Raw genomic sequence first — 72,089 nt, forward strand, 5'->3', positions numbered from 1 at the left:
TGAACGTAAGCATCATATTGAGGCATTAATGCTAGAGTGCATTAAACGGAGTATTCTTGGACGTAGCGCTGTGCAGTTCTGGCACCATAAGGCAACCAACAGAAAAGCTGAATTCTATATCTAGTCCGCAGTGATGTTAACATGTATTATTAGTGGGAAGCAGTGTGGCATGAATTTGTGCCCACTGGAAAGCAAGGAAATATAAATAATATGTAACACCCCTTTGAAGTGCTAGGTCGTATATATATATATATATATATATATATATATATATATATATACACGTACCAATGTGTGTGTCCTGTCTTTGGGTGGCCTGAATGTGCTGTCTTCCACCTTAGTAAAATCACACCAGGGATTGTGTTGGTAGTGTCCTGGAATAAGCAAAACCAGAGGGAGACTAAAGAACCCTTTACCCCCTTTTCTGGACCACAGACACACACATAAAATCATATCACACTGAATTGAAGTTAATTTGACATAAAGATAGACTACTATAGTGTGAAGAATACATTAGCATAAACTCACTATAACATTTTGTACATAACAGCTAAAACAGATCCCTCTAATGTATTATGAACTAGAGGTACCTCTATTACCATTTATATAATACTTATTATACTAGAATATTGCTATAAAACTGTACACAGATATCTACCTAAATAACTTTAAACATCCATGAACATTTAAAATAGCAGTAGAGTTGTCAATAAGCAAATACATATATCTATATGGATATGGAGCTTTTTCAAAATGCAGTTGGAATATAGGTCCCTTCATCTATCAGATCCAATATAAAGCAGTATGCAGCCTTTAGTGCAATGTCATAATCCGTATAATATGCTCCTTGCCAAATAATTGATGTCCTCTCTGTAAATATTGCTTGTATGTCAGAAGACTTTCGCTTAATTTGATTTAGTCCAATCACTCTAGCTAGCTATCCCTATCCTCACCCTTAGTAATAATATATCAGTCCTGCAAAAGGGGGTAAGCTAACTTTCTTCAGGGCTCCGCACCAGAACCCTATCTAGCTAACAAATATGTCTCAGTTCAATCATACTTGCCTACTTTCAGTTGGCGATGTCCGGGAGAGGGGCGTGACGCCTCGAATTGCGTCATTTTGGCCCCGCCCCCACAAGTAAAATGACGTTTTGTTGCGGGGGACGGGGCCAAAATGACGCGATTCTCAGTGAATCGCATCATTTTAACAAGGGAATTCCGAGAAATGGCAGCTCTCGCGGGAGCCTGGGAGACTGACCCGAATTTCGGGAGTCTTCCGGACTTTCCGGGAGAGTTGGCAAGTATGAGTTCAATCACATGAACAATATAAGAAACATTTGGTCTGTCAGCCTCTATCTTTGCTCCTCTGTTCAGACCTCTCACAGCAGCCCAGCTTATAGTGCCTCCTGTTATGGCATCTTCCTCTGCCAATACAGTGCTGGTCATCACCGCTGTATCCCTTTCTTAATACTGTTTCCTCTCCTCCATGCTCCCTCCCCCCTTCCAGCTGCTGCCTCTATCTCTCAGTCCCTCTCAGTCCCTTTCAGTCCCTCTCAGAATTCTAACTGCTGCTTTTTTTAACTGGTTCTTCACAAGCTCCTCCTCCCCACTGCATGCTGGGATATGCTGTTATCTGTCTGCAGGGGAGGTATCTAAAGTCCATGCACGACCTGCTCAGGTCACCAGTGCTACACAAACTATCAACAAACATCAAACACTTGCAGATAGCTGTTTGTCACTTACCCCAAATTACTAAGAGGGGAGTAAAATGTGCAGTTAATCATGGATGACTTTGTACTTTTGCCTCTGGCTTGAGTAATGATAGAACCATCTTAAGAGGTCACTGTAAGATAAAAGGTTATCTGAGCTGATATTAAAAACAGATATAGCAGCAGGAGAGGACTACATATCCCAGAGTCCCAAATGGCCGCAATCGCCCAGGAACTGACAAGGGAGTGTGTCAGTAGCGGTGGGTAGAGATGGAATAACAGTCTTACTGAACACCAGGGTGAGGGAGAGAGCAGACAAACCTATGTGAGGAGGAGAAAACTGTGACAGATTTATTAGCTCTGAAGGTATTACCTGCTGGTAGCGGCGCTGCTAGGCTAGGAGGTCTTCGCCAGGGAACCCCGCAAAGGGAGTTTTGAGTTCACTGTAAGAGATGTGCAGGTCGTGGCCCTCCCAGATAGCTACCAGCAAAGTATTAGGTGAGCTATCGTTGTTGTGCAGTTCGAGGTCAAACTGTGCGGGTAATAAAGGTACCGAAGGAGCAGGCAGGAGCAGTCAGGAACCCAGGGGTCAATACCAGAAGATCAATATAACCAGAGGGAAATCCAAAAGCAGAGTCAGGCAGAACCGGGTCAGAAACCAGGAGGACAGGCAGAATGCTAAGAAGCTGACAAGGGTGCTGGAGCATAGGATAACCTAGATACCCTGATGAGCCTGCTTTAAATAGAATAAGGAGCTCTCTCATTGATGAAAGTGGAACAGTTGACCACTGACAAGGGGCTGCTGGCTTGCGCATGTGCCTGCACCGCCTTGCCAAAAAAACGGAAGGAGCGTCCCGTTGCCTATCAATGGGACGCGTGAGTGGGGGCAGAGAAGGCAGCCATCCCTGGCACCTACTGTGCATGCGGGGACGGCGCCTGACAAAAATTAATTGAGACAGATGTGTGAGAAGCCAGATATATTTTATTGAGATTGATGTATTAAGAGATGTATATGTAAAAGGCTGTATTTGTGGGGATTAGCATTTATGAGAAAAAAGCATCTGATAATAGAAATATACAGTATATAAAGAAAATTTACAATAAATCCAAAGTGTCTGTGAGGATAAACATAATTTAAAAAGAAAACACCCTCTGAGAAAAGAAACAGTGAGAAAAGCGGTATTTGTATAAGCAAACCCTGGTTATTGTGAGTAAACCTGAGAATGTCACACCTGAGAATCTGTCCATACCCAGACTGGGTTGTGTCTCTGGAGGTAGGCTGGTGATAAACTAGCAGGGGAAACCAGGCAGGAAGTGGATATGGAACCAGAATGTTGGAAACAGAACAGAACAGTAATGGAGGAACCGGAATTGAGGAACCAGAATGGAACTGGTAATGCTGGAACCAGAACTGAACCGGAATGCAGACTGTACTGTCTGAACTTGAACAACAGAAAGGATTTCAGACTGCTAGGAACAAGGTTGGCATTTGAAATAACAGCATTGCACTGGCAACAGGTAAGGGCTCCAGGGAGTCCTTTTCTAGTAGTTGTTTATTCCTTATTGGGGACTGCAGTCAGCTGGGCAGAAACAGCACTCTGAGTTGCTGAGATGGATCAGATGACCGTATCCAAGATGGCATCACCCATACCCTGATTCTGGAGGGATCTCTGAAGTGAAGACAGACTTGGCAGCATCTTGCAGTGAGATCTGAAACCAGCAGGGCCTGAGGACCGTAGGAACAGCGTTGTGTGAGGTTTGTGTGGTTACAGGGGGTGCCCAAGTCACCCTTGGTGGTCATTATATCCACTTCCATACACACCAAGAAAAAAAAGACTTGGTGGAGACACTGCGCAAGAGAAAAGTAAGTGATACACATCTTACAAAGAGATTACAAATACACCACTTAGCTGGAGTATGGGGGTGTTACATGAAGGTTGAATGCACCTTGAGGCCTCATACACACAGGCACCAATAAGGAGTCTGAGGGGTGTCGAGATAACAGTGCCTTCATCACGCTCTGGATGCTGAAACAAGTAGGACTCATTGAAATCTTTGGCAAAAGCTCATTCTGTGTGCATGGAAGCATGTTGTGATCATGGACGCCTTAGGGGTAACCAGGTGTATGAGGGCTTAATGTTACACGTTTTGCAATATGATACTGTGAGGCAATATTGGTAGTATTGGCTATGAGTTAAATCCCATTTTGATTTCTCAAGCAAGATGTCAAGAATCGCCGCTGAGGCGACTTGTTCACTCACAGATAGGGCCGTATTCATGCTGTTGCCCTGACAACCGGGACATCACTTCCGGGTTTCACGACCCGGCTGTTACCAGGGAAACAGTTGGGACGCTTCCCCTCTCACTGCCGCAGCCCGGCTAATCTGGCAACCGGGTGCATGCACGACTTATCAAACTAATTATTAAACAGCCTGAGGAGGCTGATTATGTTAATAGGATCCTCCCCATTGATTGGTCAACCTATGCATTTAAGGCAGGGATAACTTAGCTTTCCTGCCAGTTAGAGCGCTCACTACCTGTGTTTTGCTGACCTACTATTTGTCTTCTGACTTTTATTTGATCTTCTGTTGTGACCCTTGCCTGAATTTTGGACCTTGCCTACCTGCCTGTTGCCCCAACCTCTTCCTGGGTACTGGATTTCATTCAAATGCTTGTGGCCCTGACTTCAGCCTGACTACTGGACCCCACCTGTCTGCCAGCTGCCTCAGACCTCGGCCTGTACCATGGACTATCCTTGGTTGGTCCTGTCTCCTGGAACTCCTCCTACCACTCCCGCTACAGTCTCCAAACATAAGCTCCTATTAACTAGAATGAAGACCTGGGGGCATCTTAGTACCTGTAAGCAAAATCAGCTCTATGGGAAAGGCGGCTGTGTCACAAAATCAGAGTCTGAATGGGCCTCGAAGTCTGCTCTGGTGGATACTACCCCCAGAGAGGCGAGGAGTCTAACGGAAAGAAAGGTTTTCACCAGGGATCCCCATAAGGGAATATGGGCTTAGCGGCACTCTAACCGCAGGTTGCAGTCCTCTAAGGGGCAATGAGCGAGACTAGATGGAGGAACAGGAGATAATGGTTGCAGTATGGATATGTCAGAGTACTGGAGGCAGGTCCCACAGGTAAGTGGAAGTTCAGGATTGTAGAAGAGAGCAGTCGGCTAGATGCTGATGCACCGGGGTCCTGATGAGCTGGATGGCCCTGGAACAAGATCAGAGGAGAGGCACAATGATCTGCAGCGTAGCGGCAGCATCTTGACTGTGGAGGTAATACAGATATACACAGGTGAGCAATAGACTGCAGGGTGATGAAGCGCTGAGGACCTGATGAGCAGGAAACCCTGGAGAAGGATCAGAGGACATGCACAACGATCTGCAGAGTAATTGCTGACTCCAGAGTACAATGAGGTGGAAGCAATAAACAGGAGCCAAAGGAGGAGACATCCTAACAGGTGAGGAGACCTGAAGATCTGGCAACCATAGTAAGGAGACAGGTGCTTTAAATAGACAGGCTGACAGGTAATTAGCCAATCAAGTGAATGTAGGAAGTTTTGAAAAGACCAGGTGTACGCATGCCAGGGGCGGATCTAGACTTTATGTTTAGGGGGGTCGATTTTGCATAATCACGCCCCTCCTTTGCTCTGATTGGCTGCCCCGCGTTAAACCCCGCCTTCCGCCCGCGATTGGCCCTGCCCCCTCCCATTGTGATCGCCGGCTGGGACCACTCTAATTGGCTGGCCCACATTTAGCCCCGCCCCCCGCTCGCGCTTAGCCCCGCCCCTCCCGTTTTGATCGGCGGTTGGGACCTAGCTTTTTGCTGCTAGGGGGGAGCGAATGCCCCGTTCGCCCCCCTGGATCCGCCACTGACGCATGCTCAGTTCAGAGCAGCCAGAATGATGATGTTAGCTGGTGCGATGTGTGACAGCCTGCTATAGGTGAAGACCTCTACTGCCTGTTCTAGGAGTTACTGTTTGAGACGCTTGCCCTGACACAAGATTTTGGGGCATTAAGCAAAGCTCTTTGTCATGTGTGTGACACAATGGGGCACTGTGCGCACATTAGCACAATTTATTCACTGCGATACTTGTGTTGTAGGCAGACCTTTCACAATACAATAATGTGACTGTGTTTCTGCCATCAAGTGCAGTGAGCATTAACCTCCTATTTTAAATAATGGAAAATAAGTATGTGGCCTTAATTAATCTCTGCTAGTGAGATATTATGCATGAGGCTACAGCGGAGAGCATGTAAACACAGCCTATAAAGTAGTACTAATAGTGTGCTCATTAACAGAGTTGCTGGCTCAGATCTGGGTTATGAGCAGATTATTTTTTTGTCATTAGCTCTCCAATTTTTCCATCCAGCTTTGTACAAAATAACTTGTTTGCGAAGTTCAATTCTGCACACCATTAATTTTATGTCCTGTTTGAATTAATCTAATTGTGCTTTTAGTGCATGTAACAGGTAATTGACAAGCACAAAATTAAACCTCCAGTTAAGTTTGCAAACGCAATTACATGGGTGATGAAAAAGTGGCAAGCAGGCTGTTCTTGATGAGAATATTTCCAGGGACATCTATCAATGGAATTGTAGTTATAAAATGTTGTATTAAAGTCCAACAGAGCGACATATTTAATCTAAAACAATTTAGGAGAGCTTTATCACATATGACGTCTACAAATCCCAGATAGTAGGGTAAATGTGGTCTGTATAAGACAGCTGCAACTCATTTATGGTGAAAGTCAAAACCACTCTCAATTGTTTAAAGGGTCATCATCAACATGACAGTCACTAACAGACTCACAGGTCTATTTACTAAGATTTGGAAATAAGGCTTATCACCGCAATCTATCAACAACATATCTTCGGGGCAGCTGAGCTGTACTTAGTGCTACTGACTTAGAGCTGAACGGCTTAATTTACTGCTTCAATGTGTCAGTCTAACCTTAAAAAATATGCCTCCGGACAGGTTTATCTGTGGGCAGCACAGTGGCCTAGTGGCCTAGTGGTTAGCATTTCTGCCTCACAGCACTGGGGTCATGAGTTCGATTCCTGACCATGGACTTATCTGTGAGGAGTTTGTATGTTCTCCCCGTGTTTGCGTGGGTTTCCTCCCGGTGCTCCGGTTTCCTCCCACACTCCAAAAACATACTGGTAGGTTAATTGGCTGCTATCAAAATTGACCCTAGTCTCTCTCTCTCTCTTGGTCTGTGTGTGTGTGTGTTAGGGAATTTAGACTGTAAGCTCTAATGTGGCAGGGACTGATGTGAGTTCTCTGTACAGCGCTGCGGAATCAGTGGTGCTATATAAATATATGGTGATGATGTTAAAGTATATTAAAAATATTTAAACAAAAAGAAAAACATTTCAAGCCCTTTTACTATTTAAAAACTGCTTTATTTAAGCAATAAAGCCTTTTTCCTAATCAATTTCTCTCTGCTATCGTCGTCCTGAGATAATAGAAGTATTTGTACCTCTGCGATCCTTGTTATCACTGGCAGTGACCCCTTTAATAACTAGACCCCTCAGTAAGGTGCACAAAGTACTGTGGATTTTAAATTGCCATAGTAAATACTAAACATTTTTAAAGTATTTATATATATATATATATATATATATATATATTATTTTTTATTCAATAGTTATGTTGTCAATATTGTATTAATGCAAATTTATATATATTTTCAAAAGAGAAAAAAAGGGGAAAGTTACTCAACCAATTTATAAGTAGCAAAGGGTGCACAGAAGAGAGACTCACTATTACAAATATAAAATGTATGTATGTTACCTAGAGTTGGGATAAGCTGTTAGCGGAAGCAGTGGTGAAACTACCGCCGGAGCAGCACATACGGCTGCTATGGTGCCCAGCGATAGTGGCCCATCCACATACACATGCTCTGCCGTTCTTACCGTGTGCAAGGGCCGATGCATCCGCAGAGAAGGCATGATGGGGCTTTTGGTCCGGAATGGAAAGCTGATTTCATATAACCACAGTTAAATCACCAGCAGCTCTTCACCTTTATGTTTAACCAAATCCTGGAATGCAAATTCAAATGATATACTCAGGAAGAGTTTTTTAGAGTAAAAAATACCCGTTTGATATGCATAAAGATGCGTCTGCACATTTACCTTTCCTCTTCCTTATTTTCAGCTACATGAACCTTGAAATACGCGCAACCTTAAATCTAGCACGTAGGTACAAGGAATGTAATAAAACATGAAAAAAGGAAATTAGATTGGCTAAATTAGAAAATGAAAGGCACGTTGCAAAAGAAAGTAAGACAAACCCCAAAAAGTTTTTTTAAGTATATAAATGGCAAAAGGATTAAAAAAGATAATATAGGACCCCTAAGAAGTGAGATGGGTGAATTGATAAATGATACTAAGGAAAAAGCAGAGGTATTAAACACGTTCTTTTCTTCAGTATTTACCAGAGAGGAACAAATGGCAGGAGTAATACATAAAAATGGAAATGAAACCATGCCATTAATTAATACTTGGTTGTCAGAGGAAGAAGTCCAAAGGCGACTGAAGAATATTAAGATAAATAAAGCTCCAGGTCCAGATGGCATACACCCAAGGGTCCTTATGGAGTTAAACTCGGAAATAGCTAGACCGCTATTCTTAATTTTCAGAGATTCAATCTCATCAGGCTCAGTACCAAGGGATTGGCGAATAGCAGATGTGGTGCCGTTGTTTAAAAAGGGGACGAGATCACAACCAGAGAATTATAGACCTGTAAGCCTGACATCAATAGTGGGGAAACTACTGGAAGGTATTTTAAGGGACAGTATTCAGGATTACTTGGTACGCAATAAAATTATTAGTGGGAATCAACATGGATTTGTGAGGGATAGGTCATGTCAAACTAATCTAATTAGTTTCTACGAGGAAGTTAGTGGGAACTTAGACCAGGGCAGGACAGTAGATGTGGTCTACTTAGATTTTGCAAAGGCCTTTGATACAGTGCCACACAAGAGGTTGGTTTACAAAATAAGGGAACTGGGTCTAGGAATCAAAATTTGTACTTGGATCGAAAACTGGTTAGAGAATAGGGAACAGAGAGTTGTGATAAATGGAACATTTTCTAATTGTTCAAAAGTCTTAAGTGGAGTACCTCAAGGTTCCGTGCTGGGACCACTCCTTTTTAATATATTTATTAATGACCTTGGTGATGGTTTAGAGAGTAAAGTTTCTATTTTTGCAGATGACACTAAACTCTGTAAGGTAATAAAATCAGAGCAAGATGTAGCTTCTCTACAGAGGGACTTAAATAAACTGGAGGATTGGGTGGCCAAATGGAATATAAGGTTTAACACAGATAAATGTAAGGTTATGCATTCAGGGATCAAAAACAAGAACGCAATCTATAAATTAAATGGAATTAATTTAGGAGAATCTATAATGGAAAAGGATTTGGGAGTGCTCGTAGACAGTAGACTTAGCAATAGTGCTCAATGTCAAGCAGCAGCTGCAAGGGCAAACAAAGTATTGGCATGCATAAAAAGGGGCATAGATGCAAGGGAAGACAGTGTAATTTTGCCACTGTATAAATCGTTGGTAAGACCTCATCTTGAATATGCAGTACAGTTCTGGGCACCCCTCTATAAAAAAAGATAATTTGGAACTAGAAAGGGTTCAGAGAAGGGCGACAAAATTGATAAAGGATTTGGAGTCATTAAGTTATGAGGAAAGGTTAGCCAGTTTAGGCATGTTTACTTTAGAAAAGAGGCGTCTAAGGGGACATATGATTACTATGTACAAATACATTAGGGGTCAATACACAGAGCTTTCATGGGAACTTTTTACCCCAAGGACCATACACAGGACACGTGCTCATCCCCTAAGGTTAGAGGAGAGGAAATTTCACAACCAGCAAAGGAAGGGGTTCTTTAGAGTAAGGGCAGTCAAGATATGGAATTCATTGCCAGGGAAGGTTGTGATGGCAGATTCAATAGATATGTTTAAGAAAGGGTTAGACAAATTTTTAGCGGAAAGGTGTATCCAGGGATACGACCGTTAATTTAAAATGAAGGATAGTAGTGGATATAGGGTAAAAATAGGACTGCAATATTGAGTCTGGGGGCATTTTCACAATTGAAACAGATTGGCGGTTGCTTACTCTGGATTAATTTCAAATATAAGTGCAGGATCGCAGGAGATCCAAAATAGGTTGAACTTGATGGACTGGTGTCTTTTTTCAACCTCATCAACTATGTTACTATGTTACTATGTTTAGATGTGCATGGCCGTCATCATCACCAACTTCAAACCTACATCTATTGTGAAGATGCAGAATTTATGCTTGGCAAGGAAGGTATCCAAAGATAGGTTTAACCCAAAATAAGACGCATCTCAAAGGAGTCTCTAACTCTAGCAATTGCCCGCCCACCATCCGCCCCTCTGAATGCCCAGGGATGCCAATGTCAGATACAGTACGGCCAGAATAAAATACTGGCTCTATTTGTGCGCATGCACAGTGCAAATAATTTTATATAATGCACCAAATGACATAGTGCAAAGGAACTTACGGGCAATTCTTAATTACCACTAGTGTGAGTAACATTCTTGATTAATTAGCAATTGATTAAAAAAGAAACATAACTAATTTAGGAGAAAAAGAGGAATGCCCCAAAGAATCAAACAGCATCACTCTAGTCAATGACTGCGAGAGTGGGACGGACGCAATACTGACTGTGGCATTATTTAAGGTGATACAGAAAAATCTCAAGACCGGCATTAAATTTGGCACAATGCCTCCAGTAACTTTATTGACTTAGTAAATGTTTAATATAAAATAAATTAGATAAATAAAAAAGCAATACCAGCAATTGCATAAATCACCCTTAAATCATCAACATCATTAGCATATGCATAATATAAAGGATCAGACCTTCAGTACTGAGGTGCCTAAAAAACATATACATATAAATATAGCCGCGGTATCTAATAGATCACAAAAAAAGTGTGATGTAACAGAAATATCCAATTATAGATTGAGTCAGTCCATACGCGGTTATGGGCTCACATCATGTTAGTAATGGCAACAGTCCGACATCACAGAACCGTTTTTTATTTATCTAATTTATTTTATATTAAACAGTTACTGTGATTATTATTAAAGACCGTCTCTCTTTTTCCTTGGCAGATACCTTGGTTACATTTTGTCTTTTATATACTAAACTGACTAGTTTCTCTGCAGCGTAACCTGGTTTTTCTTTTTTGTTGTACTATTGTTGGTGGTTGTATGCAATCAACCAAGGGTTTTGCAGCAGCTGAGAACTTTATATTTTTACTCTTATTCCTGTACCGCTCATTATATTAGTATTATCTTTTTCACTTGTTCTCCCGTGTGCGCCATTAACCCCTAGAGGGATCTTTGTTATTGACTTAGTGCATATCGATATTTGGGTTTAGTTCCATTTCCACTTTAAAGCAGAAGTATCATTTTTATATTAAAAGCCTTGATTAATACATAATTATTGATGAAATGACATTCACTCTTTTGTGAAACGGCTTGAATAAACAGTAATAGATTAGAGAGCCACTTTAGGCTTTGAAAATATTATGTTCTTATTGTTTATATGGTTTATCATTGTCAATATTTGTAACATCATCTGTAATATTTAAACCTTATGTTTGTGTGGTTAAGGGCTCAATGACATAGAGAGTTTTCCTGCATTTGAAAAAGAATCCTCTTCGCTTATATGGCTCCCATATCAAATTCATGTTATCAGTTCTAATGTTACTCCGGCAAAGCAAAATACTTGTTGCATGTTCTATTTTTTCTACATTGTGTTGTATCCCAAGGTCATGAAAAAAGCTGTAATTGATATTTGATGCAGTCACCATAAGGATCAATGACCCCTTAAAGCCAACTCTAAAGTCAACGTCACAACACTGATGTGTGAAATGCCGTGAGGCAGTGCAGTATCTGTCGGCCTATTCCCTCACACCCAAAATATCAACACAAGACTTGTGGGTTTTTTTCAACATTAATAATATAAACATTACAGGGACATGATCAGCAGGAAATGAATCCTAACAGCACTCTCAGAGAATAAACCGGTGGTAGTCATTTCTGCGAATAATAAAATCCCGACCAGACCTAGGGGTATATTTAAGAAAGCACAGTAGTGCACTATCGTGCACTTACCGTGTAAATTAGGCCAGGATGTACTCTCCGCAAATTTATTAAAGGTGCATCGCAGCAGATATCATTGATATCTGCTGCTTTGCACTCCTGATCGTTTTTGCGAGCAGTCACCATTCAACAGAATGGTGACTGCTCCTGGCCGCAATCTAACAAGTCCCGAAAAAATATTTTTTTCGGGAACTTGTTGTGTTAATGTACGACAGCTGAAGCTGGCGTACATCATAGGAATTACTTGTAAAAGTTGTGCTCTTTGGTATGTCCAGCTCTGCTCCGGAGAGCAGAGTTGGACAGCGCATGCGCAGGGAGTGATCTTGTGATCCCTCCCTGTCACAGCCTCAAGCTCTCCGGTCAGCACATGCGCAGTAGCATGAAGAAGATAAAGTAAGCCGAAGAGGAGGAGATCCGGAGACAGCGCGACAGAAGAGCCAGTGGTGAGTGTGGTTTTTTTTTTATCACAGAAACAGCAGTTTTTCGGAACTGCTGTTTCTGTGATCCATTTTTAATAAATTTGAGAAATACATCAATCCTTATCCATGCGATAAGGATTGATAAGTATTTCTCGTTTTGTCCGATAAATGATAAATGTGCCCCTTATAGTGACACGGTAAACGCGAAGGCTGTTTTAAAAAATAACAGACAACAATTGCGGTACTTGAAGATACCGTCACACAGATGGACGTCAGTTTGAAGAGCGACACTTACATTCCTGCTGTTAAGGGGGCAATGCAAGGAGCCAGCAGGTATACAATGGTTTTTAGAAAGGCTTGTACGCTGTACACCTGCTGGCTCCTTGCATTGCCCCCTTAACAGGAGGAATGTAAGTGTCGCTCTTCAAACTGACGTCCATCTGTGTGACGGTATCTTCAAGTACCGCAATTGTTGTCTGTCATTTTTTTTAAAACAGACTGTATTTGCACTATAAGAAATGGTAGTGACACGTACATCAGGCGCTCATTCATAGACACGAGGAGATTCTAGTCCTTCTCTTATTATAAGAAATGGATGTGAAGGAAACAATGGTCTGTTCTGAGGAGCAACGCACACAACCTCATCTAGCCTTGATAAAGACTTTCATGCATAAGTCAAAACGCGTTGGGTGTTTCATCTTATCGGAGCAGTGGGTATGAGTCCATTTGTTATTCATGGTCTCTGTACTGTTTTTTATTGTTTTCCGTGTTTTATTGTTTTATTGTATATTAAAGAGGTAATGCACTATATATTGTCCATTGCTGTTTTATTTGTCCTTGGGGGACTGGAGAAGCTGTAATACTGTGGGAACATGTGCATGAAAATGGAGTGTTGGTTTGAAGGCTTGAAATCATTTGGAATCTTTTAACCATATATAGATCCTGGTGGGTTTAAATATTAGCATCACGGGTGAAGCCACATCTATAAATTCCTCACAGTGAACAGGACACAGATTTACACAGATTATTACATTTCATCTCTGTGTTAAATTTACTACACTATGTGTTGGTTTCTATGTTGTGAGTTTATTTTCTAGATAAGGTTGTGTGCGTTGCTCCTCAGAACAGACCATTGTTTCCTTCACATCCATTTCTTATAATAAGAGAAGGACTAGCATCTCCTTGTGTCTATGAATGAGTGCCTGATGTACGTATCACTACAACTTCATTTGGTTATGATATAGAGGTTTAGTGGTTCCTTTTGATACGTATTTGGCTGCACATTAAGGGGAGCGCCATACTGATTAGTATATTTATTATTGCATTACAGCTATGTCGGGAACGACAACCTTCGTGTTTACCATATCGCTATAAGTCTGGTTGGCATTTCTCATTTGCACTATCCTACCCCACTCACATAGCAGCCAGCGGGCGGTGCAGTCAGATCACGTTGGCTTAAAGGGGCCTGGTTCGCTAGAAGCTTCTTGACTTGCTTCCTGCACTTTTAAATTATGTCCCGCAATCAAAATAAAATTGTGACAATCCCTGACGCGTGTTTTCACACTCAGTGTTTTCACCAGAGGCACATATGTGTTTATCCATTCTGCTTGGTATTTAAACCCTCTTTAGCCAATCCCTAGCCAGAGTTATTTAATCAGCACCTGCTAATGAATAAAAACAGGTAGGTCTCTCGGAATATAAATAAATAAATACATATATATATATATATACACATACACACAATTAAGAAAATGTCATCAATAAAAGCACTTGCTCACCCATCTGATATACATTCAGGAGCTTATGCAATCTCCTTGGGTTTTCTTTTACCTTACACTTTGGGGGGTATTCAATTAGCCGCAGAGTGCCTCCAGAACGTCCACGTAAGGCCCTCCTCTGCAACGTAACATCGCGGATTTCTCTTTGAACCCCGTAGACTCCTCGCACCCCACTCAATTAGCCGCAATGTTGAGGTACCATAGTACCTGCAAATGTGTGCAGCCGCTATATTCGGTGGAGCATCGCAACTAATTGAATACCCTTTATTTGGCTTTTGAGTCTAAAGAATACATTTAAAGGTAACCTGTATCACCAGCTACAGGCACAGGTTCTTTTTATTCAGAATCGAGTATAATGTCCTACACATTTAAATCATAGGTTTAGTATGATTCTTTCAATGTATTCAATTTGCAATATATAAAGTATAACAATATGTTGTTTATAGTACCTGCACAGAGTATATGTAATGTACAATTCTCTGCTAGGACTGCAGATGACAATACAGGTCTACCTCATTACCAGCCGTAAATCATTATATTATCATATGAACTTTTGGAAACCACCAGAAGTTTTGTGTTTGACAAGATAATTGCAGCTGTTTTGGTTATTAGTCACACATATTTCTGTCTTCATACATTGCTATACTAGAAGATATAAATGGCAGCTCATCCACATTCTTAAGATTGGAGAGCAACACACCAATAATAACCACTCCTTAATGCTTGTATTGTTAAACACAACCACAGAATAAAAAAAGTGTGCACATTTCCATATAGGTTAAAGATTAGCTCCAAGGGTGCAAAAACCAGAGAATTTTCCCACAGTCCTTTATACATTACATGCGTTAAATGTGTTTCCTCACGAAGAAACCCAACAGCAGAAGGTAGAATGCACCTTCGTGTGCTCTAGGTGAAGCATGTAGGTTGCTCTTGAACAGACTGCGGACTTTTATTTATGCTCCATGGAACCACAGGTTTTGATGCCAAGCAAAAACGTACAGTCCGTCTCCTGAAAGCTCCTCTTCAGCAAACCAGGGTACCCTGACCGGGCTATCTTCAGAGATAGAGCTGACATCAGCACAGCCAGCTCCACGGACCAGAAGGAGCCCACTCTCCCCAGACAAGCCCCCTCCGAAAAATGTTTTGGAAAATTCGACCAGAAAATCTGCGAAGTGTTAATCTGCTCTATTATTTCTTGTACACATTACATTTAAAACATTATATGTTTATATAGTTAATTAAATATATACAAGTATTTTCCTGAATTATTCCAGAAGATAGTTGGACTGATTGTAGAATGTTGGGGATATTTATACTGAATAGAGTCTGCAATACAATATATGTAATTTGAAGCTTGATAAAAGTTATGACATGGTTAAAATTAGGAAATTATTATCTAAGTCGGTATCTACTTAAATGTAATTGCAAATCCTGATTAGAGTGCAGACTCTTCAAAGCTATAATTAGTCAATTGAATTACTAACCTGTCGGTGTATTAACAGTATAACAATTTTTTTAATCACTCACAAAATAAAAGTAAGCATTTTTATTAATCATTTTTACACTTCTACCTACAGGTACATTTTCACATAACTGGACATACCTGTGTTTATGTCAATTAATGCTGCGCTTTAAGTTATTTTTTTTACAGAAAATATAAATTGTATGTATTGACAATTGACAGCACAAAACAAATGATAACACTATGCATGAAATTCTGTTCTCAATTACACAACTTCACGAGTAACGATGTGACTGCCACCTGCAGTAGCGCACTCATTTGTTCTACGTAAGGCTTGCCACCTAGCTACAGCTGGTGGTATTGCAAACCTCCCCCTCTCAGATACATGGTCATGTGATCAGACTCCATCCCCCAAGGAGCTTATGTCTAATCACTTCAGATTTCATGGAAGTTCACCGTTGATGACCATCTCATCCTAAAACTTTGAGAAGCAGCTGTAGTAGGGGTTTAGCATAGAAAACCCCATCTAATAATACAGTTATAAGAATTTATTAACAGATCTGAGCAAAAATTAATTGTATGAGAACTCTAAAGGGAATATGTGGTAAATGCATGATGTAACATTTTAGGATCCCAGTGTAGAATCAACTCAAAGGGGTGTATTTACTAAACTGCGGGTTTCAAAAAGTGGAGATGTTGCTTATAGCAACCAATCAGATTCTAGTTATCAATTATTTAGTATGTTTTACAAAATGACAGCTAGAATCTGATTGGTTGCTATAGGCAACATCTCCAGTATTTCAAACCCTCAGTCTAGTAAATATACCCCAACGTCTCTTATGCCTCCACCATTATCTTGGGCTTATTTGTCTCCTATTCTAGTATTGAACAGTGGAGAGTTGTCCCTGTTTGTTGGCTTCTGTCCTGCAATGAATGAGGACATGAACGTGAGGTACTTACATTTACAATAAAGAGCAACAGTCAGGGATTTTATATTATGACGGGAGGGTGGGCTGCTTGTTACTAGGGGGCCATCTCTCCCTTGAACAAATGAGGTTTGCATTCATAGACTCTTGCAAACCCTGCTTTACTGCTGCTGACAACATGGTGGTATTACTGTCTAATGAACTGAGCACATCATAAAAAAACAGGAGACGAAGGCTGAATAAACTTATGAGACTTCAATAAAAGGGGAAGAAAGAAATTCAATAAATTAGAAAATATACTTACCATGCCGTACAACATAAGTATTTATTTAGGGCTCATAACACAAATGCAGGAACATTGCTTATGCCAGTGGTTCGCAAACTGTTACCCAATGCAACCAACTAGATATATGTATATAAAAGTTTTTATGTCACAACTACTCTCTCCGACAAACAATTAACCCATAGACCACAGTTTACAGTCTCTATTGTGAGCTTTCTCCATTTATTTTTTTTACTGGCTGAGCGCTTCATTAAATGCTGACTGTTTACATATGCAGCATAATATAATAATAATAATAATAATAATAATAATAATATTATTAATAATAATAATAACAACAACAATAATAATAACATAAAGTAATTACAAGTACTAAAAAATATGTCAGGCATAAATCACAAAAAAATAGTACAAGTAACTGTTCATAGTGGCAGATTATAAACTTGCAATGTAGCTATGTTAGTTCACTGGAGTCTCACCTATTACAATCCATGGGAAACAAACTGACACCACTGTAGCTCCTTAACACTGTGCTGCTTTATCTAATTAAATCGCTTTTTTCAAATCGCTCACTGCCAGCCTCAAGTCAAAGAAGAAGTCATCACATCAGTCAGGCAGAGGAAGGTTTGAAAACTGTGGCGCAAGTGGAAATGCGATCTACAATGACATCCATATAATTGACAATTAACGGGTACTAAAAGGAAGTAAAAATACTTAATTCACTTAAATACGCTTAATAAAAAATACAAGTTATATGTTATCTATATTTAAATATTATGGAACTTAAATGCTATTTTTGAAAACCTAACAGATAAAAACAATAATATATGTATAATAACTGCAATATATAAAAAATATTGTACATGTATCTACGTATGTCAAAATGCAACCCTTCTTTCTTTTTTTTCTCTCTCCTGTCTTTTTTTTTATCTCTCCTCTGTCTTCTCACTGAATGGTCCACTGCAGCTATAAAAGCTATGAAGCAAGACCAGCCTGGAGCCTGGTAGAGACAAATGGTAGTTGGTAAGAAGGAGCAATGTGTTAGTAGGGCTAGCGTTAGTATTGGGTGACTGACAGTTGGGAAGTGTGTGTCTGGAAGCAGGGACTGGCAGTGTGTAAAATTGGGTGGTTGACAGCAGGGAGTGGGAGGGTGAAAGATGGGGTCTATGGCAACAGGTAGGGGGAGTATAGTAGATGGGGTGTCTGGCAGCAGGAATGAGGATTGTGGAAGATGGGGTGTTGAACAGGGAAGGCGAGTGTGGAAGATGGGGTGTATGGCAACAGGTAGGGGAGTGTGGCAGATGTGGTGTCTGAACAGGGAAGGAGAGTATGGCAGATGGGGTGTCTGGAAGCAGTGAAGGGGAGTATGGCAGATGGGGTGACTGGCCACAAGGAGGGGGAGTGTGGTACATGTGGTGTCTGGAAGCTGAGAGGGGAAGTGTGGAATATGGGCTGTCTGGAAGAAGGGGAGTGTGGCAGATGGGGTGTCCGGAAGAAGGGGAGTGTGGCAGATGGGGTGTCTGGAAGGGGAGTGTGGAAGATGGGGTGTCCGGAAGAAGGGGAGTGTGGCAGATGGGGTGTCCGGAAGAAGGGGAGTGTGGCAGATGGGGTGTCTGGAAGAAGGGGAGTGTGGCAGATGGGGTGTCCGGAAGAATGGGAGTGTGGCAGATGGGGTGTCTGGAAGGGGAGTGTGGAAGATGGGGTGTCCGGAAGAAGGGGAGTGTGGCAGATGGGGTGTCTGGAAGAAGGGGAGTGTGGAATATGGGCTGTCTGGAAGAAGGGGAGTGTGGAATATGGGCTGTTTGGAAGAAGGGGAGTGTGGCAGATGGGGTGTCCGGAAGAAGGGGAGTGTGGCAGATGGGGTGTCCGGAAGAATGGGAGTGTGGCAGATGGGGTGTCTGGAAGAAGGGGAGTGTGGCAGATGGGGTGTCTGGAAGAAGGGGAGTGTGGCAGATGGGATGTCTGGAAGAAGGGGAGTGTGGCAAATGGGGTGTCTGGAAGAAGAGGAGTGTGGCAGATGGGGTGTCTGGCAGCAGGGAGAGGAAATGTGAAACATGGGGTATCTGGAAAAAGGAAAAGGGAGTGTGGCTGATGGTGTCCGGAAGAATGGGAGTGTGGCAGATGGGGTGCCCGGAAGAAGGGGAGTGTGGCAAATGGGGTGTCTGGAAGAAGAGGAGTGTGGCAGATGGGGTGTCTGGCAGCAGGGAGAGGAAATGTGAAACATGGGGTATCTGGAAAAAGGAAAAGGGAGTGTGGCTGAACGGGTTTTTGGCAACAGGTAGGAGGAGTGTGGTAGATAAGGTGTCTGGAAGCAGTTAGAGGATTGTAGAAGGCATTGATTACATATTGCCGACACTTATTCTGCCGACATTAAAATGCCGACTGGATAAATGCCGATATTTCAATTTCACCAACACTGATAAAATACCAACATTGTGATTGCCGACAGCCAAAATGTCTACATAAATTCAGCAATGTCAACGGATCCAGCAGCTGTACAGCTGGCAGTAAACAGTGTTAAAAATAAATAAATTAAAAAAGCGTGCAGCATACCCATGGCTGCCAGGGCATGCTGACACTTGGAGAACCACAAGTGCCAGCATGCCCTGACACCCAGGGCCACTGGGCCCTGGGTGTCACTTAGCCACAGACTGGGATTGCGCCATGTGGTGACCTTATCACTGTGGCATCATGCTCTCAGCCTATCAGTGCAGACCCCTATTTTCATCATTAGTATCCCATGGGTGATATACAATTCAGACCCCCATTCTTGTTGCAAGAATATAAAACAAAAACATCGATTTTGTTGGCGATATCAAGGTTCACAAACTCACAGCAACAGAAGAGAACATTGTTTTTCTGGTAATTTAAAAGGAAACTGTGACTCAGTGGGTTAGTGAGAGCCCACTCTGAGGTGGACAACTTGTATTTCTACACAAATAATACTGTCCTTGTTTTACATAATTTTCCAAAACTCTTAATTTAAACATTTTTATGAATTAAATGTAAGTAGTTATTAGAGTTTAGAAAAACACTAAAGCCAAAATATAAAGAAAGGAATAAACATATGTTGAAGAGCGCAGACCATGCACGGTCATCGCTGCATGGTGTGCCCCCGTCCTATCAGTGTCACCACATCAGGAGAGACAAATTTAACATAATAATGAAAAAAAACCCACATTCATTCCCCCCTCCCCAGGCCTCTTCAAACCCCCCACCCCAATGAACTTACCTAGACATTCTTGGTGTGATGCGGCTGCTCCCAGTCAGTGACAGACGAGAGCACGGTGATGAGGTCACTGTGCAGATTGCTCCCAGCCTAATATTTATAACTTTCTATGAGAAACTGCTATTATTGAAGGATTAAGGAAAGAAATGTTATTGAAGTCACTGGAGAAATTGTCCAGGTTAAATGCAGGGCCAGCGGGACATGATAAGCGCAGCAAGCACGGAGGGGGCGCCATGCCTGAGAGGTGCCCAGTAAAAAAAAAAAATACTGACAGCTGCATTCATCACCTGCAGCGGCACTCTTCTCCCTGTTCCCTTCTCACTCACTGTCGGGCATGACGCCCCGACACTGTCAGTGAAGAGCGGTACCCATAGGAGCTAGAAGACAGGAAAGGAAGAGAAGAAAGAATAACAATTGCTCATAGAAATGTAAGTAAGGATCTGAGGGGGTGCAGTGTGATGACTGGGGCACAGGGTGATGGAGGGGGCAGTTTGATAGAGGTGGCATGAAGGGGAAACAGTTGATGAACGATCAAAAGTGTGATGATGAAGGAGCTCATAGTGTGATAAAGGGGGGGGGGGGCACAGCGTGATGATGGGGCACAGTGTGATGGAGAGGCAAGAGTGTGATGGAGAGGCAAGAGTGTGATGAAACGGACAGTTTGATAAAGGTGACACAGTGTAATAAAGGGGAAACAGTGTGATGGAGGAGCAAAAGCTTGATGATGAAGGGGCACAATGTGATGAAGGAGGGGGCACAGTGTGATGATGGAGGGGGCACAGTGTGAAGAAGAGGCAAAAGTGTTGTTTAAGATAAATTAAAATATCAGTCAAATCAATCAATCTGAATTACTCGTAAGTTGCTTTTCCTGTGTACAATGCGATTACAATTCGATGAGACAAGCGATGGCATGTCACCAGTAATGTGGTGGTAACGGCGAAATGTATCCGCATTGCTTGTTTTATTAATATCACTGTATTCGCATATATACTCATTTTTGCAATAGGAATGGCTAAGGATTCTATTTTAGCAAAGGAATCTTAGGACAATGAGGATTGCTCTCCCATTGTATTAGGTATCTACTCGAAAACAAACATTTTAAGGCTGTACTAACTTAGCTAGTTAGACATTAAATATATTTAAATTGTACCAGTATTCATTTACTAAGCATTGGTAAAGATTCAACATTAGCCTGAGATGTCAAACAAACTCTATTCTACGTGCAGCATTGAAAGTGGTTAGTACAATCCTCATTGTCTCTGTCTGTGCTAAATTCACTAGCTCCTATCCTAAAATCAACATTGTAACAATGAACATTGTCCTGTGTAACCTGTACAATTGAAACTGATGTCAGCATTGAATATAATTTATGACCCTATCTCAAGTGAATGAAATGTCCTACACTGACTATTTTAAAGCTGAGTAAAATATATCATATCGTGAGAAATTTTCTGTATTGTGTACCTAGCTGAAAGCTCTTGTGCTGGCCACACGCGCTAGTCTGGGATATATATCTTTCTGTTCTCTTTACATTTCCTTTTTTCCTGCATCTGATTATTATTGTAAAATATGTTTACTTTACATATGTGATCCCCTTGCATCTTGTCAATAAAGTATTTTTATTCAGATTTTTTAGTTACAACATACAAATAACATATTTAACATCTAATCTAACTAACATCTATCTCTGCCTATGTCGCTATAAACATTAAACAGTGATATCTAGTGAACTTTTAGGGTGATGATATCATCATAGCATTTTCACTACACTCCAGGTCAGATCAATTGATGCTGCACAGGGCTGAGAGCTAAACATCCACCTGGTGAATCCCCAAACCCACCACATCATCCTGATGATCCCCTTGCATCCTAATAAATAGTTATTGTGCTTTGGAACCACAGCGATCAAATTGGACAATCATTTATTTATCTCAAATAGTGTGATGAAAATGGCAGTTTGATAAAGGTGGCACAATTTAATAAAGTGGAAACAGTGTGATGGAGGAGCAAAAGAGTGATGATGAAGGAGGGTACAGTGAGATGATGGAGGTCATAGTGTGATGAAGGTGGGCACAGTGTGATTGAAGAGGGCACAGTGTGATGAAGGAGGGCACAGTGTGATGAAGGGGGGCACAGTGTGATTGAAGAGGGCACAGTGTGATGAAGGAGGGACAGTGTGATGAAAAGGGGGGCACAGTGTAATGAAGGAGGGCACAGTGTGATACAGGAGGGCACAGTGTGATTAAAGGGGGCACAGTGTGATTAAAGGGGGCACAGTGTCATGAAGGAGGGTACAGTGTCATGAGGGAGGGTACAGTGTCATGAGGGAGGGCACAGTGTGATGAAAAGGAGGGCACAGTGTGATGAAAGGGGGGCATAATGTGATGAAAGGGGGGCACAGTGTGATGAAGGAGGGCACAGTGTAACGAAGGAGGGCACAGTGTGATGAAAGGGGGGGCACAGTGTGATGAAAGGGGGGGCACAGTATGATAAAGGAGGGCACAGCATGATGAAGGAGGGCACAGCGTGATGAAAGGGGGCACAGTGTGATGAAAGGGGGGGCACAGTGTGATGAAAGGGGGGCACAGTGTGATGAAAGGGGGGACACAGTGTGATGAAAGGGGGGCACAGTGTGATGAAGGGGGGGCACAGTATGATGAAGGAGGGCACAGTGTGATGAAAGGGGGCACAGTGTGATGAAAGGGGAGCACAGTGTGATGAAAGAGGGCACAGTGTGATGAAGGGGGACACAGTGTGATGAAGGGGGCACAGTGTGATGAAAGGGGAGCACAGTGTGATGAAAGAGGGCACAGTGTGATGAAGGGGGACACAGTATGATGAAGTAGGACACAGTGTGATGAAAGGGGGCACAGTGTGATGAAAGGGGGGCACAGTGTGATGAAAGGGGAGCACAGTGTGATGAAAGAGGGCACAGTGTGATGAAGGGGGACACAGTATGATGAAGGGGGACACAGTGTGATGAAGGGGGCACAGTGTGATGAAAGGGGAGCACAGTGTGATGAAAGAGGGCACAGTGTGATGAAGGGGGACACAGTATGATGAAGGAGGGCACAGTGTGATACAGGAGGGCACAGTGTGATTAAAGGGGGCACAGTGTGATTAAAGGGGGCACAGTGTCATGAAGGAGGGTACAGTGTCATGAGGGAGGGTACAGTGTCATGAGGGAGGGCACAGTGTGATGAAAAGGAGGGCACAGTGTGATGAAAGGGGGGCATAATGTGATGAAAGGGGGGCACAGTGTGATGAAGGAGGGCACAGTGTAATGAAGGAGGGCACAGTGTGATGAAAGGGGGGGCACAGTGTGATGAAAGGGGGGGCACAGTATGATAAAGGAGGGCACAGCATGATGAAGGAGGGCACAGCGTGATGAAAGGGGGCACAGTGTGATGAAAGGGGGGCACAGTGTGATGAAAGGGGGGCACAGTGTGATGAAAGGGGGGACACAGTGTGATGAAAGGGGGGCACAGTGTGATAAGGGGGGGCACAGTGTGATGAAGGAGGGCACAGTGTGATGAAAGGGGGCACAGTGTGATGAAAGGGGAGCACAGTGTGATGAAAGAGGGCACAGTGTGATGAAGGGGGACACAGTATGATGAAGTAGGACACAGTGAGATGAAGGAGGGCGCACAGTGTGATGAAAGGGGGGGTGCAGTATGATGAAAGGGGGGCACAGTGTGATGAAAGGGGGGCACAGTATGATGAAAAGGGGGCACAGTGTGATGAAAGGGGGGCACAGTGTGATGAAAGGGGGGGCACAGTGTGATGAAAGGGGGGCACAGTGTGATGAAAGAGGGCACAGTGTGATGAAGGGGGACACAGTGTGATGAAGTAGGGCACAGTGAGATGAAGGAGGGCGCACAGTGTGATGAAAGGGGGGGTGCAGTATGATGAAAGGGGGGCACAGTGTGATGAAAGGGGGGCACAGTGTGATGAAAGGGGGGGCACAGTGTGATGAAAGGGGGGCACAGTGTGATGAAAGAGGGCACAGTGTGATGAAGGGGGACACAGTGTGATGAAGTAGGGCACAGTATGATGAAGCAGTGCACAGTGTAATAAAGGAGGGGCATTTTTTTCTCTTCTGTATTTCTCACCAAACTAATTTGCCACAAATATAAAATTTTATTACAAAGAATACATATTCTTCATTTATAATATTCATATAGCAATACATGTTTTCTGTTTAATGTATTTATTTAAATGCATTACTCTCTATATTAAAGCTTATATGATTTGTATTAAAAGAAGAAAAGCATTACTGAACGAACAAAAACTTTATAAAAGAGGAGGGTGAAAATCAATTTTTTTTGCAGGGGGGCGCCAGACATGCTAGCACCAGCCCTGGTTACATGGAAAAGAACTTCCATTTAGAGCAGTGTTTCTCAACTCCAGTCCTCAGGACCCACTAACAGTGCAGGATTGCCAGGTGACCAGTGAAATAATTATACCACCTGCTACACTGTGTCAGTCAGTAATGAATACACCTGTGCTCCAGCTAGGAGATATGGAAAACATGTACTGCTAGCGGCTCCTGAAGACTGGAGTTGAGAAACACTGATTTAGAGGGTTGTTTATTTATTTTGTGTATGATATTTTGTCCAGATGTCCACAAGGTGGCGAAGTAATACTATAAAACAAGTATTGCTTATGAAAACATACACAGAAAATCTATTTAGCTACAGTTCATATTTATGTTAAATATTTGGATGTATTTTAAGAGCACTGTTTGATTGAATCCCATATTCACAGCCATAACAAACAAGCATTTCTCATTTAAACTGTGATACCTAATTGAGTGTGGTCAATAAACCCTTTCTTTCTCCTGATTGTATTATGCCTATGATATCCTTACCAGTAGTCAATTATGACCAGGGCTGCCGAGAGGGGGGGGGCGGGTAGATTTTACCCGGGCTTGCCAGGGGGCCCGGTCCAGGCCCTCGCGTGCTAATTTTTAATTTTAATTTTTTAATAAAATGTTTCTCTTTTGTCATTTTTTTTATTATTTTTTTATTTATTTTTTTCCGCGGGGGGGGGGGGGATTTGGCCTGTCGTTGGTGGGGGGAGCTGGAACGAAAAAAAAAAAATCAGAAAAAAAAATCATTCTCACGTGACCATGGCGCCGCGTCCCTCCTTCCTCTCTGCTCCATTCACACTGACTGCCGGGCGTGACGTCATCAAGTAACTCCCGGCAGTCAGTGAGGAGCGCCAGACAAGACCAGAAGAAAGAAGAGAAGACAGAAGAGAAGAGAAGAAAAGAAAGAAGCTAACAAAAGGTAAGTAAAGAAACGGAGAGGCAAGGGGAGGGAAACAGAAAGGGACAGTGCTATAAAGAAGAGGGAGTAAAAAAACAGGGGAGAGAGGCTGAGAGTAATAAAAGGGGAGAGAAGCCCTAATTAAAAAAAAGGGGAGAGAAGCACTAATTAAATAAAAGGGGAGAGAAGCACTAATTAAAAAAAAAGGGGAGAGAAGTACTAATTAAAAAAAAGGGGAGAGAAGCACTAATTAAAAAAAAAGGGGAGAGAAGCACTGTTTAAAAAAAAGGGGAGAGAAGCACTAATTAAAAAAAAGGGGAGAGAAGCACTAATTAAAAAAAAGGGGAGAGAAGCACTAATTAAATAAAAGGGGAGAGAAGCACTAATTAAAAAAAAAGGGGAGAGAAGTACTAATTAAAAAAAAGGGGAGAGAAGCACTAATTAAAAAAAAAGGGGAGAGAAGCACTGTTTAAAAAAAAGGGGAGAGAAGCACTAATTAAAAAAAAGGGGGAGAGAAGCACTCATTAAAAAAAAGGGGAGAGAAGCACTGATTTAAAAAAAAGGGGAGAGAAGCACTGTTTAAAAAAAAGTGGGAGAGAAGCACTAATTTAAAAAAAAGGGGAGAGAAGCACTAGTTAAAAAAAAAGGGGAGAGAAACACTGTTTAAAAAAAAGGGGAGAGAAGCACTAATTCAAAAAAAGGGGAGAGAAGCACTAGTTAAAAAAAAAAGGGGAGAGAAGCACTCATTAAAAAAAAAGGGGAGAGAAGCACTGATTTAAAAAAAAGGGGAGAAAGCACTGATTAAAAAAAAAAGGGGAGAGGCACAGAGTGAAAAAGAAGGGGGGAAAGCAGCATGGAGGGCGCAGTGTGAGCATAAGGGGGCACAGTGTAGTTGTGATGAAGGGGCACAGTATTTTGTGTGTTTAGGGAGAATGAGGTCTATTTATTAAATGTGACTATGAGTTATTTAATGGCAGTGATGATTGCGGGAAATAGGTATTGCTGTTTGGAAGGGAATAGGTTTATTTATTGAATGTGAATACTTATTATTTTAATGTTGGGGCTGGAGGAAGGCCTAATTATTAATCGTGGGTGCTATTGATTTAACGCCGGGGCTGTCTGTAATTTTCTAAATGTAGCCATTTTTTTTTCCAAATAGGTCCTTCAACATTCCAGGATCCGGACAAGCCGCAACTAAAGAAAGCCACAGGTGGAGGAAGCCACAGGTGGAGAAAGTGAGAAGAACAGGTAGGAGAAATGTTGTGATTCTAGTAGGGACAATACCAATTTTTGGTGAATGTTGTACCCAATGTAAGGTGCAGGACAAGACTGAACTCTCTGTGTACACACTGCATTCTTTGTATACCACACTGTGGTGCTAGATGTCCTGAAAGTCAGGAGTGCTTGGACATATGTGACGCTCCGGTGAATTGAGAGCCTAGTGATTTTGATGTTAGCCACGCCCCAATGGTGCATTTGCCACTCCCCAAATGCATGACCACACCCCCGAAAAATGCTCGACTATAAGGGGGGCTCCATAAATTTGTTGTACCAGGGACCTGAATTCCTCTTGGCAGCCCTGATTATGACCTCCAATCTCAGGTGTTTTAGGATTAAACCCCTCCTGACTCTATACGTGGGGAGGGGGGGCAGTACTCTTCTTCGGTGCCCAGTTCCTCTAGGGAATTCCATCACATGCCGACCAGACAGGGGATGGCTCATATTGATAGGAGGAACCATACTTTGCATGTCTCCCTGTTGTAGCACGACTAGCCCAGCCGTGTTCTACACCAGACCAGGCTACAGTACTGGTTACTGCTTTTATGGACATGATTTTTTTAAAATGTATTTATTTATTTTAATCGGCAGTCATCACCATCATCAAGATTATAATAATGACTGTCATATGTTTACTCCAGGCCTCATCAAGATAAGCCTAGTGTGTATCTGGATGCAGCCACAACTATACACTGTATTTTGTGCTGCAACTCAAAATATACATTTTAGGCCGCAATTTTACATTGACGTTCATTCGCAAAATTGCGCCCCGCTCTAATTAAGGCCCTTAATGTTTATAAATGTTTACCAAGTACACCCTGATGTCTGTGAATATTACCATTATTCTTAAAATATTTTATTTTGTAAATGATTTGTCTCTTGTCCAGTATGTAAATTTGGATTAATGTCAATAACTTACCATTATCTCTCTTACTCTTAATTTTATTGGTTTATTATTATTTTTTATATGTATGTATATATATATATATATATATCTATCTATATCGGTATGTGTATATATCTATATATCTATATATAGATATATATATATATATATATAGATATAGATATATATATATATATATATATATATATATATATAGATATATATATATATATATATATATATATATATATATATATATATATATATATATCTATATAGATATTTATATATATATACATATATATTTATATATATATATATATATATATATATATATATATATACACACACAATATTACACTATATGATACCTATATGGACGATATTAATATAAATTTATATGGATATTATTGTCATGTATTATTCCTAAAGGGAGTTCTTTGACAGATCGTTGCCATTTTCTTAAAAACAGTAGTAACGATAGAGAGTCATTATAATAGTTTTCCTAAAATACAGTTCCCCTTTTACAATTGGTGGAATTCGACAAAACAGTCCTATGTTACAGCTTTTATATGCTGAAAGAATTATAGGTAAAATGAAATGAAAATGTTAAGGATGTAGGATAAAAAAAAAAGGAGAGACATTTTTTTCTTCCTATACTTAAGTAGTGTAGGGGTTTAATGAACAGTCTAAGACATTAAAGGTTCAAAATCCCGTGTTGGGCCAAAGTTTTTTTATGTTTCTCTATATTCCTTATTCTTTGCACATATAGCTTTATATGAATGTTTTGGTATGTTATATATATAACTGGATAGATGTAATGAATGATTTTTTTATAGCAAGAAATTAATATATAATAGGTATCTCTGAGGAAACCACAAGTGACTGTGGAGAAACGCATCAGTAATTTATGATTATTTGGGGTTACAAGCCTTCCTGCGCTTATTGTTTCTTCTGTGGATTGAGACAGGTTTGGATTCAGTCATTTGACTTGATTGCTGTGCCTCATAAAGAACAATCACCCACATTACGGACATCTGATCAAGGATGTTACTATATACCTTCTATTCCCGGGAGTGGAGTATATCAAGGCGCTGTCTTCTACTGCTGTGAGATCGGATGATACGTCACCCACAAAGCTGGGAAATTAGTTGGCTGTTTCAGTGAGTACAATCTAATATAAGAGGCGGTTTGTGGACTGCTAACTCCGGGCGGCCACTTTATACAAATACTTCAAGAGGGACTCTCAGTTCCATTATTACCGTAATTTACCGTTTGTCCATGGGATAAGAAGTTTTGTATGGCACAGAAAAATAATTAAAAAAAAAATAATTGGATTGTTGTCAAAGAAGTTTTTATACATTCTACTGATTACCGCGGTAATAGATATTCTTTATTATTTTATCTAAATGTGCACCATCGAGTTCTACAATCAGAGACTGTCATAAGAAACCTGTTTTCTCTCTTTTCATATTTGAGCTCTTAATTCAACATTGGCTTGTTTCTCCATTATTTTGAGAATTACCCATAATATGATTTATGGTTATATAATGTTATGTATATTTTTTCTTAATAAAATGTTTTAATGGGATATTTTGTTGGTGGTATATAATTGTCGAGGAGAGGTTTTGTTTGCGCTTCTACCTTTTAGTTTATCTGATTGCTACTTACCTAGTGTCCAGGGTTCCCCCCTGGATGAGTCCCCTGATCCCTGTAATGGTCTAATATGTTCTTCCTTGCTCGTACTACCACTTTTCAGTTTTAAACAGACAATGCTTTTGTCAATGCTTGCCCTCTGTGAATTTTACTTTTATGCAAGTACTTAGTATGAAAGAGAGAAAGGACTGCAATCAGGGGCTGTCTGTGTCAGGTCACTGGGCCACCTGCATTTTTTTCCCTTTAAAATTGGCTGCTGAGCCAAGTCTTGGCCCCCCCGGGCTAAAATTTGCCAGTCCTCTCCTGATTGTGATTGTATTATGGTGAATGCTGGATAATATTTAATTAGCATGCAATATTATAATATAACTTATATGAGAAGCACAGTGGCCTAGTGGTTAGCACTTCTGTCTCACAGCACTGGGGTCATGAGTTTGATTCCCGACCATGGCCTTATCTGTGTGTAGTTTGTATGTTCTCCCTGTGTTTGCATGGGTTTCCTCCCACACTCCAAAAACATACTGGTAGGTTAATTGGCTGCTACCAAAATTGACCCAAGTCTCTCCCTCTCTGTGTGTGTATGTTAGGGAATTTAGACTGTAAGCTCCAATGGGGCAGGGACTGAGTGAGTTCTCTGTACAGCTCTGCGGAATTAGTGGCGCTATATAAATAAATGATGATGATGATGTACAGCACCCAAAATAGAATTTTAGTTTACAGTGGAGTCATCCTAAAAGAATCTGGGGTAACCCTTGGATCTGACAGAGGATCCCTTGGGGGCACACATATTGGAGTTTATTTACAAGATTAAAGAGAAAGATTTTTCTATTTATCACTGATCAGTTCCCCACCTTCATTGCCTACCACAAGGTTAATGCTAATTTCTATATATTGTCTCACTCAGAGGCTTTGTCATTTATGACATTTTCTAAATTAGATGCAATTTAATACAACTGATGTGTTAAAGTAAAGGCTAATATACACTGTAGAAGAATTACTTTGAAGCGGAATCCTTAGATTTTTAGAAGGTATGTACTGCTTTGATTATCTTAAAGAGGATTAATAATGCCTAGATCTCCCTCAATAACAATGTAACAATATACATTACAGGGTGCTCTCAGTCAGCATTGAACCACATCACTTGTCTCGTCACTGGTGTGGTAGACTCTAAAGCCGTTTGTACTAATATATATTTTATCTGGAATGTCTTAGTCAGCAAAAGTGAAGATAACGTAATTCCCCTTTGAGACAGCATGTCTAGGCAGATCTATGCATTCATGCATCCATGCAGATCTTGCAATGATGTTAAACTTGTGGTATAAAGAGCTCACCAGGAAATCGAAGTATATTATTTTAGTTCAAGATAGTATATGTTATGTTATTTTGTGTACACATTTTGTAACTAGTTTTCCTTCAGTGTTCATAACTTCAGACGGCCACTAGATGTCACCCTGTCAGCTGCTTATATTTTTGGAAAGTAAATAATCTGAATTCATTCCAGTGTTTTATTTTTGCACATCATAAACTAATGTTGTTAAACCATTCTCACATTTGCACTCTTCCAAGCTGTAGTATTCAATGTTGCACTGGCTTATATACTAGTTGTAATGTTTATGATAATAATTGAAAATTTCAAATTGCATACATTGTGATGTTAAATACTTTTGTGTCAAAAAAGACAAAAGTATTATAGGAGTCATACCTTTATTGGCTAACCAAATAAAATATTATATTTGGTAGCTTTCAGAGCACAGAGGCCCCTTCATCAGGCAAGTTTACAAATAAAAAAATATTTTTTGCTACACAATTGGATATATTCAAAACTAGTACATTTAGGGGGGTATTTAATTGTTCGGCTTATTTCATTTTAAAAAAAAACTATAGGCAGATCTTGTCTAGTAATGTATAAATTATGGTTGTCGTCATTAAAGGGACTCTATCTGAGTAAGTAATGTATTGCTTTATGTAAGGCAAAATCTTCTTGCAACAGGTTTTACCTGTTATCTGTTATAAGTAATGTTTAAGATGCTAAAAGAACTGGTATTGGTCATTCAGAGACTTGTCATCAACACAATACGCATCGTAAGTGGGCTAAAACAGAACTACATTTATTTTGTATCAATTTCACTTTATTGTACCTCACCGTATGTTAATATTTCAAATAAATAAAGTTTTTAATTTCAGGTTTGTGTGGATCTCTGTGGATTACTGAATATTGGAAGAAGCTGATTTTATGTATCAATTGCTTTATGCACTGGGTTAGCTGCAGTGAGTTTGCCAGCCAGCCGTTGAATGCATCACCTCCAAAGGAGGTGAGAATCCGTGCTGGATGTGTTTGTTTTCTATTTAGAAAAACAGGTGGCATGCATTAATGAGATAAACTGGCTCCAAAAATACTGTGTATCACTATCTACCAGGAACAGTGCTGTAATAAACTAATTGCTTATATTAAATATGCTTTGCTTGTGGTGAACACATGGCATCCAAATGCACATAGGTGAATGTGTAAATACATTATAATAAAGCTATTTGTTATGTGTTTTGATTAACATGTCTGATCTGATGACCCTGTTGTATGTGTTACTAATAGAGAGGCATTGCTCTCCCCCCCAGAGAACTGGGGAAGAAGCATTGACAACAGGCAGGTAGTATTACAACCTTTGGACCTCACAATTCTTTAGATCTAGTCCCTGAATATTGAGCTAAACTGAATTCTGCTATAGGTGAATGCTCTCTAAATATGATGAATAGCTCAATAGGACAAGTCACTCATTCTACATTATATTTACGACTTGATTAATCAGATGCAGGAGCTGGCTGGGCTGGGCTGGGAAGCAGGGGGACAAATGCCCCCTGGGCCGGTCCTGTTTCTCAAACTCCGTCCTTAGAACCCCTAGCAGTGCATGTTTTCCAGGTAACAAAGGAAATAATGACACCACCTGTGGATCTGTTACAATGTATCAGTCAGTAATGAATATGCCTGTGCTAAAGCAAGGAGATATGGAAAACATGCTGTTAGGGGTCCTGAGGACTGGGTTTAAGCAACATGCCCTAGTGGGCTACCTTGGGCTGGGTCACTGGACTACCTGCATTGCCTTTCCTTTTAAAATGTCCCTAATAGACTGCTGAGCCCCAAAAAAATAATAGATCATTTAAAACAATATATTGCAGGTTTAGACAGCCTGCCGCTCTATAAGTGAGGTGGAACCATAAGGCCCAGCATGCCCTGACAGCCACAAGTTACCTCTCATTGCTCTACAGCAATGCTATGTGACATCATACATATATTACTATGGATGACATACATTGATATACCTTGTTTTCAGCAGCTCTGGCACTGCATAATGGCCAGGGATACCTTTATAATCACCAGGAATGTAATATGAAATACCAGCATAGATATTCCCTGCCTCATGCTGCCTTCCTACTAATGAAAGCATATTTAGGGTTACTACTTTCTGTAATTACCATAAACAATAGACATTTCCTACCCATGAGAACAGAAGACTCCAACTCTCCTACATGAATCCTTGATTAATATTATAACCAATTACTGCAAATATCATATCACCCATGAAGATTAAATCGTAGTAAAAAAGCCATAGAGCATTTGTCTTAATATTTAAAAGGTAAGATCCGTTTTGTAGAACGCAGACTGGAGGAGAATCTAATTAAATATGCTAATCTCCTCTAAGTGGCGTGCTAAGCACAGACTGATGGATGCTGCTGCTACTCATTTGAATATGTATATCTGTCATTGGGTAATTGCCACAAGCCTGGCTTTCATTGGCTTGAAGAATGTAAAAGCTTTTATTACACACCCTATCTGCTGCTGTATACAGGGTCACGAACAGCAACAGTGTATCCTGGTAATTGTTTTACAATCTGGGCAGATAATAGTTTACCTGATGCTTTCTCACAGTGAGCGCTGCTCTGATCAGCAGATCAAAGACATCACCTTTGCTTTACATTTTCTGGTTTGACAGCTGAGAGGTGAGGACAAGTCTGAGCTTGTCACCTTGTCACCCAGGGACTATAGGAAAAGAGCAGCAGTCAGACCAACTCTGTGGGAGATCTGTCTGCTTGACATCAGACGATTCATGTCAAGGACAAGCCCCCCCCCCCCCCTGATTCCTCCTACCTGCATTCTGGCTTCTAGACGTGCTCTCAAGTAATTTCATTACATGCTGGTGCTATTGGTCATGTGTGGGTGGATATATATATATATATATATATATATATATATATATATATATATATATATATATATATTGTAATATATTCACGCTGGATAAATAATAAATAAGGACAGCTTGGCATGGATGCGGGATATTAGTCAATATGGAAGCCCCCTTTTGTTTAGTTAGTGACATGTATTATTTTTAGTAATTTAGCCTCACCTGTGTACATAGCCTAGCTTTGCATTGAGAGGCGTGTATATGTGTGTGTGTGTGTGTGTGTGTGTGTATATATATATATATATATTAATATATATATATATATATATATATATATATATATATATATATATATATATATAACCAGCTGGATACAGACAATCAGATACGTTCACGTTCGAACTCTGGGTAATGCCTACATTATCCAGCCGCACGTGGATAATGTAATATAAAATACATTCAGTTGTAGCACTTGCTTAGGGCTGTGTTACCATTTACCCTCAACTTTAACACTCGTAGCTGCAGCGATCTGGGGTGAATGTAAATGTAATAAATGTCCCATCAGATTTTATTTGAGATAAGGAAAAATGCATGCAAAACCAGCAATTGTCTGGATACAGTTGACATTAACCAGAAAATATGTAAAACACAGATAAAGTATAAATTATGTTACGTTAGGAACCCCTGTCCCGAAAAGCTTACAATCTACCGACAACTATTAGACTGTGTGACAGTAATTGGACAACAGACACCGTCATTGAAATGTAAGGTTATATTTGAGCACTCTTTATCCTTTCTATAGCCCCACTAAGTAAGAGTTTAACTTGTGAATATTATGACAGCAAAACATATAATACATATAAAATAGTTCTGCTGTACTGAGCCTGGCACTGACTAATGTATTACTGCTCCCTCTTTCTTACAATGGTTCTTTCTGACATTCTCAGTAACAATCTGTTCATTCACATTTGGTGTTCTGGAGGCTCCACCACTGCTCCCATAGGGGTGACAGAGCCCCAGTGGAGCAGGGATATGCCCAGGCAATGACCAGGGGAAAAGGCAGGCTTGCTGGGTGACGTCACGAGTGGGCGTGCCCATGGGAGCTTACATAAGGAGGTGTCTGCAGCGGTGCTCCGCAGACAGCGCTGGTCCCTGACACTAGGAGGTTGCGGGAGGGAGTTATGGAATTACTGAGGACTATCACATCACAGCCAAACAACGGGAGCAGAATGTGCGAGCAGGCATTGGGCAGAGTCTGTGACTCCAACAGGAGATGGAAACTGCCGGCCGATGGGGAGCAGCATGTTCACCACACCTGCTCCAACCCGGCTGCCGAAGTGTCCAGGATTATTACAGATCCCAGCACCGGGAGACGTTACTGCAGGGGCAAAGTGCTTGGCAAGGTAACGCAGCTGGCTCCGGGCAGACAGATCCCTGCTATACATATGTGTCAGTGAGGTGGATATACTGGATTTACTACATACACCGTTGCGGGTTAATTTCTGCAATCAGTGAATGCTGTTTGCATGCTGTCATAGAAGCCTCTCCATGCTGGATATGTTGCCTGGCTGGACATCTTACTGTGGTGTCTGCTCTGCTGAGCCCCAGTGTTCAGAGCAGCCGCTAATAAGTCACTGCATTGATAAAATTCCATTTGTAATGGCATCTGTCATTGACATTTCTATCATTCACCACTAAGACGTGTATTATGGTTTTTTTTTATAGCCTGTAATTGACAAAGCAACAAGTTAACATGTAACAGACTTGAGTCTGTATAGATCTATATATATATATAATCAATGTGTGTATTGATCTGGGCATACCTGGTTTATTGTAATTCATGTTTAATATAGACCAGATTTAGTTCCTTACCTTAGTCTACCTTTTTTAACTTTTCTTATTTGAATTCCTGAGTACTTAAATACCTTTGTTGCCAAATGGTTAAGCTTTTTTCCTTTTAATGTTGCAACATGTACATTATAATTTTGTGGTTTAGATGGAGGAATGCATTACAAGGCTATTGTTTAAGCTTCTTGGCCCAACCCGTATTCATTATTTGCTCTCACTTCTAGGGAGGATTTGCAAAGTGCTATGAAATGACTGACTTGACAACCAACAAAATCTATGCTGCCAAAATTATCCCACACAGCAGGGTGTCAAAACCTCACCAGAGAGAAAAGGTGGGTATTTTTGTCTAGTGCTTGCATTTCAGCTTGTTGTCTTTTCCATAGGTATGACCAAGTTGTGTTTTTGTACCGTTGTTAGGAATAAAAAAATGATAAAAATCCTCTTTTTTACAGATTGATAAAGAAATTGAATTGCATCGTACTCTGAATCACAGACACGTTGTGCAGTTTTATCACTATTTTGAAGATAAAGAGAACATTTATATATTGCTGGAATACTGCAGCAGACGGGTGAGCATCCATGCGTTTTAGTTGCTTTGTTTACCCGTAAGCCTGCAATGTGTGTGCGCCCTCTTATCTGCAAAATCACTCCTACACAAACTAATGACATCTCCTTTTCATCCAGTCTATGGCACATATCTTGAAGACCAGGAAAGTACTGACAGACCCTGAAGTGAGATACTACCTCAAACAGATTGTCTCTGGCTTAAAATACCTACACGAGCAAGAAATTCTCCATAGAGATTTAAAATTAGGTAAAGTTGCGTTTTTTGTTTTATTATATTCTGCAGACAGCTATTCTGACTAATTTGCTTTATTATAATTTTATCTGCTGGTAATGCATTTTATAATGTATGTAGAAAATAGCATATGTGTATAGATAATTTAACGCTAGGCTTTGCCCAGAACAATAGCTGTGAGGCTTTGGTGTATATTGCTATTATATTTGTGGCTTTTTTTTTTTTTGTAGGAAATTTTTTTATAAATGAAAACATGGAGCTGAAAGTGGGTGATTTTGGCCTGGCAGCAAGATTAGAACCTATGGAACAAAGGAGAAGGTGGGTCTGTTATTATAGACTCTTGTCTGTAACAGTTACTGTGTAGTGCTTGCATCTTATGTGTGAGACAAATTGAGGTTTTTGGGGAAAAAAAATCTCAATCTTCCTTTCTTGATTTTTTTTTTTCCAGAACAATTTGCGGCACACCAAATTACCTCTCGCCTGAAGTGCTTAACAAGCAAGGGCACGGTTGTGAATCTGACATCTGGGCTTTGGGCTGTGTAATGTAAGTATTTCTGCTAGTTAAACACCCCCCCCCCTTTTTTTTTTTTTTGGAAATATGCACTAGAAGATTAATAGCTATATCTCTAGGCTGACAGTTACTACCAGTGAGATATATTGGGGTAGTGAAGAATTGCGAGTTTAACAAAGCTGCCTGTCATACCATGGGGCTAAACAAATCTGCCCAGTTTGCAATCTGTATAGTCACTGTCTAATCTGACTGTGACTTAAATATGTCCTGGACACTTGTAGTGAAGTATAATACTATATAGTCACATGGCTTTCTATTACCATGTATGGTATTACATTTATGAAACTCATGATGAAGCACCAGTGACATATGATGGATATAAAGGTTTTTTTTCTTTTTCACTAAATATTTCTATTGTCCTTTTTAAAGGTATACCATGCTGCTAGGAAGACCTCCATTTGAGACCACGAACCTTAAAGAGACATACAGATGCATCAGGGAGGCTAGATACTCCCTGCCATCCTCGCTAATGTTGTCTGCAAAGAATCTCATTGCAAGCATGTTGTCCAGAAACCCAGAGGACAGACCCAGCCTGGAAGACATCATCCAACATGACTTTTTCTCCCAGGTTTGTAATGAGCAGACTATGGAAATGTATCGTTGCATCTTCCTTGTGTTGAATGCAGTTAGTAATTCTCTCTCCACTCTCCAATCAGGGCTTCACACCAGACAGACTCTCTTCGTCCTGTTGTCACACCGCACCTGACTTCCACCTATCAAGCCCAGCCAAGAGCTTCTTCAAAAAAGCTGCTGCAGCTCTATTTGGCGGAAAGAAAGAAAAAGCAAAGTACTTGGATAATCACAGTAAGTTATTTATAAACCCCATTTTTTATTTTTTTTTAACTAGTTTAAATTTAAACTGTTTGCTCCTTTATTTAGCTTGTGTTCTGTGACTGCTTGTTAACCAGGCTGAATTTTTTTGCAGATAAACTAGCAAAGGAAGAAGAGAAAATCTACAAGCTGAGACAAGAATTAAAGAAAACATACATATCTCAACAGACTCAGAATCCCAGAACAGACGAGGTTGGTTGAACTTGCAAATTACCGGGGGTGGGAATTGTACACAGGGAGCTTTTCATGTACAGAAATAGAAATGATTGTTTTTAGAACACTTTGGCCTTTTTGCTATTTGTACGATTCTTATAGTCTGTTTCTTGCCTTTTAGGAGTGCAAAACAGTCTCCAAGACAAATGTCCTTGACAAACCTGACAAACAGCAGATGGGCGACACTATCCGAATGATTGTTCGAGGGACCCTGGGTAGCTGTAGCAGCAGCAGTGAGTGTAAGTATAGCAATCACTGTCGACAGTCACAGCTAACGACTACTGTTGGTCTAAATGTCAGCTTGCAGTATTAAGCTTCCAGCTGCCTTGGCACTGTTACTAGTCAGAACACTGGCAGTACAATTACCATATTGTGTTCACTGTTCGGAATAAACCAGTGCATGATAATTGCAGAGCTCTTTAATACTCAGGATGATAGTATAGACTTTTGAATGTGCGCCAAGAGTTCCTAAGACTGGGCCAACTTGCATATAATTGGTAGTAATGTATCTCTTCCTTTCTTCCAGGTCTAGAAGACAGCACAATGGGCAGTGTGGCAGATACAGTTGCCAGAGTCCTCCGAGGCTGCCTAGAAAACATGCCAGACTCAGACTCTATTCCAAAAGAACACATAAGCACCTCATTTCACTGGGTCACGAAATGGGTGGACTACTCCAACAAATACGGCTTTGGTTACCAGCTGTCGGATCACACAGTTGGCGTTCTGTTTAATAATGGAGCACACATGAGCCTTCTGCCTGACAAAAAGTAAGTATTGCAGATGAACAGTCTGTTGTAATGCTCTTATCTGTACTGTGGTTTAATTTCCTTGGCCTGGTCAGTTGACTTACACTTGTGGCGTTTGCCTTTGCAGGACTGTACACTACTATGCTGAACTTGGCCAGTGTTCCATATTTCCAGCTACTGAGGCTCCTGAGCAATTCATCAGTCAAGTTACTGTTTTGAAATACTTTTCTCATTACATGGAAGAAAACCTTATGGATGTAAGTATATTTCATTTATCTAAATGCATGCTCAGAAACTGGGCACTCATACATAACTATTAATAGATATGTGAGGAGCATGGAGTAGAGAGTCACATGTTATGCTGAGTTCCTCAAGCTTTATGAAATAGTGTTGAAGAAAGGACCAGTGATCTAAACATTCCATAACTTACACTGCTGGACCTGATTCATGGATTAGGTCACTGTTACCTCCCATTCATCTGAGCTTCAAACTAGTGACCCTTTTAATTAGTTTAGTCAAGAAAGAACTTGTATTACTGGTGCCAATTTATAGCAAAAAAAAAAGTTGGTTTTTCTTTTGACCATGTATTTATTTTATTGTCATTTTTCCTTTTTAAGGGAGGTGATTTGCCTGGTGTAACAGATGTGTGCAGACCCCGCTTATACCTTCTCCAATGGCTTAAGTCTGACAAGGCCCTTATGATGCTCTTCAATGATGGCACATTTCAGGTAAATGACTATTTTCCTTATATTTCATATTGCACCTGATAGGAATGTGTGAAACCCGATAATGACAGCACAAAACGTGGTAGCATAAGTTAATACATTCTTTCTTTCAACAGGTTAATTTCTACCACGATCACACAAAAATAATCATAGCCAACCAAAGTGACGAATATCTGCTGACTTACATCAACGAGGATCGGATGTCTACGACATTCCGCTTGAGTACTCTACTCCTGTCTGGTGGCTCAAATGACCTGAGAAACAGAATGGAATATGCACTGAATATGTTATTGCAGAGGTGCAATTAATGTGGTATTGGTTTATCAGGAACCTAGAGGAGATATCCTTCAGTGTGAGGAGACCTATGAAGCTTTGGGACCTAGCATGTTGACAAGTGGAGGTGGTACGAAAAAAAACTTCCTACGTAGCGCGCTGGGCTGGAACCAGACTGTGGATCGATTCATCCCGCTTTGTTGGAACCAATTTTGTGTTCTTTTCAAGGATACTTTGTGGAAAGTAATTGTGAGGACTCGTGAACCGTCTTCTGGTGGCGGAAAGAATCTGTCAAAGTGGGGTGACCATGCGTTTTGCTCCATAGAGCAATTTGGTGGACGAGGATTTGAACTTGAACATTTTTTACGATTCTGAAACGAATGTTGGCTCTAAAGGAAAAAAGTCACGTTAGAATCGCTGTGATCAATGCAGCTTACTGCTGCTCAACTGTGAACTATGGCCATATATAATATTGTTTAATACCCACATTTGTGGCTGGACAAGTGCATTCCTAGTTAACAAATAATTTATTACAGCCCAAAAGTGAAGTATTTATGACCATTTTGGACCTTAAGTATACATTGTATACATTGTTGGCAATAAACACATGAAATTATAATTTTGAGCTTTTATTTTCATTTTTCACTTTTCACATTAGAGGGAAAATGTGTTAAACATATGCAACATTTCTAGGATTTACCAAAAATCTGAAACTGGTTAAACAGGTAAAGTCAAATACGTACTATAAATAAATAAGAACCAACTATTTTACTACAGGTGATTAAAGGCACCAAGGTTACGTTTATCAGATGTCAGAATATGGACTAGTAGAGGACTGGTTGGAAAGAAACTGATTCACTTACCAAAAGCTTTGTGTGTTTAAAGCACAATTACCATGTGTCTCAGCTGCTCTGGTAGTTACGGCTCAGCCTGTTACGGAACTGCCTGTAGTTTCCCTATAGTACGTTACTTTTACTTAAACTATATTGATTGCTTGTATTTGCAGCTGTTTAGAGGAGACAAACTCCCCAATTTACAAGCATGGTTTTTGAGTTCATAAAATATTTACAAACCTACAGGAAGAACTTGAATATTGGCTTACTCATTAGGAATTGGTGAAATCACTGAGGCATGAGAAATGGTTTCAAGCCTTGGGGACAAGCTGCATTCTGAATATAATCTATGAATATATGTTCAGCCCATTAAATAAGATTCCATTGGTAGCAGTCATTTGGGTACACATTTAAATGTCAATTCTAAGTATTGTATGACACTCAAGGCTGTGGGTTCATGTGTGGAGATTATTAGTGTAATAAGGTTCAGAATAATTGCTTTAGTAATTTCTACCTCAGATTGTTCCCAAGAAAAATATCAAAACCTGTATTTAAACACACAATCTTCAGTTAAACATATTAATGAATCTTCGTGTGATTCCAGTGCTTTTATAGAGGTATTGGAGGTGAGGAGGTGGGGGAGGGGGTGATGAGGACCAAGGTAATGGGGGTGAGGAGGTGGGGGAAGGGGGTGATGAGGATGAGGTGATGAGTTGGGCTCCCTTAGCTTTCTGGGAGCATATGAGCAGGGCATGGGATAGTGGAAAAACAGCTGGAGAGAACTGAATTGCCATCGGTGATGTCGTGACTCCATGTTGATGCAGTTGCCTATTTTTCTGACCCATGTCCTGGCATTACTGGTGGCACGTGAAAAGCTGACAATACATCTAAATGATCAAGAAGTTCTAAACTGAGAACCTGTAACCAGGGTGACTAAGAGGGAAGCAGATATCACAATGAGAGGAGGAGTCGGGTTGGCATGTAATGTAGTCCTATTGATATCTGGATGTGGTTTTAGCAGAGCTGTCTAATGATAAAGAACCTAATGTAGTGTCAACTTGCCTATTGTGCTGTGTGAAAGGAGGACAGTTTCAGTCAGGCCCAGCAGTATATGCTGATCACAAAACACAATATAAAGTGATAGAGGACATCTGGGGGACTTGTCTGACAGCTTATGATCAAAATGTCAGGATCAGATCCTCCATTTTACTTATTTTCAAACATGGCCAAAATTAAATATACTGGTTTAATTGTGTATAAACAAATATACTTATTTTTCTTTCTAATTAAGGCATATTTTGACACTAACGGGAATAAATACATTTTTTTTCCATGCTAGAGCAATTGCCCAGGTTTGACCCAATTTTGGAGTGCCAGACAGTGTTTCATATAAATGACCTCAAAATAAATCCCATTCGCTAGGTAGAGATTAAAAAAAGCAGGCCATTTGAACGGCACCCCTACAAAAGATTGGCTGCCATCCAAAATACCTGTTACTATCCATTTCAGTTCAAAAAAACAGGAGGCTCCTTTAAGTGATCTTAATAAATATCAAGAACAATAGACAATCCAATCACATATCAGTTGGGTACTTGATAAACACTGATCAATTACCATGGAGTAAAGGATAACTCCTCAGGTATTCAATTCAATTTTGTACCGATAATTCCATTTGGGGTTTATTCAAGACCTCTTCATACAAGTTACCTTGGGTCTAAAAATAGCCAAATTAACACTTCATTAAAATCTTCAGTAAACTATGTACATAATTGACAAAACCTGAACATTTATCTGTGAACCTTGATCGTGGTTTCAAACTGGGATAATCTGTATCAATTGCACAACCACTCCATAAGACCTCCCACATCAGAGGCAAGAGAACTAGTCTACCAAGGTATCTACAGAGAGAGGCACTGCAGACTCCTCCCCAAAGTGTTTTTCAGGCAAGGCCCCAATGCATCCCACTACAAGACAAAAATATCAGAGTTGATGCTCCAAGAAATTGCAAAGAATCCAAAAGCTAGATCCAGGGATTTGCAGGGCTCGGTCAACATGGTAAATGTTAACATTCATTATACTATAGGAAAATAGACTAAATATAGATTTCATTGAATGATGGCTAATAGAAAAAGTCCCTTCTCTCCCAAAAAAAACCCATGCGCTACCCCTCAGAGTAGGTTTCCAAAGTTGTCTCAACAAAAGATGACTTCAGGAACAATGTCCTCTGAACAGATGAGGCCAAAGTGTAGTCGCTCAGTCTTAATGCACAACTCCATGTTATATTAGAAAATTATGCCCTGTGTTACCACAAGAACCTCATACTAACTATCAAGCATAGTGAAGGGGTGGTGATGAGTTTTTTTTGCCGCCGCGTGTCCTGAATGCATACACACACATTCAGAAATCGCGTCAGAGTGGGATTGTCCATCGAAATTAGTGACACTTGGTCAACATTTGAGTTCCAGGTGAATATACAGCATGCACAATAACTGTTTAAGTAGATAACATCATTCTAATTTTTTTCAAAACAAATATAAAACCAGAGGTGCCAGTCTGAGAGTGTGAAATTGTACCCACCAGAACCACCATTACCCTTATGCCAAGTAAAATGCACAATAATGGCCAATAACATGCCAAGCAGTTGTAATATATCGAGCTGTAATAGGCTCAATTAAGTGCCCAGCAGAAGGAAAATATCCACTGATATGTCTAGCAATTTTCTAAGACGTATTAAAATTAAATAAAGTGCCCATATAAGTATTGTGCTTAGTATTAGTATTGTAAAGCACTTTTAACAGTTCATGCCCAAAGATGGAAGCATGTACCTCCCATTACTCTCTGACCAAGGACAGCCAGCATGTAAAAACCTCTGCATGTATATGGTGCTGTCTGAAGCAAGGTTCTCACCTCACACCCTGGGCAGCACAGTGGCTTAGTAGTTAGCACTTCTGCCTCACAGCCCTGGGGTCATGAATTCAATTCCAGACATGGCCTTATCTGTGTAGAGTTTGTATGTTCTCCCTGTGTTTGCGTGGGTTTCCTCCGGGTGCTCTGGTTTCCTCTCAAACTCCAAAAACATACTAGTAGGTTAATTGGCTGATAACAAAAATTTACCCTAGTCTGTGTGTGTATGTTAGAGAATTTAGACTGTAAGCCCCAATGGGGCAGGGACTGATGTGAGTGAGTTCTCTGTACAGTGCTGTGGAATTAGTGGCGCTATATAAATGATGATGATGGTAAAAGGTGAACCCCAGACTGCGCCTTCCAAAAATGACATGGCCCTGGGATATACATTGCTATACATTTATATTATGTACAGACGTAGGACCACTATACCAGGGGCTGGCTGGGCAGGGTGACATCTGCCCCCAGTCCCCATACCTTAGACTGGGTCACTGGGCTACCTACATTTTTTACCCGAGTCTCTCTGCCCGGGCTATAATTTGTCAGCCAGCCCCTGCACTACTGCTCCCCAACATGACATTACAACTGGACATGATCATAATATAGTTTTGATAAACTCCATACAAACATAGTTCACTACACTTACAATACATGATCCGACCACTAGACATTGATATACTGTTTTACTTATCAATTACCCACTATTTTGAACAAACTTCTTTCACAAGCAATTATGTATTGTCCCTAGAAATGAGTGACAGGTGGTCATTATACGGACCCATTTTCTGGTCTAATTTTAAACAAAATTTCATGAGCTTTCAATAGATGTATTTATTTAAAAATATCTGGTTTGCAAATTGTTCATATTAAAATAGAAATGATACAAAAACATTGTATCTCATCACTGCATCCAGCAGTGTCCATCATGTATAGGAGGAACCTCTTGGCACTTCCCCCATGGTTACTGGTGAGCTGGGCCTGGAGTTTGTGGCCTGAGCTTCCTCCGTCATTATACAGAGGTACTATGGTGCCCCATACTGTGTAAGTATTTTTATTGTATAAATATACAAAATGTAGTTTCATTAATGTGTTGGCTCTCACTTGTAAAGCATTATGGAAATTGCTGGTGCTATATAATTAAAAGTTGATGAGGATGATGACAATGTCAGATGGAAGAGGCCTGATAATGATCTCTCAATGATCTCAAACTCTCTAACTGGCCTTAATGAGCTAAATGCTACAATACAGTCTGATGTATCTGTATATGTGTTAACACAGTATTCAGTAGTATTCTACAGTCCCGTCACCTAAAGAACACAATTATCAGACAGAGATCTATAGGCAGTTTGCTGGAGGCCTCCAGACACATGAACCGTAGGGGACTTGAGATGTCAATGCTGAATACTTCCACAAGGTGAGTCAAAGTAAAGTAATTGAAAAAAGAAATGTAATTAGAACACGATAGTTGTACAGGGAATGTCCATGTTTGGTGGAGGAACTTTCTAATAAAGTTTATTCATTCTTTTGTAATTTCACCAACATCCAAGACAGATAAACTAACCTGATATACTGTACTTAATAAGCTGTGGTAGGTTATAACAAGGGCATTTTGAATGGTATCACAGAGCCCATGGCTGTAAGGGAGCCCAGATCTGCCTGATTGAAACTCAGCTCTAAAAATATGACCTTGACATTGGGTATTATGACCTTGACAAAGGTTAGTATGAGCTTGACAAAGGGTAGTATGACCTTGGGACGAAGGGATCGCTGAAGGATATACTTCACATCTTACAGCATTACTCCACACATACATAATACATGTTAATACATTGCATCTAGATGTAGGTAGCATGATCGTGGTACATTGTGAGTGTGTGTCTATATTAGGGAATTTAGACTGTAAGCTCCAATGGGGCAGGGACTGATGTGAATGAGTTCTCTGTACAGCGCTGCGGAATTAGTGGCGCTATATAAATAAATGATGATGATGATGATAAGTACTAGAATGCATCACAAGGCTTAAAGATTATCGCTTCATCTGTATGTATAGTTGGGGGGTCATTGGTGTTATTGTTGTGTAAGTTGCATTATCATTTAACATAGATTAGTGTTCTTTAGTTACAATATTATAAAGTATCACAGCTATTCAGCTCTGCACACTTTAATGTTACCTTTCTGTTGCGTTCTGTGCACGCTTTGTTCCAGTAATCAGAACACAATGCAGAAATGTTATTCAAAATCCTCCAATTAATACATATAAACAGAAAGGAAATGTCTACTGGGTAACCTTCATAAGAGTGCATTAGCTGATCCATACAAGATGACACTCCTAAAACAGACAGCCGGTAAAAAGCATGAAAGCTGCAGCTGCTTTCATGTAAGAAGAATGGATCGTCTCACACACGTTGTTAAGCATTGTTCAGGTAAAGGATACTTCAGAGGCCATTCATGTCAATACACTCAACCGAGTCTGCAAATATGTCAATCACTGATGGGTATAAATATAGTGTCATGGATTTTACACAATGGAATATTCTGTCTTTAGCTGTCTGCTTGTCAAGCCCCATTTCCCATACATTTGTGCATCATATAGTGCAGAAGAGAAAAAAGTACTTCAGCAGACATATGGGTTTCAGAATAAGATTAAACACATCTTTACTTTAGTTGTAAGATATTATTTTATTATCACACAAGTTTAAAAATGCAAAATTAAGTACTTATTTAGCTACCTCTGCTCTTAAGTTACAGCTACTTGTTGGTAGCTGTAATCAAGACCGCCATCAGGTGGGTACGGCCAGTACCGCTGTGAGGGGCCCGGAAAGACTAGGGGGCCCGGACAGTTCTCTCCTTCTGTCCGGACTCCCTGGACTGTCTGGGCCCCGCAGTCACCGACCGTGCCTCCCCTTTTTTTTCTTACCTTCTCCGCGATGCTGTAGCTCTGCCTCCCAGACTCTGATAGGCTGGGGGCGCGGCCGGCGCGGTGATGTCATCACCGCGCGCCGCGCTCCCAGTGTGTCAGTGACCGGGAGGCAGAGCTGCAGCTTGCGGAGTACGTAAGTAAATGAGCTACTATTTTTTTTGAGGGGGGGAGGGAGAGCCCAGGGGACCATAATTGTGATGGGGGGGGGAATAGGGAGAGCCCGGGAGACCATAATTGTGGAGGGGGGAACAGGGAGGGCTTGGGACACCTGATCTGTGGAGGGGGGGGGAAGAGGGGGACCTGATCTGTGGAGGGAAAGAGGGGGAAGAGGGGGACCTTACTTGTGGAGGGGGGAAGAGGGGGACCTTACTTGTGGAGGAGGGAAGAGGGGGACTTTATTTGTGGAGGGAGGGAGGGGGGAAGAGGGGGACCTTAACTGTGATTGGGGGGGGAGAGGGGGACCTTAACTGTGGTGGGGGGGACATTAACTGTGATTGTGGGGTGGGTAGAGGGGAACATTTACTTTGGGGGAGGGGAACATTTACTGTGATAAGGGAGTGGGGGGGGAATGTGCTGTGATGAGGGATAGCGGGTGCATGTATTGCGAAGATGGAGGGGTGCACGTGTATGGGCAGCGGGGCCCCCGCCAGATTAATTTGTACTGGACCCAGGGAGGGGTGCGGGGCCCACCAGATTAATTAGTGCTGGGGCCCACAGTTTCTGATGGCAGCCCTGGCTGTAATTGTTGGTAGCTGTAATGTGACTTTCCCTTGTTACCAGGAAAACTTGTTCTCACACCGTTATTTGTTACATTTAGAATAATTGTACATAGCAACACATAGTTTTACTAAATGAATGAATGCTGCATTTTTCCTACCAGAAAACACCACCTTCTGAAGCGTGTGGCCCCATAAGTGTGACAGCTAAAGATTATGTCGCTTTGATTATAACGTGTAATAACTGGAGAGATTCAAAGCTTCAGAATGTCATTTTTTTCTTCTCAATGGAAAAGCCTAAATTACAGTGTACTCTGTAGCACCAGCCTAAATTACAGTGTTCACAGTAACAATGAGGTTCTATGAAGAACAGCACCGACCAAATAAGTAAACATCACAAAGGCACAGAGGCAGCCTCCAGAGGTTTAGTTGTCAGTCTCATTTATTTAGTACAAAATGACAGCTAGAATCTGATTGGTTGCTATAGGCAACATCTCTACTTTTTCAAACCTGCAGTTTAGTAAATAATCCCCCTTGTGTTGCAGATCTAAATCTTAAAGGCCATTAGTCCTGATATATGGATGAATAATTTCTAAAAAAAAAAAAAAGCATATATCATATATCTCTGTAATGTTACACAGGGTTTTCTAGTACTCGTACATAACTGATAGCAGTACTGATCTGGAAATTGGCAAAATTTAATACCATGTTCCCAATCTGCTGAAACCATGTCTCCAAATTGTGATGTCCTGCCCCTGAATCACAAAGCCACACCTCTTTTGCAACAGATATTGGGATTGTCCTGCCAAAATCAGGTCACAATAGTGTCCTCAACTTCGATTTAATATTTTTGGCACCCTAGAATTCTTTTACTGCCATCCTCCCTTCATTATTACAGAACACTATTTCCCAATTGTCAGACCTGTCCCAACTGTATGCAAGAAATAAATGTATTCTACTAGTAATCAGACTATTTATAGAGTCAGTTAAGTATGCCTGTGCACACTGACACCCCCATGCAGGAATAAGGATAAATATATAAGTAAGGATATAAGAAAAGGATTATAAACAGCTGATTGTTGCAGTATCAATCTCAGCAATTCAGCTGCTTAAGGCCCAAGCCCTCATATATCCCTGTTATTTGCTATTTGCACCACCTCTGACACCGCCATCTTGGCCCACAGGTTCATATGCTCCCTTCTAAGATCAGAAGCAACTGTGCAAAAGTAGGCAGTGATATCACCAAAGAGCATTTTATCTGCAGTCTTACACTTTGTGGTTCATTAGACATCCTTACAATGTATATCTCGTGGAAGTTGAAGTCTTTGGCAATAGACAGAGGAGACGAGCAGTATAGAAAAAGTGGCCTAAGGGAGAAATATGTCAGTTCTGGGTCAATGTGTTCCAGAGCACTAAAATCAGTCCGGTTGGGCGGAATTACAGACTACAGTAAAACAACTCATCTCTGACCATAGGGAAACAAATGTTTCCTGTAGGCATCTCTGTAGCAGAATATCTGACCCCCATGATTGGCTGCCTGACCTACAAAATATGAATGGACAGCACAATAACCTTAACAACTATATATCCATGGAAACAGAGAACCTTGTTTCAAATCATTGCTACTTACATTGCATTAATTACTGATCAGACACTACATTATTCTCCTCATTTATTGAAGTATAGACACAGTGCACTCTTGTGCCGTTACATAAAGTACTAATGTATCTCATTTCCTGTATCAAGGCGTAATATGTGCTCTGAATCAACAAACAAGTGACTCTACTTCAGGCAAAAATATCCATTGACGACAATGACTGCATACCATGATGTGGGTAAAAGCATTACCGAACTTTGCCTAATCAATAAAGCAATACACATAAAGAAATAGTGCACACCCATACAGTACATTATATGCAAGTGACCTCTACTAGAAACAAATGTGTTTAAAAATAAATAAATAAATAAATAAATATATATATATATATATATATATATATATATATATATATACATATATATATATATCTAAGTATGTATATATATATATATATATGTATGTATCTAAGCATGTATGTGTGTATATATATATACACACACACACACATACACACACACACACACACACACACACACAGTATCATACTATTGTATGATACTGTAGTATAGTATTTCATAATATAGTAATAAACCAAAGGATTATTATTTTTTATACTTTATACATACAAGTCAATTTCTACCTGCTGCCGTTGATTAGAAATAATCTCTGATGTGAATGATTAAATAGTCTTTATAACACATATGTAAATAACTTTTAATAAATAAAATTAAATAAATCTTTAGCAGATTGTAGGTTATATCTAAAGGTGGCCACTGGCATCACTTGTGTTGAGTGGAAAGATTGTCATTCAATTGTCCACAGGTAGGTGGCCAAATAGGTGGAGATCTGGAATTTGGGGACTGATTTATTAAGAAATATTGATGCCAACAGTGTTGTATTTTGTGCAAAATTGCTCTACGCATACTCAGAAACAGGCTCTGTGCTAGTGAACACAAGTGCATCCAATTCATCTTCAAATTCAAAGGACACTTCGAACAGTCAAGTGCGGAACAGGGAAGGGAAGGGGTGCATGCATGTAGTCAATGTATAGTAGGGTGTGCCAAGGTCATTCCAATTTAAGCTCAGGGCATCTTTCAGATACATAATCTTTGGCTGTATCACTTGCACCAGCTATAGTGCAGGTGTAAGTGCCGATGGTGGTGAGGGGCCCGTAATATTTTTTGTTATCTGTGCATTCTGATGGCACTTATATATATATATATATATATATATATATATATATATATATACACATATGCATTGTGTGTATCCTGCAGTGTGTTGTGTCTATCTGCATATAAGAAGTGCCGTATAGGCAGAGCACACTTACACCCAAATTCCACTTGAAACATTTCTTTAGATTCGCTTGACCTTGAATACTGTTGGGCCTGTGAGTAGTTTCCATTCAGGTTAAATCACACAGACCGTACACTTAGATCACTGTATTCCAGTCAAGATTTTCTGACAACATTTTCCACCATGCTTGACCAATCAGCAGTGGACATGTCGGTCATTTTGGGTCCACATGCCCTGCCATAACACGCCAATTTCCTGATATCGGCTGTGCTATGACGGTATTTTGCAAAACAAACTATATTAGTCTTTTATTTTAATTGTACAAAGCCACAAAGGTGGGTTCACCCTTTAATAAATACAATATAAACACTTTATAGGGCAACAGCGTTTATAAACAGTAACAAATAAAAAACAAAGAAAGACTTTCTCATGTATTTTAAACCATAACATGGGAGGGCATCTCAAATCGTAATGTCATTTCATCTCACTGGTATATGTAATCTCAAACTTATACCCCATTCATACTGCACCAAAATCCCGGGTTTTTTCCGTGGCGAGCTCAAACGACCCGGGTCTTGGTGCAGTATGAATGGTACCAGTCAAAAATCCTGGGTCTAAAAACCCGGGTCTTCAACCCGGGATTTATCGAGGGGTAATTCCCAGGCACAGAAAACAAGCTGATTGGCTGTCTGCCTGTCTCTGGAGGATGATGTCATCGGTGGGAGCCCGTGGAAGATTCGAGAAGGAGTTTAGGAGAAATGGTTGGTGGAGTGCAGATCAAGCTGAAGCAGAATCAGAGTTTGTTGGAGAAAATTGCTTTTATTTCACTGAAAAAGTGTGTATTAACAGCAATTATGACACACTGGATGGAGAACCATGGATGGTCAAAAAACCAGTCACCTTTTAATGACATCACCATTTTTCAGCCAATGAAAACTGCTCTGGTGATGACTCCCACAAATTGCCAGGGCACAGACTTGTGCAGTATGAATGGGGTCAACCCGGGAAATTCCCGGGTCCGAGGTGCAGTATGAATGGTGTTTCTGAGCTGGGACGCTCCGAGACCCGGCAAAAACCCGGCTTGAAAAACCCGGGATATTGCCGGGGCGGCAGTATGAAAGCGGTATTATAGGGGATGGGGTTATCCTGTAAGATGGCATATATTATAACTATAGTACTTATTCAAATGAACTCTCGTAAGTTCAGCAAGCATTCATCAATTAGTCCTAATAGAAAATGATCTTTCTTTTCCTCTCCACCATTGTATAAAACATTTACTTTTATACCTATAATCTTCATTTGAATATACTTTATAAATATGCACTGAGCTGTATTGTTTAAATCAAATGCCTGTGAGCAAATTCAACGGCAGAGACAATATTTTCTGGCTCCTGTCACTACCGGGGAAGTACAAACTATGTGGACTAACAAGATTTGGAATGTATTTTGTCCAGGGGAGTTCGGGAGTTTAATGTGTAACTGACAATTAAAATTCTTTCTTTCGCTCTCTGATCCTTTTCATATAGTGCACAGTGAAACGATCTTGTGTATGCCAAGGATGGTATTTTATCATCAATAAAATGTTTATACAAGGATTATTACTTCCATTATATATATGCCATAGTAAAAGCAGCTAAGGATTCAAACCATACACTTCATCATTATCATCATCATCATCACCATTTATTTATATAGCGCCACTGATTCCGCAGAGCTGTACAGAGAACTCATTCACATCAGTCCCTGCCCCATTGGAGCTTACAGTCTAAATTCCGTAACTTAAACAGACAGAGAGAGAAACTAGAGTCAATTTTGATAGCAGCCAATTAACCTACTAGTATGTTGTTTTTTTGGAGTGTGGGAGGAAACCGGAGCACCCGGAGGAAACCCACACAAACACGGGGAGAACATACAAACTCCACACAGATAAGGCCATGGTCGAGAATTGAACTCATGACCCCAGTGCTGTGAGGCAGAAGTGCTAACCGCTTAACCACCGTGCTGAATGGCCGTAAGACTTTTGAATTGATTTAATTCTAGCTATTTATTGCCTATTTTCGGAGGGTGCACATTTCTTAATGCACATCCGTGACTGTGAAAATTACCTTGTGGAAAGAAAGATGATTTTAATTCTAATTATGAGATCTTAGAAGAAAATGCATATTTGAGGGTGGAATCTTGCAATGTCGTTACCTTCGTACAATGTATTTACATTCTTTCAGTATTCATTGTCCAAACACAGTATAGTAAAGCCAATAAGATTTATTATCTCTTTGTTTACATTAATAGTCATTTTGTTATACGTGGTAATTATTTTTATTTCTTTATTAACATTTTTTTATTGTACCAGCAAACTCTGCAGTGCTTTACAATTGGTAATAAACATAGTAATACAAGACTGGGGGTAGATTGATCAAACCTTCAAAAAAGGTAAAGTGGAAATGTTGCCCATAGCAACCAAACAGATTCTAGCTATCAATTGTACATTCTAGAATATGATAGCTAGAATCTGATTGGTTGTTATGGGCAGCAACTCCACTTTTCCCATTTAGAAGGTTTCATAAATCTACCCCAGGGTATTAACTGACAGACAATGTGGTAAGAGCGCCTCAAATAGGCATTTTTATGTTTAGTGCATGCACCAGGTCAGAAAAGCAAATAAGTAAATAAATATGATGTCCAGCCAACAGAAGTTTTTATATTGTTAAAACAATATGGAACATATCTTTTCTTTATAAAGGTTAGTTCGTAGATCTTCTTTGGAAACTCTTCAGCTACCTCTCTATAGAGGTGCTAGGCATGAATTGATGCAATGTGCTTGGTCTTTGATAACTGATCCCTAGTGTGTGCGGAAGAGAACTCAGTGGTGGAACTACCATTGGTGCAGCAGGTGCGGTACACCGGGGCCCATGGAGATAATGGGGCCCGCTGCACTGGGAACTAGCGAGCTGGGAGCCACAGTTTCTTCCTCCCCGCTTTCCTGCACTGGGGCCCACAGCTCGCTAGTTCAGCGTCTGCCGGAGCTAAAATATTCTACAATGCAAAGAAAGTTAAAAGACAAAACAAAAAAGCAATCTTTAGATTATTATTATTATTATTATTATCGTAGATTTGTAAGGCGCCACAGTGCTCCGCAGCGCTATACAGAAAGGAAGACATGGATATATGTAAAACAGTACATACATAAACAAGAACAGACAAGGCAGACAAAATGAATGGAGACATTAAAATAAAGGGTATGGAGGACCCTGTTCATTCTAAGGGGAAGAGGGCACAGCTAAAACAAATGGAGTGAGTGTGGCTCAGAGTGGAGATTGGGATAGTTGTGAGAGTGCATTAGTGTGAATAGTGTTATCGTGGAAAAGGTCACCTCCGGAAAAGGGATGGTTTTCAAAGAACATCTAAAGATTTGAAGGCTGTGGGGAAGTCTGATTGGGTGTGGTAGGAAATTCCATAAGTGGGGAGCAGCACGGGAGAAATCTTGCAGACGGGAGTGAGAGGTGGTTATCAGAGATGAGACAAGGCACAGGTTAGAGGTAGATCTAAGAGGGCAGGAGGGAGAGTATTTTGATATAAGATTTGAGATATATGCAGGGGTGTTGCTGGTGAGGGCTTTGTAGGTAAGGGTGAGTAATTTGAAGTTGATTCTGGAAGACACAGGGAGCCAGTGTAGGGATTTGCAAAGTGGTGCAGCAGATTTAGCAGATCAATCCAGCATTTAGGATGGATTGAAGTGTGGATATATGGGTGTCAGGAATGCCAGATAGCATATAGTTGTGGTTGCAATAGCCAAGACGGGAGATGAGAAGAGAATGGATAAGAGTTTTGGTAGCATGTTGAGTAAGAAAAGGGCGTATTCTTTTTAAGGTGGAATCTGGATGTGAAGAATAAAGCAGAGGGCGGAGTCACGTGTGACACCAAGGCAGCAGACTTGGGAGACTGAGTAAATTGTGATGTTATTGACAGTGAGGGAGATTTGAAGGCAGGTGGTGACTCTGGCAGGAGGGAAAATAATAAGTTCTGTTTTTGACATGTTGAGCTTTAGGTAGCGTTGGGACATCCATGTGGAGATAGCAGAAATTCAGTTGGTTACAAGAGATAGTATAGAAGGATAGAGGTCAGGTAAAGAGATATAGATTTGGGTGTCATCAGAGTAGAGGTGGTATTAGAGGCCGGAAGAGCGAATTAGTGCCCTAAGAAAAGAGGTGTACAATGAAAAAAGTAAAGGGCGAAGAACAGAGCCTTGTGGGACCCCAACAGATAACGGAAGTGGAGGGGAGGATGTGCCAGCGGTAGAAGCACTAAAGGAGCGGTTCAATGGGTAGGAAGTGAACCAGGAAAGGATTGTGTCACAAAGGCCAATGGATTGAAGGGTGTGTCGGAGAAGAGGGTGATCAACAGTATCAAGTGCAGCAGAGAGGTCCAGGAGAATGAGTATGTAGAAATTACCATTAGAATTTGCAGTAAGTAAATAATTGGTCACATTTGTTCAGTTTCAGTGGGTGTGGAAGCCTGATTGCAGAGAGTCGATAATTGAATGAGAGGAGAGAAAGTGAGACAGGCATTTGTACACTAATCGCTCAAGTAGTTTTGAGGCAAAGGGGAGAAGAGAAATAGGGCGGTAGTTGTAGAGAGGCTGGATCGAGAGATGGTTTCTTTAGAATAGGTTTGATGAGCGTACGTTTAATGGAGGATGGAACTGTGCCTTTGGGGAAAGACATGTTGAAGAGGTGAGTAAGAGGTGGGAGTGCAGTGAAGGAGAGGGAGCGGAGTAGTTGGGAGGGAATAGGGTCGAGTGGATAGGTTGTAGGGTGAAATAATAAGATGAGTGCAGAGACTTCGTCTTCAGTTACTGGAGAGGATGAATTAAGGGTGGATTGGAAAGTGTAGGTAAAGGTGGGTAGAGTGAGTGGAATTTGGCATGAGGAAATATCTTGTGAAATGGTGTCAATTTTGTCTTTGAAATAGGTGTCAAAATCATGGGCAGTGAGGGAGGAATGAGGAGCAGATGCAGGTGGGAAGAGAAGTGAGTTGAATGTGGAAAAGAGGCGACGTGGGTTAGAAGTCTGGGTGGATATTAGAGATTTGAAGCATGTTTGTTTGGCAATTGAAAGGGCAGTGCTGTAAGATGATGGGATGAATTTATAGTGAAGGAAATCAGGATAGGAACAAGATTTCCTCCAGTGGCGTTCTGCAGTGCGGGAGCACTTTGGCAGGTAGCGGGTCTGTTTATTGTGCCATGACTGGGGTTTGGATTGTCAGAGACTATATGTAGTAGCTGGAGCTGCATTGTCTAGGGCTGAAGTGAGTGTTTTGCTATAGAAAGTAGCAGCCTGATTAGGACAGGACAATGCTGCCATTGGGGGAAATAGTTGTTTTAGTGAAAATGAGAAGTGAATTGGTTTAAGAGTACTTAGGTTTCGTTGTGTACGTGTGTATTTGGGTGCAGTGGGAAGAGCATGAGGCAAGGTGAGGCTGAAGGAAAGGAGGTTGTGGTCGGAGAGTGGGAAGGATAAATTGAAGAAACTAGTGATGGAGCAGTAGCGGGAGAAGACAAGGTCAAGGGAGTGCCCATCACAGTGGGTGGGAGATGAGGTCCATTGGGAGAGACCAAAGGAGGAAGTAAGTGAAAGTAGTTTAGTGGCAGAAGAGACAGTGGGATCATCAATGGGAATGTTGAAATCACCTAGTATGAGTGTAGGCAGGTCAAAGGATAGGAAATAAATGAGCCACGTTGTAAAGTTGTCAAGGATTTGGGAAAGTGGACCTGGGGGGCGATAAATGAAAGCAACACCACGGTGGAGAGGATAAAATAGACGGATAGTGTGGACTTCCAAGGAAGAGAATGAGAGGGAGGATTCAGATGACTTGGAAGGTGCAGCTTGGAGAGAGTAGAATGCCTACTCCACCACCTTGTCTCCCATAGGAGACAGCTGCAGGGGATTTAGTGTCAGAGTAGGTGAGCCAGGTTTCTGTAATGGCAAGGAGGTTTAGGGATTTAGAAATTAATATATCATGGATGGATGTAAGTTTGTTACAAACAGATCTAGAGTTCCATAGTGCACAGGAGAAGGGAAGAGAGGGTAGTGGAGATCTGTGGATAAGGTTGGTGGGATTGGAGGTACGGGAAGGATGGAAAGGTTTGGGGTGCAGCGAGGAGTGTGAGCAGATAATGGGGATTGTGTGGGGCCCAAGGTTAGGCGAGAAAGAAAAAGAGTTTGGACAGAAGTATGGTGACAGTAATTTGAGTAGGTGCATGATGGAGAGATGTGAATGAATGTGTATTATATTAGCTAGGGTAGGTAATGAGAGAGTACAAAGGAACAATGATCCAAAATTGTGTGGGGCAATGGAAGAGGTGAAGGATACATTACTGCCCCCTGGCTGGGGTTAATGAATAGGCAGTTTCTGCATCTCTGGCACAACCCGGTCCAGGAGGATGCTGACAGTTGGGTGCAGAGAGTCCAGAAGCCAAACAGAGATGGTAACAGCGATCACAATTGAGCTCGGTGAGTAGCTGAACAGATATTGAAACAGCAATGACAGTTGAGCTCTGTGGGTTCTACAGCTGGAAAGAAATGGTAGCTCAGTGGATCCTAAAACAGCCTTGTGTTTCGGTATGAAGTCGATCCTCAGCGCAGCTGTGATGTTTCCAATAATGTTATATTTGTGAGAATAAGGAAAAGTGGGAGCTTGGCCTAAGAGCTGAGCCAGTGTACAGCTTACTCCAACTGCCGTCCATATGCCACAGATTCTGTTTTTCTTTATATCCTGTGCCCACAGTACCAGATTTCAGCAACCAAAATGGGCATGATCTACCAGAAAAGGGGCACGGTGTTACACAAATCTAGTGGGGTTTGGGTGGATCTGGGGGTGGTTTTGGCTTCTGGTACTCATTTTCTAAACTGGAATGTTGGCATGTGAATGGTATATGAAGTGCTTATGTTAATAACACAAAATGTTGTAACAGTTTCCATGAGTACTGTTGGAAGAAATGAATAAGGGGCATATTTAACAATCACTGCATGTTTGGCATGATCATTTTTATTCATTATTGCAAAGGAAAGGAATGCAAGATTGTGGCCATTTCTTAAAAGTGTTCACCCGGAACAGCACTCCCGATAAATGGCTGTTCCACTGAACACAGTTCACCTGACTGCAGCTTGGTTCCTGCACTCGCCATAACAGCCTTCTGTTGCTGCAATGCAGCCGCTGCTGATATTAGATCTGTGCATGCTCCATTCGAATACCTATGGCTTGCGCAGAAACATACAAGCAAAGCACAGGCCGCTTCCTGCCAATAAAAGAACAGGTCACGTCAGAGAATTTAATTGTAGCATAATTTATTTGATTATATTGTGGTCCGAATTGGTGTTTATTACTGTTGCAAAAATGTTATTTTATTAAATAATAATTTCATGGATCAAATAGTAGGACATATGCTATCATGGCCACCATACACTATTTACATTTTTAAAATTAATTAAAGGTACAGTGTTCTGATTTTAGCATTTGAGTACAGTGGGAAATGATTGTAATATAATAATAATATTAAAATGATGAGAAAAACTGTTTAAGAATATAGAAGCTTAAACTTGAAATGGTTTATTGTAATAATAATGCTATGATCCCAACACGTTATTAAATATAGTGGACTGACACATACTATTTAAAATTTATAGAAACTATATATATATATATATATATATATATATAAAACATTGTGATGGTTTGTAATGTAAAATATTCTGATAATAGAACAATAGTGTGTGGGGGATGAGTGTCATTTGGTTGAAGATATTAGCTTCATGTTTGTCGTTATCTAAAAGGTTTATCTCTTTACTTTAGGGTTGTGTAACTTTCTTGTCAGCATAGCCTTGTCACTGAGTAGATATGTTTATTTTATTAAGATAGTGCAATCCTAAAGCTAGCTACACACTGAAAATTTTTCCGATGGATGTGTTATCTCAGACGATTGTACCTACAACTGAAGGTCCAATCAGTCTGGCGATTCATGCATACACACTGACACGATTTACCTTCAGATCTGTGCTCTTCATCTGGTCCTCCATCTGGTCCTCTAGTCTTTAGAGATTGACAGCTCAATCTTCATTCATTTATTCTTTATTTATACCATATGTGGACATTATTCTCAAGAATCACTTTATTAGCAAAAAAAAACCTTTAGACATAAAAAAGTTAGATCTTCTTGTATTACATTATATACAAATGCCTATATGGTTTGCATATGTAATCCCTATTTTAAATCACAATTTATTTTAAAATAAAATAAACATTCAAAATAAACTTAGTACAGTACATTATGTTGCAAATCCTCTTTATGCTTTATATTATAAAATAACTAGTTTGTACTTATTGTCCCACATCTATTGTACACACATGAGCCACTGAATTCTTAAAAACAATGTACACATAATTTAAATTGTATTTTAACTTTTTTTAGATATCCTTATACCTAAGCAGCGTGGAGGAGTCTGAGAGTACACCCATGGAAATAAGTGTTCCCCAGGATTCCTAGATCACATCAAGTACTGAAAAACAAAAAAAAAGGTGCTGTGCTTTTCTCAAAATGTAAATGACGCCTTAGTAGACAGAAAACTTCTACACTACATTGTACTATTTGGAATACCAATTTGAGCAGCACTGTGGCTTAGTGGTTAGCAGTTCTGCTTCACAGCACTGGGGTCCCAAACATGGCCTTATCTGTGAGGAGTTTGTTTGTTCTCTCTTTGTTTGCATGGGTTTCCTCCAGGTACTCCGGTTTCCTCCCACACTCCAAAAACATACTAGTAGGTTAATTGACTGCTATTAAATTGACCTTAGTTTCTCTCAGTGTATGTATATTAGGGAATTTAGACTGACTGTAAGCTCCAATGGGGCAGGGACTGATGTGAGTTCTCTGTACAGCACTGCGGAATTAATGGTGCTATATAAATAGCTGATGATGATGAAGACCAACTGGCCATAGAATCGGTTTGGAGAAGGATAGCTGAAGAAGTGACTTCAGCGTGCAAGTGCAGACAAAGTGTCAATGTTTGTAAAAAAGGTTTCTCGATCATTCTTTGCAGTGTGCATCCATTGCTATTCTACAATATTATAATTAATATTTCTGGTTGGTCTGTGCTTCCGCTAGGCTAGCTTGCGTGAGCCCCATGAGATTCTCTAACCAATACCTAAGCTTGATCACATACTTAGTCAGTAAGGATCTCACCAAGAAACCCTACTCTGCTAAGGATTCATAGCAGCACATCCGCTACGTTTCCGCAGTGATAGCAGACAGAGCCACAACCTCTGGATACCGGGAAGCGTAATCCACCATAGTGAGGATGTGCCTCTTCCTCGACCTACTGGGCGCAGGTAGGGGACTTACTATGTCCACAGTCACTCACTGGAAAGGTTCCCCAACTATTGTCAAGGACATGAGAGGAGCATGAGCACTGGGGCGCCCAAGCCACTGACACACATCGCAGGACTTACAGTAGTGCTTGTTGCTTGAGCATTGATCTCTGCCCTAATGTGTGAGGAGGAGATCAGAGGTACCTGGAGCTAAAATATTGTATAAAAACAATGCAAATAACAAACAAACAAACAAAATGAAACAAACAATGAAACAAACAAAATTTCATTACCATTTGTAATATCTTTAGATTTTGTTATTCTTTATATCCTATGGTATATATGTGCCAACAGTACCAGATTTCAGTAACCAAAATGGGCATGATCTACCAGGAAAGGGGCACGGTGTCACACAAATCTAGTGGGGTTTGGGTGGATCTGGGGGTGGATTGGATTCTGGTCCCTATTTCCCAATTTAGAATGTTGGCATGTATGTATGGTATATGAAGTGCTTTATGTTAGTAACACAACATTTTGTAACAGTTTCCATGAGTACTGTTGGAAGAAATGACTAAGGGGAATATTTAACAATCACCGCATGTTTGACATAATCATTTTCATTCATTTTCACAAGAGAAATGAATGCAAGATCATGACAATTTCTGAAAAGTGTTCACCCGGAACAGCACTCCCAATAAATGGCTGAACTGGTGAACACCGTTTACCTGATCGCAGCACGATGACATCCTTCTGTTGCTGCGATGCAACCATCTGCTGAAATTAGATCTGTGCCTGCTTTGTTCTAATACTTCTGGCATGCGCAGAAACATACAAGGAAAGTACAATTAACTTGCACCCAAGCAAAGTACAGGTCACTTCCAGCCAACCATAGCACAGGTCACGTCAGAGAGCTGGGCAGCAGAGAAATCACAGTGAGGACCCAGCAGCTCCCCATGACCCTCCAAAAAGCATCTGAAAATTTTGTTAGTGTTCCATACTTAATAAAGTGAACAATAATTATTTTACTAATATGGTGAATATTAATTATTTATTTTTAGAAGCACAGGGCCAAACAGAGGTGTATATATATGTTATTAGTAAGTGTATAATCCACACGTACAAGAATGTATTAAAATATACAAGTTCTAAATATCTTAATTCTAGTGTAATTTATTTGATCATGTTATGGTATGAATTGTTGTTTTTATGTTAACTTTATTACTGTTGCAAAAATTTAATTTTATTTAATAAAAATTTTCTTTGGTCAAATAGTAGGACGCATGCTATCATGACCATCATACACTATTTATACTTTTATAATTAATTAAAGGTACAATGTTCTGATTTCAGCATAATAATATTAATATGATGAGAAAAGCTGTTTAATAAAATAAGAGCTCAGACTTGAAATGGGTTATTCTAATACTAATGTTATAGTACCAAAACATTATTGAGTGTAGTGGACTGACACTTACCATTTAAATTTACCGAATTTATATATATATATATATATATATATATATATATATATATATATATATATATATAAATGGATAAAGTATTAAAATGCAAATTCAAGATATAACTCTCACAGATTTTACTTTATCCTTTACATCATTACATTGTATTGGTTTGTAATGTAAAGTAGTCTGCTGAAATATAACAATAGTGTTGGGGGATTATTGTCATTTGGTTGAAGATGTCAACTTCATCTTTGTCATTATCTAAAAGGTTTATCTCTATACTTTAGGGTTGTGTAACTTTCTTGTCAGCATGACCATATCACTGAGTAAATATGCTTATTTTATTAAGATAATGCAATCTTAAGAGACAGGTGATGGTGGATGTTGTATTGAAGACACTAAGGCTGGGTACACACTACAGAAAATTTCTCCTAATCTGACATCTTTAATAATTTTACCAATGACAGGAAACAAAAAATCCTGATCAGCATACCGATTCATGTGTACACACTATATAAGTTTTACACGATTTACTGTCAGATCTGTGCTCTTCATCTGTCATAACCATGAGCTGAAAATATCATGACTCTGCACTCTGTAGAGAGATCTATGGACACTGCCGGTCATGAGTACATACACACTGCAGGATTGGAACAACATCGTTCCATCCTTGAACGTCATTTTTAGTACGGTTTAAAAATCAAATGAAACGATACAAAAGGCTTTGGAACAATAACCATTCATTGTTATTGTTGGTACGATAATCGGCTGAAAACACTGTAGTTTGTACCAGTCTAACACTGCGATAATTTTGTTTGTTTATCCTTATCTCATTACTTTTTACCTTTAATATATAGTCAATGAGCCTGATTCATTAAGGACAGGGCCATCTTAACAACATTATGGGCCCCCGGGCAAAGCAGTGCCCCGGGGCCCCTAGATATAGATATAGATATAGATATATAGATGTATACAGATACAGATATATATATAGAGATAGAGATAGATGTACTTGCTCAGTGACCATTGTAGGTTTTTTTTGCAGGTTGTTTTCTTTTGCAGGATTATTTATTCTCATTAAGAGCCCTGCCTATGGGGCCCCCTTGCCCGTGGGGCCCCCGGGCAGCTGCCCATCGTGCCCAATGGAAAAGATGGCCCTAATTAAGGAAAGTAAAGTAAAAAAGGAGTAACTTTGCACCTTGGCAAAACCATGTTGCATTGGAGGGGGAGCTCAATTTAAAATATGATGGCAGATTTATAGCTAGGGTAGGGAATGTCCTAGATTAATTTTAAATTTCAGGGTAAAAATAAAGCTATCAAGTATTTGTGTGGTACATGAAAAAACAGCCAGTTTTTAACTTATGTGGAAAATAATAAACTAATTTGCAACCCTTACATTGTAACATGGTTTTGTCCAGGAGAAAACTTACTCATTTTTTTTACTTATTTCCTTATGAATCAGGGCCAATGTCTTTTCCTATTAATTACAATCTATTTTTTGTTTTCAAATTTGTATTTCTAGATTTTTTAGAAGCTATATCTGGACGTTATTTTGAATAATAACTGTACTAGCAAAAATATATCTTTAGACATAAAATAAAATGGTTAGTTCTTCTTGTATTACATTATATACAAATGTATATATGGATTGCATATGTAATCCCTATTTTGAATCACCATTTTGTTTTAAAATAAAAAAACATTCAAAATAGATTAAGTATAGTACATTATGTAGCATGGATTGATGTGAGTGAGTTCTCTGTACAGCGCTGCAGAATTAGTGGTGCTATATAAATAACTGATGATGATATCAAATCCTCTTTATGCTTTATATTAAAAAATAACTAGTTTATACTTATTGTCCCAAATACACACATGTGCCATTTATTGTTTGCAAAAATGTGAATATAATTTAAATTGTGTTTTAAATGTATTTTTTTTTACTTTTTCTTTAAGATGTCCTTATACTTAAGCAGCGCAGAGGAGTTTGAGGGTATACCCATGGAAATGAGTGTTTCCTAGCATCCCAAGAACACATCAAGTACTGAAAAACAAAAAAACGTTTCTTGATATTGTATAGTTATTTAATATTTGATAAAATATATCAAAAACTTAAAAGTTTATATTCATATTTTGTTTTTCAAATAAAGGTTTTCTACATTTCTTACTAAAACAAAGTTTTATTTATTTATTGAAGTCTTCTTATACTTATAAACATATTGCTAAAATGTTAAAAAGTCAAGATGGTAAAATATTTTATAACAATGGTGTAAAGTTGTGTGAGATTCACCATAAATTATATTTATATTACACTAAAAAACTATTGATACATCAAAAGTTTCAGTGATAAATCTGATTCACAATTTATTGTTCTAAACAACAAAACATGCATATGTAATTGGTTAAAAGTTTATTGGTCATGTCCAAAACACATCACAATACTAAAAGTTATATTTGTTTGTTATGATGAGTTTTAGTAAAAAATAAATAACAGAATTAGGTCTTTAAAATTGTTTATAATTATATTATATATACATAAATCATTAATCTATTCATGTTGCTCAGAAGATCAGATCTTACACATATTAGATTACATCTTATACGCATTATATAAAAGTTGAACATAACCTGCCAATATAGTCTTTTCATAATATTTTTCAGTTATAATGCTGTTATACAGTGGTTATCTGTAAGGTAAATAAAAACATTTGTAGAAATTATATACCTTTAAAAATAAAAAAAAAACAGATGTGGAATGGATATAGTGATAAATTTTGATATCAAATTTCACTTGTTTCCTCTATCTTCATATACTGTTTTGACGTTTTAAACTGCAAAAATATACAGTTCACTATTGTAGAGATTTTATTGTTTTGTTTCTAATAAAATAATTTGACAAAATACATTGATTCATAATGAAAATCCTAATAATCATATATAAATTTTTATTTTATTTCAAAAGTTATATATGAAAAAATAAATAAATAAATAAATAATAAAAAAAAAAAAAATATATATATATATATATATATATATATATATATATATACACAGGTTAGAATATAAAGACTGTAAAATGCAGTCTATATTTATATATCTTTTTAGAGCAAACAATTTATATATTAATAGATTTTTCATTTTAAATCTGGCAGTACAAAGCATAATATTTGTGAACACAAGTTTTCATAATTAATTCATAATAAAAAATATAAATGTGCCTTGTAAGTTTTCATGTGTTGCTGTACACATAAAATGTAAATTATTAAAATATAATCAGAAAAATTGGGGTAAATAATATATGTTATACACTAATAATTTTTTTTTATGTAGGAAAAACACCCAAATATGTGTCCCTGGGAGTGGAGATAATCTGTAGCAACAAAAGCAAATCGCCAACTTTGTCAATTCTTAGCTAATGCGCTAACAAAAGGTCTTTAATGTTTTAAATAGATCTCAAACACTTTTACCCTTTTGAATTCATAGAATGCCTTGAGAGATATATTAACAGCCCTGAAACATTGTTTGTTTTCAAACAATAGATTATAGGAGATAAATAAAATCATTTATATAGCTAACTTTGTAGTCTCACACATGTCTAGACAGCATAACGTTATCTGTTGTAAAAACAAAAAAGTTATATGATAAATGTTAAACGTATACCGTTCTTTTAAAGAAAAAATAGTGTTAAAAAGGACAAGAGGTAATCCATTTTAGAAATATAATACGTAGAAAAAGATGATAGATGTAAAAATTAAATGTTAGATTTAAAATAAAATTATATATTTTTTTAAATAAAACCATATATAGAGCAAATATAGGGAAAGGCGGTCTTGTCTTGTGTATTAATAATGAAAGACAATTAATTTTCCATATTATTTTTGAAAGTGTCGATATAGTATTAAAGATCTGAGTAAGGATGTAGTTCTATTCCAATAATATGGAGCATAACCAAGGGTTAAATAGAGAGTGGAGTGAACAGATATATAGAAGATGCCACCAACAACAAATACAACAATAGGTATAAATTGAGGTAGTCCTAGATTTTATGATATCTGAGAGAAATTTCAATACCTTACAGTACTTCAACTTACATGCACCTCTTTATGCACTCACTTTCACATACACTCTATTACTGCTCGAATAGTGAGCATGGTAAGAAGTCACAGCTGTGATTTGACATCCCAATATACATGTATAGCACCTCAAGAGTGCATCTTCTATGTAGATTTAATTTCATAATATCATTGTCATGTTTTTAATAATTTATTATAATCTTTTATTTATAAGGTGCAACAAAGAGTTTGCAGCACTGTACATAGAGCATCATCATCATCATCATCATCATCACCATTTATTTATATAGCGCCACTAATTACACAGCGCTGTACAGAGAACTCACTCACATCAGTCCCTGCCCCATTGGAGCTTACAATCTAAATTCCCTAACACACACACACAGACAGAGAGAGAGACTAGGGTCAATTTTGATAGCAGCCAATTAACCTACTAGTATGTTTTTGGAGTGTGGGAGGAAACTGGAGCACCTGGAGGAAACCCGCGCAAACACGGGGAGAACATACAAACGCCACACAGATAAGGCCATGGTCGAGAATTGAACTAATGACCCCAGTGCTGTAAGGCAGAAGTAATAGCCACTTAGCCACCGTGCTGCCCTCTGGGACAAAACAAAACACGGCATACAGGGCAGTACAAAAACAGAAACGAAGTGCAAGAAAAATTAAGAGATATATAGACTAGAGATCAATTCTAGGTTTTATTATCTTTTTTCCTTGATTAGTTGTAATGCTATAAGATTTATTTTACCAGAAGAGGTAGATTTTGGATTTGCAGAGTAAGCAGAAAGGAATGTGAGGTGGAGTACTGGTAAAGAGTAGGAATGTTCACTGACCCCCGTATTTTGGTTTTGGATGTGTATTAACTTTGTGTTTTGGTTTTGACAAAACTGACCTCACGTGTTTTGGTTTTGGATCTGTATGTTTAAAAAAAAAAAAAATTGCTAAAAAATGCTAAAACCACATAATTTGGCTCTTTTTTTTAAGTTCCTACATTATTATTAACCTCAATAACATTAATTTCCAATCATTTTCAACATTGCCCTCCTGTTTTTGTATGAGCAATGTCACTGAGCAATGGCACTGGAGAGTGACAAGAACACTGCTAACCTTGTTTCTGTTTGTGCAATGGCGCTGGATCTCTTGGGGAGGGAGGTACTTATGGAATCCAAAACCCACGAGATTCGACAACGCAACAATGGCGTTTTGCTTTGATTCAAATCCGAGGGAGCGGGAAAGTACCAAGGGTCTGCAAGAGGAGGGTTGTCCAAGGAGGATGAGCAGGGAGAAGTGACACCCTAGATTTAGCCGAGAGAAGGTCGTTAGTAATTTTTTCCAGGGTGGTTTCAGTGGAGCGGAAGGGGCCGAAGCCGGATTGGAGAGGGTCTTTCTTCTTTTTTCCTCTAGGTTCAGTGTTTGCAGCATGCTTGCCAAGGGGAGACGCAACAACGTACAAGTTTTTAGTTTATTTGATGGGGTGATCATTATATTTCAATAAATCCTAACAAGTGTACAGTTGTGAAAGGAGTTGCTGAACGTACACTTTATACAAAGCTAATTACTGGAATGAATGGCGATGATGGTGTTTCCTGTTTCTGGATGTATGTCTGTGGGTGTGAACACGAGAAACAGATGTTTCGTCTATAATAGCGGGGTCTGCACCCGTGGGATAAACTGTGGCATAATGTCGTGGTTCCCACTCAGCAAAGGATTGCTCCCGTCCCACCACCACCGCTAGTAAGGGACGCGGTGGTCCCCCTACTAGTTCTTAAAGACTGCTCCCCTATTCGTGAAGAAGAGCTGAATCTGTAGTTTAGGCTCTCTCCAATTGCAGAATTGGTTTATTTTCTGCGGGATGGCTTTCAGTTTGGTTTTAAACTTCCAGTTAGCAGAGAAGTTAAGGCTTGTGTGTATGGAATTTACGTTCAACACTCAATTTAGTTGTGGCTGACAAAGTTCACAAAGTTAATTTAGGTTGCATCTTAGGTCCATTTTCCCTTCCACTCATACCAGGGTTAGTAATTTCACCAGTAGGATTAGTCCCTAAAAAAGAGGCCGGGAAGTATAGATTTATCCAGCATTTACCACCCATTAGGTGGTTCTGTAAATTACGCCATTGATCCCAGACAGAGCTCCTCTTCATACCAATCGTTTGAGACTGCTCTTAGTACAGTGCAATCGTTTGTGAAAGGCTTGCTAAATTAGACGCTTTTCGTCTCCTTTCAGAGTATTTTCGATTCTTGTGGTTTCGGCAGCCTGACGGGTATTACCTGGACATATGTCTTCCCATGGGTTGTTCAGTCTCGTGTGTATTTTTCTAGAAGTTCAGCTCCTTCTTGCACTGGTGTATCCAGGCAGAATCGAGTAATGGAGGTATGGCTCATTACTTAGATGACTTCTTGTTCATAGGCCCGGGTGATTCTTCATTATGTCAAGACATTCTTAAGTCAGTTTAAGATCTTTAAGACAGAAGGACCAACGACCTATCTGTCGCCTACCCGAAGATAAGATAGATAAATTTTGCATCACGATAAACTCCGCTCTATACTCCTGCAAGTTCCCCCTCCGTCGGATACAGACCCAATATGGCCTGTGTCCGATGGATACATTCAATTTTTGGTGTCGGTTGATACCTATGGGTCGAGTGTTCTGCAGGAAACTTCAGTTGGCCACCGCGGGTTGTACACGTCAGCATGCCAGGGTACCACTATCAGACGAGATTAAAAGAGAGTTAGCAGTTTGGTCTACTTTCCTTGAGTCTTTTAATGGTATCCGTATTGTGCCCCAAGTCCTGTATCCAATAAAACCCTGGATTTACATACAGACGCATCGGGGTCCTGCAGTTTAAGTGCTTATTTTTAAGGGGCATGGTGTGCGTCCCGCTGGCCCGAGTCCTGGTTCAGAATGGGTTTAATCAATAACTTGTTAGGCCTTGAGCTTTTCCCCATCATAGTTGCGGTAGATCTTTGGGCTTCCCTTCTCTAGGGACGCGATATCATATGCTGGTGTGATAACTTGGGAGTGGTTCAGTGCATCAATAAACAGAGTGCATCCTCCCCACAAGCAATCCAACTCTTGCGAAACCAAGTGCTTTCGATGTTTAGAATGTGATATTTCTTTTAGGGCTTTACATGTGCCAGGTGTCGACAATAAAATTGCAGATGTTCTTTCACAATGTCAATGGTGACGCTTCCGTGAGCTGGCTCCTGACGCCCAACTAACCGGTACTCTGTGTCTGCCTTATGTTTGGCAGATCAATGAGCTGGAATATAAGGACTGGTGGAGTCTTCATTAGCCTCCCACACCAGGAGATCCTATAAGACAGCTTGGCAGCAATGGGTCACATTCTTGGAGTCCAGAGGGAGTTTGGAGACAATTAACAGCGATGACATGTTGGTGTTCATTTGGTCAAAATTTCAAGAAGGTATCACTAAATCATCTGTGACAGTGCTGTTAGCCGGTATATCCTTTATGGCCCGTCTGTTAGATAAGAGCGACCTGACAAAAATTTCTTGAAGGCACTTACGGGATGGAGTAAGTTGCAACCCCAGGAAGCAGACTTCAGACGTCATGTGTCCTTAGCTATTTTGCGCCAACTAATCCAGTCGGTTTCACAGGTTGCGCATGACGAATACGAGACAATTTTATTTAGCAACACATTTTCTTTAGCCTATTTTGGTGCCTTCCGTCACAACACTCAGTAGTTATTGCAATCTTCACTAGGTATGTTAATATTTCAGTTTATCAGGTTTCCTGTAAAATCCTCAGCTCAAAAACGGACCAATTGGGCAGAGGACGCTGGATTACTTTGCAGTCTCACAACGATAAAGTGATATGCCCAGTGACATTATGCACACGTTTTTCTGACTTATGCCCCACAATCAGTAGCCCCTGGTTGGTACACGCTGAAGGAATGTTCATGACAAAGTGCGAGTTTAATTCCATGTTCAAAAAAGCCCTATGACATGTGCAACTAGATCCAGCCTTGTTCGGCACCCACTCCTTCAGGATTGGTGCAGCTACCGCCGTGGCCGAGTCGGGGGCTTCTATAGAGTGTATTAAGTCTCTGGGGCGCTGGACATCTGATGCATATAAAGCTTACATTCGCCCCTCACATGTGTAACTTATTTTTATGGTACTGTATCTCCCGGCCTTGCGTTAACCCAGGGTTCGCCTGCTCGTCTATTTTAGCGGGGGCGTACAGGAATTTTCCCACTTTCTCATGGATCAAGGCCTGATTAGTGGTGCTCCTCCAGAGTCTGATGGGTTTTTCGCCTTTATATGAGTTACCGCAACACAATGCCCCCCCCCCCTTCAATGTATATAACACCCCACCTTTATTCAGTGTGTGTTTAACTTCAAAGGAAGGCAATGTAAGGTCAGTGTTAGCCGGTTTCTGATGTCAGGTCCCGTTGTTTCTGCTTTCAGGTGTTCAAGGTGAGAAGATAAACGTATGGGTTGTTGGACACTCATATATTCATTTGGCGGCCACACACCATATTGCTAATAAGTGCCCCCGCTTCTCCCATCCAGTAATTGAGTTGGCTGGGTAGACAAGGTTTGAAATGGTCCTTCCTGATACCCTTCCTTAAGTCTTAAATCGGGCAATCCAACCCCCCGAACATATTGGTAATTCATCTCGGAGGTAACGACTTAGGTCACAGCAAGTCACTAGACCTTATTACAGCCATTACAGAAAACTTACGATTGATAAAAGCACACTGGCCAATAGTAACACTGTGTTGGTCAGAAGTGATTCCCAGGTTTTATTGGAGACGCCCTGGTTATGCCAGGCCTGTTAAAGAAATTAAATAAATCCATTGGTAAAGTACTGCAGTCCCTGGGAGGTTTTAGCATTAGGCACCTGTTAATCACTTTAGAACAAACCCACCTTTATCGTAGGGATGGGGTTCACCTCACGTAGGAAAGTTTGTTCTACTATATCACGCAGAACTTTTGGAAGTTGGGGACAGTAATTAGGTCCCTTGGTGACAGGCTGTAGGCCGTTAAAGGCTACAGATTTGGCACAAAGGTGTTTGTGAGCTAGTGACCAGTAATACGGTGCTATCTCTGATTGGCTGCAGGTCACTGCCCTCCTTGAAGTAGCTTGGCTCTTGTTCCCCAGGCCAGGGGATCTCTTGATAGGCCTTGTGTGGGCACGGCATTGTGAGTCCAAAGGAGTCGCAGCCACTCTGCTGCCAGGTTTAGCACCGGCTAAGCGTATAGGGCTTTGGTCCTGGGACCAGTGGTTAGTACCGTATGGCCATACACTGTTTGGTTTTGTATATTGGTTGTGCCGTCTCGCAACTTGCCTTCTCCACCACCATTTAAGTTAATTTATTTTCAATAAACTGTGACCTATTATTTTGCCAAAACATCTGTCTGGTGTCGTTATTTTAAGGTTTAGCAAGTAGGTCTTAAATTTGTGTGAGGTGTAGCAGCAGTAAATGGCACATTTTCCATCTGCAGTTTAAGGAGGACCTATGGGGACTGCATCTGCTTGTATGACAATGTTACTTAATAATGTGGTTATCCCTCGAGAAATTGGAGTTTGGTAAATAGGCCCCTAGGTCACAGTAAAATCAGTAGAAAAAGCTTAACTTACATATAATCCGAAGGTTAAAAATCAACAATTCTCTTTATTACTCTGAATGTAGTAATCTGCATTCCTGCATTCCTACTTGTGCTCTTAAATGAATGTAATGTTATGAGAACCCCGGGGACAGTCCCTGCATGTCCTTGCCCTTGTTATAGGGAAATACACTCAGATGATACTTGGAAAGAACCTGTAAAATTTCTTACATTTCTGAAATACTACAGTGAAATTGTTTCTTAGTGATTGTTTTACTGGACAAATACTTATTTGATTTTGCAGATTTTTTCCATGTGATAAACGTAGATCAAAATGAAATCAAAATCCATTTGAAGTGTAATAATTACATAAAAACATACAATTTGACATCAGATAAGAACCACAAGGCTCATCTAATCTATTTTTATTCCTAAAACCTTCAGACTCTTCATCCTTGCTTTTTGTGCCATTAGTGCCAATGGATTTTTTTAGCTGAAGTGCATGATTGTGCAGTTTTTTTACATTGAACTGTTGTTGCCACACTTTTGACCTTTGCTCTAATCTAATTCCTTATTCATTTTGGCTACCCCTCATGATGTTTCTACCCTGTTAAAGAACATTGTTCCTGATTCATCAAGGCACGCATATTGACCGCAACATGCGTTTGTTGTAAAACGCACGTAAATCGGCTCTGAGCACTCCCAAATACGTGCTCTGATGAATTGGGGTGGAGGTCTGCTGTGCTCTGCTACACAAGACACTGCACAATACTTCCAATACCTATGTGGATGATAAATTTGCAAAGGAACAGAAATAAAAATATATAGAATTAATGACACCAGTTAATAATAAAGGCATTAATGATTAAACAGTAAAAAAAAAAAATCATAATGAAATACATTTATTAGAATGTTCTTGATGTCTACTGAACATTTTTACAGTTGCTTCTGATTGCAAGCACGTTATAGCATTTATACAAGACTGTCATCACTAGTATTCAGGACTGAGACTAGCCCTGTAGCTGGAGCAAGAGATACGGCAGATAGACAAGTAGCTTTGCCATGTCTAAAGTTTGATTTGAATGTGGCTGTGTCCGTTTGAGTGAGCCACATCATTGCTGTAAATTGACTATGGTAAAACACATAGATGTAGTCTGGGGGTGGTGCTGGCAGTATTGCTGCTATGTGGGGATGTTGCTGGAGGTATTGCTGTGGTGCTAGTGGTATAGGTGTAATATGTGGGTGGTGCTAGCAGTATTGCTGTAGTGTGGTGGTGGTGCTGGTGGTATAGTTGTAGTGTGGTGGTGGGGCTGGAGGTATTGCTGTGGTGCTAGTGGAATAGTCATTAGCCATCAATAGTCATCAATATTTCATTAGCACTTATCGAGTGCACAGGTACTTTCATCAACAAGTTGCAGTTCCCTATCCTTTGGGAAAATCTTCCCTTAATATTCAATCTGGTTTGGCACTTATAGGTCTAGATCTGGCTTGATTATATATCCACCTTTATTGTATTTATTGGGCTTTAAGATATTCTCAGTTCCAGTCACATATGTGTGTTTTTTTGCATATTTAGCCATCGACATCGGATTCACTGTCATAAGGCTTTTCATAATTCAGTGTGTATTTGGCTTTTAATCCATGGCAATTTTGACTCTGATTGTTTGTTTTGTTGATTTGTTATATATATGTATTAAATTTTGATGTTTTATTTCTATATGCCGTTTTTTTATTGATTTTTATATATTACTTTATTACCATCTTCTCCTGATTGTATTTTTGAGCTGGTTTTTCTCATTCTATTGTCTTCACATTAGTGTGGGTTTGCCAATTCCCACATCCAGCTGCAGCTACTTCAGGTACACGTTATTTTTATTACTTTAGCGCCTGAACACTGTTTTGCCTAGTGGAATAGTTGTAGTGTGGGGGCGGTGCTGGCAGTATTGCTGTTGTGTGGTGGTGGTGCTGGTGTTATTGCTGTAGTGTGGTGTTGGTGCTAGCAGTATTGCTGTAGTGTGTTGGTGTTGCTAGTGGTATTGCTGTAGTGTGTTGGTGTTGCTGGTGGTATTGCAGTAGTGTGGGGGCTTTGTTGGAGGTATAGCTGTAGTGTGGGGGTGG

General features: G+C 40.0%; 1 protein-coding gene across 1 annotated transcript; it reads left to right on the forward strand.

Moving 5' to 3' along the window:
* The first annotated feature begins 34,356 nt into the window (after positions 1-34,356).
* On the forward strand, positions 34,357-39,857 carry PLK2 (polo like kinase 2). Its single transcript, XM_075183267.1, has 14 exons — positions 34,357-34,635; positions 35,305-35,412; positions 35,533-35,649; positions 35,765-35,894; positions 36,110-36,197; positions 36,328-36,423; positions 36,820-37,018; positions 37,107-37,254; positions 37,376-37,473; positions 37,616-37,733; positions 38,021-38,261; positions 38,368-38,497; positions 38,858-38,968; positions 39,082-39,857. The coding sequence occupies exons 1-14, from the start codon at positions 34,414-34,416 to the stop codon at positions 39,271-39,273; spliced, it is 1,998 nt and encodes a 665-aa protein (XP_075039368.1). The 5' UTR covers positions 34,357-34,413; the 3' UTR covers positions 39,274-39,857.
* The last annotated feature ends 32,232 nt before the right edge of the window (positions 39,858-72,089 follow it).

Source organism: Mixophyes fleayi, chromosome 1 (genome assembly GCF_038048845.1).
Source record: "Mixophyes fleayi isolate aMixFle1 chromosome 1, aMixFle1.hap1, whole genome shotgun sequence".
Lineage (NCBI taxonomy): Eukaryota > Metazoa > Chordata > Amphibia > Anura > Limnodynastidae > Mixophyes > Mixophyes fleayi.

Bases quoted from the DNA above. Each gene is read 5' to 3' on its own strand.
- PLK2 (XM_075183267.1), top strand. From the start codon at position 34,414: ATGGAATTACTGAGGACTATCACATCACAGCCAAACAACGGGAGCAGA. The intron at 37,474-37,615 runs GTTGGTTGAACT...CTTGCCTTTTAG, and splicing joins AGAATCCCAGAACAGACGAG to GAGTGCAAAACAGTCTCCAA. The intron at 38,969-39,081 runs GTAAATGACTAT...TTCTTTCAACAG, and splicing joins TCAATGATGGCACATTTCAG to GTTAATTTCTACCACGATCA.